The sequence below is a fragment of the Dermacentor silvarum genome, chromosome 7 (genome assembly GCF_013339745.2).
Source record: "Dermacentor silvarum isolate Dsil-2018 chromosome 7, BIME_Dsil_1.4, whole genome shotgun sequence".
NCBI lineage: Eukaryota > Metazoa > Arthropoda > Arachnida > Ixodida > Ixodidae > Dermacentor > Dermacentor silvarum.
Genome location: NC_051160.1, coordinates 72,118,319 through 72,190,382, shown reverse-complemented (window position 1 = coordinate 72,190,382; position 72,064 = coordinate 72,118,319). Strand labels below are relative to the sequence as shown.

Here is a 72,064-nt window from a genome sequence, read left to right as displayed (position 1 = left end):
TTCTAATATGTATCTGCCCGTCCTGCTCTTGGAAAGACGTTCGTATTGCGCTATGTTCTGTGCCTCTATCAATCCCCCCAGCGTATTATGTAGACCTAGATCCAGTAACCTGTTCGTGCTTGTGTTGATCGGTAGCCCTATTGCCTGTTTGTAAGCCTTTCTGATTAAGCGTTTTCTTTGTCTTCTCCGCAACGTGCCAATTGAGGTATGGTGCCACGTACGTTGTTCAACTATGGTTATTAGAATTTAAACAAAAACAAATTGTATTGCAGCAATTAGAAAAATGCCATGAAGAACTTTGAAATAAAATAATTTTGACAGGTGAAATAGTAGCAATAATTCAATAAATTCAGCAAGGTACTCTTCAGTGGCGTAGCGAGAAATTTTGTTCGGGGAGGGGAGGGGCTCACCTTGCAGCGCGGCCTCATATCCCTACAGAATTTGTCGAGGGATCAAATATATGAAGAATAACTGCATTGTAATTGCCAATAACATTGTATATTAGATGCTGCAAACGAATTATTGAACGCCACGCACTAGCTGTCATGACAAGTAAAATATGTATTTTTAATAAAAGAATATATTCCTATGTCCCAAAGATTTGGCTGAAATAACTGATATCAATGCTTCCGCGTTTTCGCGTCTATTTAATAGGTAAAGAACGTATCACGCGAATTTTAAACCTATATCAGTTCGCAACCAGCAAAGCAGTGCATGCAGCTGACATGAAAAACGTGAAGGCCATGAAATTAACAAATTGAGGACAAATATTTTGATGAATCTATGTCATTCAAGAACTTTTTTTTTTTTACATTTTTGTACATGTGCAACGGCCAATGATGCTGTCCTTCGTTGCAATGGATTGCGCAGGATCAGCTGTTACCGGTCGTGTATTGTGAGTAATTGCACTGAAATTATAGTCGAAACACTGAGGACATATAAAAAGCAGGAGTTCCGCAAAATATGCATTAGAAATGCGAAGCTAGAATGGAATATACAAATGCGAAGGTACAACTTGATAAAGGGCAAAGAAAGTGTCGCTGGAAACAAAGTTCACTGCTTGTATACACAATCTCACAACAGGATGTTTAAATATACGTATAAGTCTCCAATAAATCTACGTATCTAAGCAAACGTCACTGTGTATAATGCGTCAAACAGGACAAATAAACATGTTGCGCAGTCACGGATAGTAAACTTAACGCATAGAAAGACGGACGATGCAGGCAAGAACAAAACTATGATCGCAGAAATCGTGGTATGTACTTCGACCATCCTGCTCTATATGGGTAGAAAAATAGAGGAAGATGCAGAAATCAGTATGAAAATGTGTATTTTAGCTGCCTGCACAGCGGCAACAATTATTGTGCGCCCAAAATTAAAGAAGGTTATTGCTTCGTTTCAAAAAAGAAGTAGAAGCAGGCAGCTAAAAAGGAAAGGCCAAACGAAAGCCACAGATGATGCGGCAAGTTGAACTACCCAATGTCGGAGTGTGTTTGTTGGGAAATGCTGCGTGGGCCGGGCTTTCAATGAGCAAGGTCGGTCAAAATCGGTTATTAATGTCCTCGTAAATTTCGTATTCGCATGATAATTTGAATCATGATGCTAACTGCTACAATAAACGGCGAACATTTCTGCGGTTTTAAAAGCTAATGAACAGTCATACGTTTTCATAATTACGAGCTTATGGAGCTGAAGGAACAGAGTTTTTTAGTTGCATTGATTTTTGCAGCTTCGCTATCCAAAGTACAAACTTCACTCGGCGGGGATGTTTAGCGAAGTGGTCAATGACTTCGGACACGTTGATGCCGACGTCCTTGTGGGTGTATAGAAGCGCCAGCCTAACCATGCGTTCCACAGACATTGTAGAGCGCAAGTAGTTTTTTTTTTTTTTAGTAAACTCTTGTTAAAAAATATTCTCTCTGCGCTGGCAGTGGTCACTGGAAGGTGTGACTAGAATCTGCAGCAGCTTGTACCCATTTATATAGAATCTGCAGTCGCAATGAGAGAGAGAGAGAGAGCATCTATCCCGGCGCAAAAACCTAAAACGCTCCCTCGATGTCGTTGGCATACTTGTTTAGGTACCTTGCACAAACAGTAAGCTGCTCGATTCTAACGATGTCCGTCGTTTCGTCAGGAAGTATGGAGAAGCAGCCTGCTTTTGCATCTAGGCTTTCTTTGATAATTTCACCACAAATTTCTCTAATTTGGTTTTGTGCATCTGGGCTTAAATACGAGGCATTACTGGGGCAACTTTCCAAATGGTTCTTCAGATATGTATCTCCACAATCAGCTCGCATGCGAAGAAGCGCTATGAAAATACCTGTATTTTCAGTGGGGGCTATGCTTAAATACATAGGGCCACTGTGCCTGTGGCCTCGGAGAGCCAGACCTTGTCGCCCGCAAAAAAAAAAAAAAAAAAAAAAAAATCCTCAATAATAGGTTGTTTACTTTCTTCTGTTTTCTCATATTTTACTTTGCCTGCCCTGGTCCAGCTGATCGATCACATTGGGCATGCTTCCTGAAAATGTTTGGAGAAAATTATCAGCTGCTAGCTGACAGTCACGGTGATATTTAGTATTTTCGTGTGTGTGTGAGATTGCGAGCGCGTGCTTCCATTTCTGGAACGGCTTGGACACGAGGGCTCCAGTGCGCGCATGTTGGCGCAAGTTTATAAGGACATTAACCCCATAAAGGCTCCAGAATTGAAAATCCTTTAAAGCACGCCTTTGGAAATGTCAGTGCACCTTTCACGTCAAAAGTGTATGAGAACTTTATACCCAGTAAAGTTTCGTAATTGAAAGTCCATGCGCTCCGTAGATTCCGCGGCCGCTGCGAGATGCCGCAACGCGCCCGCTCGCTATCGAAAAGCCCTTGAAAGTTTCTGCTCGGATGGGGCTCCTTGCGTTACGTGACTCCAGGTGCAAGGGCGTTGCGACGAAAGCCAGCCCGAGTTCGCAATTTTCGCGCCGAAATGTCTTTTCGAGCGTGAAAAAGACATTGTAGACAAAATCCAGAATGATTCCCGGCGTCGGAGGTATATAGTATTTGGTCGGCGGTGCATGCCCGCACGAAAAAATTTCGGGGAGGGGGGGGGGGGTGCTGATGGAGGGTCAGTCCCCCCCCCCCCCTCCCACCTGGCTACGCCCCTGCCCGAGGGAGGTTTCGATAGTCCTGTAGGCAATTTACCTTTAGCAATTTTCTCAAGTGACTCTGATAACTCTTTTGTTGGTAGAACGACATCGTCGATATTCACTGGCGCTACAGGATCGCAGCGATTTAAACAGAGCTTTATTATTACGAGACTTTGAAAGATATGTGTGGTGTTTTGAATCATAATCGGCCTTAGCTTTTGACACTGTTCGCTTAAATGTAGAAGTTACATAAGTATAATCAACCCTATGAACAAGGCATTGGTTACAGAAGAGTTTTTTTTTCGTGCAACTTTTCGACGTCTAAACTCTCGCTCGCAGTCAGAATTACACCAGGGACAATATGAACCACCCTTAGTAGATGGTACGACAAATTGAGACTTTTTGATGTTTTAGTATTAAGCAAAGAGTCATTGCCTTAATATCCCTCTCCATGCCTTCTTGAGCGTTTAAAGTTGATTTTAGCGCATTTTTAGTTATTTGAATAATTTGCACAAGTCCGCACATGATTATCTAAACAAGTTAACGGAGCAATCTGTTCAAAATTATTAGTAGATGATCACTATAAGTACCGGAGTCAATTGTGTTCCAGGAGGTGACAGAAATGCTCGAGCTGCCAAACGTAAGATCTAGGGCAGAGCATGACTGACCCCGAACTAAAGTATGTACCCCCGAATTTAAACAGGAGAAATGATTCGATAAAACACAATCCCACAAGCGTTTGCCACAAGTATCCGTTCGGAAACCCCGCGATATATGGTGAGAATTAAAGTCTACTACTAGTATGACGTTCTTTTGACTACGCAAGAGTGATATCGAGATAACGGGTATCTTGCACTCCAGCGGGGAAGTACGAGTTAATTATAGAAAATGACGTGCAACCAGGAAGCGTTATACCAATATTACCATTTCAGATTCTGGTGACATTATCTGATGTGCTATCGTAGCGTTTGGCAGATCTTTGCTGACACAAAGAAAACTAAATCACCGCCTCGGGAAAGGCGATCCAATCGAAAGCATCGGAAATTTTTTAGATGAAAAGTTTGATCAGCAGCAAACCAAGTTTCCTGTGAAATAATAACATCTGGAGAATATTTAGAAGCAAGATATAACAAACCTGTTGCAGTGGAAAGTATGGAACGACAGTTCCACTGAATTACTGTTAAAGTTCCTATGGTGAAGAAAGCAGAGCAGCAGAGACCGCTTGTTCTAAAACGCTCTCTTTTAAGAAGTCCTTCTTAGTAGGAGTCTCTCTCACGTACTTTTTAAAAAGCCTTGGAGTTGGTGAGAGAGCAAAACTTTCTCTACCGGTGACCTTGTGCGTTTAAGAGATCGGGGGTCCATCTCTATATCTTGATTTTCCATCCCATGTGTGTCGGAGAGGCCAATGCGGTCAACTTTCTCAGAAGTTGATGGCTGTGCTACATCGTTGTTAGTCAATGGTTGCGCGGTCGACACTTCACTAGGTTGACTCCGTGGTAGAACAGGCACCTGACCTTCAGTGTTGGCTTTATTAGTGATTTGAAACCACTGAGCTAGTTGTGTGGACATTGCCTGAACAAGGGAGTCGGTGAGGTTTACCATAATGCGTCCCATTGCGTTTCCCAACGCCTTTTCTACAGAAGCTGCAACAGCCTGAGAAATTGAGTTTTCTATACCCAATGTTTGACGGGCCGTTATGCCAGCATACCCTTGAGTCCTGCTCTGAATTTGTTCAATGGCCTCGCGACGAGAGCATCAGCGTCTATCAATTATTTCAAGGATTTCTCTTGGCCTTGCAGGGCAGTTTGCTCATCTTTAGGATGAGTACCACTGCAAAGGCAGCAGGACTCATTACGGGAAGAACAGTCATTTGAACTATGGCCTTCACAAACGCGGCACCGTGTGTTTGACCTGCAACCTTTTATGGAGTGTCCAAACCGCCAGCATTTTAGACACTTAAGGGCACGGGGTGGTAGAGGTTCAACTCGGTATATCAGTGGCCATGCCTTGATTTCTGATGGACGATTCAAGTCAGCAAACGCAGCAATGACGGTTTCTGTGGGCATGCGCTTATTATCAACGGCACGGCTGCAACGATACACAGAAATCACGCATGCCGATGAAAACATTTCCAAAATTTCTGCGGGACATAGACTTACGTCGACACCACGGACTAGGCCTTTGGTACATGCAAGGAGATGAGGAATGAAGCTGCTCGCCGGATGTGTTGCGAAAATATTGCACTTCAGTAAATCTTGTACACAAGTCTGGTCTGTCGAACAGCAAAGAATGCCCCCTCGGCCAAATTGTCGAACCTCGGTGATATGTTGAAAATTGGCCGAGGCCATCTGGAGTTCGGTTTGAATCACCTTGGGATTCTTCATGCGAATCACTCCGCCATCACTCCGCTATGCTTGCTGTGCAAGAACCAAGACCAAAGCCACAGGTACGCTGCTGGTCCCACTGCGTAAGAAAAGCTACACCGGCAAATCATGGGAAGGATTGAAAGCCGATCAGGAGTGTGCCTCCTGACCTGGCGATGAGAGAGACATCGCAGATGAGCCCGAAGTTACTCTAACCGATTAACAGGTATCGAAACAAAGCGTCAAAATGAACTAGCTAAAGAAGCTATCAACAATAGAAAAACCGCCTGCTACTTGACAAAAACCCGCGTAGTTCCAACGTGGACGCAGCTTCAGCTTCCGCTTGAACAAGGCTTGACCTTTTCTTCGGACAGGCAGCGCTCGCCCTGTCTTCTTCCATCTTGTCCGTGTCTTTAGCGCTGCTTTCTACCATGGGTACACTGCTAAAACTGCACTAAATGACGGGAAATATCTTGGTAGCTCCATTTCTTAGGGGGCCATTTAACCGTCCAAATGACGGCAGACCGTCATTTTGTAAGGCTATACCACGACGTACTGCACGTACAGGCGGCCAGTAGTATTGCGTCATTATCACGAGTAATTTTTTTGTCATGTGCTATTCGTGACTGTCTCCTTCTCTCTCTGTTCACGGCGATAGGAACGTATTGTCAGAATGACGCCGATGGCTTGTAAAAAATTATAGAGAGATGACCGTTAAAAGTGAGGGCTGGTTGTTACATTTGTAGCTTAGTGGCTATTTGGCGTTGCCCAACTAAGTTCGAGATCGTGGATGCGATCCTGGCCGCGGCGGTGGCATTTCGATGGGCGCGAAATGCAACAACGCTCGTGTGCTTAATTTCGGTGCATAATTAAGGAACCCCAGGTGGTCAAAAATTATCCGGAGTCTCCCAGTACGGCATGCTTTATAATTAGGTCATGGTTTGGACACATCAAGCCTCAGAATTTAATTTCAATAATTCACGCTCGGATTTCGAAACTATGCAAAATAGCGTCTGCATGACGTTTCGGGCTGTCCGGTTTACTTGAATCCAATTGGGTACTCGCAAACAGTGTTACTGTCATTGTTGTACACATCTCACCCCCCCCCCCCCCAAGGGGCGGGGGAGAGGGGGGAATTCTCAATCTTACCAAACGATTTCCACCACTTTACATTGCTAAAGACATATCTTCTCCAGAATATGGCAACACTGCTAAAGGGATGCGAGTTACGCCACGCTACAAGCGGCAGCGGTCCGCCCCATTTGTAGAGAGAGGCGCCTTATTTTATGCTAAATGCTTGACGCACCAACAACCATTGCCCTATGCTGGATCCTTCGTATGTACGAAACTTGCGAACACTTGACTACGAACAACTTAACGCATCTCTTCAGCGCATACGATGCAGTGGCACCATCTGCAGAAACGTGCAGCAATCGGCAGTACTAAGGTAAACATTCGGCACATATCTGCCTGGTCGGGGACAACTAAATTAAACAGTAGGAAAGCTGCAACCGAAATTTATTTAAACCCAGACGTTTCGGAGCCCAACCGGCTCCCCCTTCAGGGGTGAGATGGCGTGAGGCGTAACAGGGCTTATATGGGTTTTTGGTGCTTTGACAGGCACGCAGACAGGCGCGCAGACACATTTCGTAGACCTTGAGCGTAAACGGCGGGAAGTGCTCCTGACGAACGATTGATGTTACACGGCGTCTTCTGAATGTGCCAGGATTGCAAAAGGAGCCGCCACCGCCCGTGGTTGTATTCTCTTTCCAAGACGACAGGGCCGTCCGAACTAATCCGGTGATCAAAAAGCTCGCAGTGTTCTACCACAACACTGCGTTCTCTGTTTAGGTGGTGAAGGTCATTCTTGTGTTGACGAATTCTTTCCGGGAAGTTTTTAGTCTCGCCAATATACGACGTGGGGCATTCGGTGCAGGTAATCTTGTACACAGTGGCTTGCGCCTTTTCTACAGGAACACAGTCTTTAGGACGAGGCTACCCACCACAGGGAGAGGCTTGTGAGCGACGTCAATCCCTGCCCCTTCACAGCACACGGGCTAATGTCTCGCTGACGGCTCGAACATGTGGTATCGAGACACGGCGGCGTTTCCTGGGTGATTCGGCAGCCGCCGTCATCCTTTAATTCTTGTTCCCTCGATGGAGGGCGCGGTGAATAAATGCGTTTGCGTAACCGTTCATCCCAAAGTCACGGATTACTGTGTTCTTTTCTTCCTTTTGGATGGGTGGGGGCGAGCAAATTCGTTCGGCTCTCTTGAAGAGGCTTCGGAGTACAGAAAACTCGTGGCAGGTAGTGTGATTAGAATTAAAGTGAAAAGATCGTCCTGCATGTGTCGGTTTTCTGAACACGGAAAACGAAAGGTTCGGTCTTTCTCTTTCCACGAGGACCTCTAAGAAAGGGAGAGAACCACAATTTTCGCGTTTCACTGTAAACTGTATAGCCGGCTATATGGATTTCAAGTGCGCGAGCAAATTGTCCACCTCGGATGACTTGACCACGCAATAACAATCGTCCACGTAGCGCACACACATTTTTGGCATGGGGGTGAAAGTGCAAAGCGCCCGCTTTTCGATGTCCTTCATGGCGAGTGCGGCGACTATGACCGAGATCGCGGCACCCATAACAGCTCTTCTAGTTTGCTTGTAGAACGGGCTGTTGAAAGAGCAGTGAGTGCTTGAGAGGCAGAATTCTAATAACCGACAGATGTGATTAATAGAAAGGGGAGTGCGGTCTTGCAGTGTGAGGTCACGTTCGAGCGCACAACGTGTCACAGAAAGCGCGAGGGGCACATACACACTATATAGTGAACAGCGAAACCACATCAAAGGACACCATGCAGTCGTTTTCGTCAGGACTCACACTGGAGGCCATTTCCACGACGTGTCCTGAGCGGCGAATGTAAGTTTCAGTTTTTCCTGTGAGAGGAGAGAGTATCTTATGAAGATAGGTTGACAGGGATCGTAGGGGAGAACACGTAAAGTCTACTATGGGCCTTGGTGGAATTCCTATTTTATGAATCTTTGGGAGACCGTAGAAGCTTGAGGCTTAGCCGTTTCTGCCTATCAACCTCAAGTAAAGGTTTTGAATTGTAGATGTTGCTTGAAAATTTCAGAGAGAATTTAGTTCATCTGGATATGGGCAAACAGCAGAAGCTTGCCGTGCTGGCTCGTGCACCACGCGCCGGCTTTCGAGAGCGAGGGTGACGTGGCGTCGCGGCGATGCCCTCTCCCCTCAGGCAACACCTGGCGCACTATTGCGACAGCAGGTGTTCTCTTTCGCCAGCTCTGCTCCGTCGAGGCGCGCTGGTGACGTGGAGTCGCAGCCAATGGGATTTTAGGTGCCGTTTCACGGCTACAGACTACAGACACCGGCTCTTTTGTTCAATGGACCATTTGACGCTTTCGCATAAAAGAAACTAATGGTCGATCACTTGGTTGATACGATGGCACCGCATCTATTTTAAACTGAAGCGCCTTCACAAGTAATGCCTGAACCTGTCAAACGCCACTGTCAATCTGCCAAGTCCGCCGCAGTGCGCCACAGTGCGATTCCCTCCTGTGCCCTGGCGGTCTGCAGCTGTGAGCGGCGAATCGCGACGGTCCACGCACCACCTTGTATTCATCATCATAATCATCATCATCATCATCATCATCATCATCAGCCTGTATTTATGTCCACTGCAGGACGAAGGTATCTACCTGCGATCGTCCAATTACCCATGTCTTTGCGCTAGCTGATTCTAACTTAAGCCTGCAAATTTACTAACTTCATCACCTCACCTAGTTTTCTGCCGTCCTCGACTGCGCTTTCCTTCTCTTAGTACCCATTCTGTAACTCTAATAGTTCACCGGTTATTCATCCTACGCATTACATGACCTACCCAGCTCCATTTTTTTCTCTTAATGTCAATTAGAATATCTGCTATCCCTGTTTGCTCTCTGATCCACACCGCTCTCTTCCTGTATTCATATTGGCTCCTAAGGTATGACGTCGCACCACGCTCTCCCTCACTCACAACCCTCTCACACCTGTTCCTCATTTGTTTCCTCTCTATACTTGTGACGTCACTCACTTCCTCTTACCCACTCGTTCCTCCTATCCCACGTCACGAGGTAACCGACGGACACCGCCGGGTTTTCGTTCGCATTAAAAAAATGAAAAAAAAAAAATGAAGGGCGACCGCTTTCCCCAGAGTCGACTTGTGAAGGCATGGCTGCGTGAGATAGTGCTCCCTCCTAGTGTTCTCATTTCGTTCCTCTATGACATACAGAGCCACAATTAAATGCCACGAGAATCGGAGCGTCCTCTATGGACATACATAGCAAACACGGGGAGGCAATCTAATCGGGCGCGCCTCACGCCTTTAGAGATGCTTAAATGTTGCTCAGCGTGTACGTCGTAAATGACATGGATAGACCAAGGGGATAGACTAACGGACAAGTGTAGCACAAACCCCTTGATCGTTCACTCGAGCTACTATGGAGTGATCAAAGTTTTATCGCACGCGAGACGTGCGTCAATGTATACGCGCTGTTGAAAAATCATGGTGCTTCCCCCGTAGCCGTAGCCTTTTTCTGCAGATATTAAAAAATTGTAAACGGCATATGGCGCAGCTTGGCCTCTTGAAGACGCGGGTATTATTGGCATGAGAGATCGTACTGTTCAGATGGCTCATTAAGAGACTTCTAAAGATAATTCACTTCAGGCCACATGTGTTGCAATTGCGGTATTGGAGCTAGGTACAAATGAAATCCCATCTGCTTAGCACAAACTCCAGCTGAGTGCGCCGAGGAATAATAATATGATTCAACTTCTCCTGGTGGGCAGTGTCCCACGTGACACCAAGGTCCTGAAAACGTCGCAAAAAACGCGTTATGGTCGACTTACCGTTTTAGAGCGCAGCTCTTTTAAGCGCCCGTTCCTGTGACGAGCGTCGGTGTCGGCGTAACCGAGCGAACGAGCACAACGAAGGATGAAAGAGTGAACGCGGAGCGCGGCGGGGAATGAAAGACGCGAGGAGAAAAGCGGAGGAGGAGGCCATAGTGAAAGCGTGAGAACAAAAGCGTAGTGCGGCGACTATGGCTACGAGATGGCGCCAGAGTAGCGCGCGTCGCCTGGGAAGTCTATCTGCGGCGGATGCTGTGAATCGCGTCCACACGTCACTCAAGCGCTGCCTCTCGTGATATCCAGATTAGTGAGGCAGTCGCGCCACATTTCGCTCCGTTTCCAACGTGCCGCACGAGACGGATTGTCCGCACCAGCTATTATATCGTGAAATGAAAGCATGTATAGAGCCGCGCTAAGATTTCGCATTAGAGAGTATCGTAATCGTCGGTGAATTCTTTAACACTATTTAATGGGCGGTGCTACACAGCACGTCATGGGCAGTCCATCTCACCTCCCGCCAACGGTTGCACAAGGATGGCGAGTCGGTGAACTTGGAACTTAGCCATAATAGCAGCGCGCCACAAAAACGAAGACGCAGAAAGAGAAAAAGACAGTACAAGCCCATTCCGTCAGCTGACAGTAATCGTTCAGACAGTAGCCGTTTTCAGCAACAGTTGGCGGCTGTGCCGCCAACGATTACTGGAAAGTGGCTTTTGGAACTCGGTATCCGACAGGAATTTCACGCCACCGGTCGTGACGTACTCGTAAATAAACATAGCCGTGGTCACCGGCAAAACCACGGACGTGACGAGTAGTCTCTCTAGACACGATGTAATCATGACCGTCCTGTCCTATCAGGATCGAGAAACCAGTGCTATCTGTACTTCGGTCATTCGAACCGATAATGGCACATTGCACTGCAGGTTTCCACAGGTGACAGCAGCGCCTGAACACAGACCCATTGGACCACAGATGTCCTAGAGATGTAATACCGATGCCCGGCGCGGGACATTCGTACAGAGGTCAACACACTTGTGTAGAACACACTTCTGAGGGGCAAAGCAGCTATTATAGCTTAAGTCGACCACCAGGTCGAGAGAAATCAATGGAAACTGTAAATGTAGCCATGCAACCTAATATACAACCGATTTTGTGCCACCTGTCATCTTTAGATATTGCCAGTGCAGTACTGAGAACGTGGTTGGCGCGTTCTAGAGAAGTGTGTTGACCTCTTTACGTCCGTAGGACATCCGTAATAACTTATCGCTAACCTTGCTACTGTGATGAGCAGGAGCAGAGTACAAGACATGCCGTAAATCGCCAGTTTTGTATTGCGGTAGTGAGGTCTCACTTCGTAATAAATTACAGCTGTCGCGGTTGTACTGCATTTAGAGCCAACTCATTGGGTATTTCCATGACCGCTTCTTTATTATTAAGCAACAGGGTTGCATAAAATAACGGCTCACGTTTCTTCATTACAAGACTAGCATTTATATCTAATAGCAGCTTATGTGAGGTCATACTCTTATTAAATAAAATAGTATGATATGATAATGTAATATGTAATGTAATACGATAATGTATTATCATAAATTTAGGCACCTTATACGCCCTCTCGACTGTTAGATTGTCCTAAAAATGCTAATTTCAGACTCGGACGGCGCACCATGCGAAATAACAAAAGATCAGTAGGGGTACACTGTAGGAAAAGCCAAGTTATACAGTGTCTTAACCATACGCAAACATTTTGAGACAGAAAATATTATAGGCAGCCTACCCGCTTCACAGGCAATCCGAATTTACCACAGTAAACTTAGGGACACCTTTACATGCGGCAGGCTACCGCTTTTGTGTCAGAAATTCCGAGTACACACCAATATCCGTTGTGTGCAAAATTCAGTAAATTCATTCAGAAATTCCGCTGAAGATAGTATACCGTAAATGCTAATTTGCATTCTCTTCTACAGAAATGCTAATGTGCACTCGCTTTTAATTTGTGAAATGAATATGTAGTGAAGATAGACACCAAAAAAAGGTAAACACCAGAGGTTCATAAAAAATTGAAAAGTTCATTTGGTGAAGCAGTGCAACGTTTTTAACTCCACAAAATGCATGCACATTAATCTATCACTTTTATTTCCTTTTCAAAGGGAACTGAGGAGAAAGGACAAAAGGTGAAACAGCTTGATGGGGGTCCTGCCTCCTTTTACAGTCGACAGCATGTGTCGCAAACAACTTTTCTAAACAGCCTAATAAACGTTCGAAACATAGTCACAGCTAAGAAAAATCACAAGAAAGAAACAATTATCGATAGCATGCTTGTCATAGCATAAATGAAAGAAGAAGCTTACAAGATCTGATGGGAATACCGAACACATGTTATTTATACAATAAATAGAGACACTGAAAACGTAGAAATACTAACAAAAGTAACCAATAAGCAGCATAGTATACTATGTTCGCATATTAGACACCCATTGCCGTTCAAATCACAAATGCACCGTTATTCAGGCGTACTGATGTTCTGGCAGACCATTTTAATTGCAGTGCTCGTGCTACATAAAGGATAAAATTCATGTTTGACGAGTACATTAAGCCGAGAGGCCACTGCGTATGTCAATAATTTTTTGCTCTAATACGTGCGGGCGAGTGGGAACATGCCATTTTTCTTTGTGCTTTGTTTCCCAGATTCTGGTATTTTCTTGTATTTGTACTGTGAAGTAGCAATGGAATGGTTACAGTTCAGAAAGGATTTATAGCTCAATAATAACCTATAGTTATATAGTGCAAACACAGGAAGAATATTAAATTTTAAATAAAGTGGACAAGAAATGAAAATTCAATTGCAGCGGCTTCTCTTTAAGTGTTTTGCCTTTTGGCGTTTGCCTGGTTTGCTTGCGTTCAACCTCTTCATCTAGAAATGAAGTCACGTAACAACAGAGAAGTGTACTGTTTTTGCAGATAAAGTCGACGCATGGCTTGAGCAACCGACCTCTTGCCAAAGCCTGGCTTTCACAAAGGTCAGCACATCTAAAATGATGTCTGCGTGGAGCTCCTCACAAGAGAAGCAGCCCATAAACAAGTCTTCAAGCTTCTTTATAAAGCCAAACAAGTGCCAATGGTTGGGTAGAGGAGCCCCCATTGTCACTAAACAATGTCAACCTTGCAAACTGAAAGCTTTCATTTGGAGCAGGCATAACAAGGAGCGTCAAACAATCTTTATAATTGGTTTTTGAAATGTAGTTTCGTGCGACATGGCCAACAATGTAAAATACAATCCACGAGTCACTCCTAGTGACATGTTAGCTGTGGTCCTGGGAGGATGGAGCGGACATCTGTGTGTTCACAGAAGAAATCTGTGTCAAATGCATGCCTTTGCATTCAGTGCAGGCTGTGCAGCGTCTTGTTTGCTATCAACTTTCAAAAGGGAACCTAACATGCACTGCTGACAGTTTCCTTTACTGAAACTTTAAACTAAACCATAGAATGACAAGCCGTTCACGGTAATAAAAAAATTGAGCCGGCGTTGGATGATAATTACTGCCAGAAGACTTCCGATATTACTTAAAAGGTTTTCGAGAGGATCCGGGCTAGTTTTTGAAGTCATGAAGCATTTAAAGCCAACTTATTTGAGTCAGGCAATCGAGTAAACCTACTGCGCTTGAAACGGTCACACGTAGACCAACTGCAGTGGAATTGCTCAGCAAGTCTTCTCCGCCTTTTGCATGCTACTCCCATGCTTCCAGATAGGACAGAAAATTCTGCGCACACTGTTCCTTGTGAACGTGGTCGGAGAGCTTTAGCTGGGAACCGCCATGTCAGCACAGATATCAGCCGATGTATTTTGCTGAAATAAAACAAAACAGCTTTCTTCATAATTTTGACGCTTACATTGCACGGTATGTTCTAGCTAAAATATCATTTCCATTTACAAGATTGGTTATATCAGATATTTAATTACCTAATTTTAACCCGACTATGACAAAACAGACATTTCACTTGAAGTGCTGCATCTGACGCATCTTTCGAAGAGTTGCTTTTAACTTGTCTTTATATAGGGGAAAACTTGGAGGACTTTTGTTCCAAAAAGCTGAATTGCATATCTGACTCATTTTTTCGAACCCATTTGGCTCACTTTGACACCATATTGTTCCTGGCATCACTTTAAGGGTCACGTTGCAATAGTCTATTTTGCAGGCTTCCTTTACATGTTGCATATGAACCTACAAATAAATTAAATGTACCATGTGAAAATGCACCTTGTTAAGCTTGGAGACAAAGTAATAGTGTATTGAAATCTCTTGCATGATATACGTAAAAACCATCAAACTTGCATGGTGTTCTGGGGTGTTTAACCTAGACTTCACCAGTGAGTTAGGCGTAGGCATTTGATGAGGTGTGGAAAGTCAGATTTAAAAATAGGTTTCGTTATGCACCACTAGGGTGTTGGACTTTACATGTAATAGAGTCAGCTGTCACTTGAATCCCAATTATTTTCCACATTCTTCTATTCCAGGTTCCACCATCGCAGGTAATGAAATCCACAAAGTGACCACTCTTCCGGCTAATAAGGTTGTTTCAATGACAACTTTGGTGAGCATGTCCCCTATCATGTTTCATCTGTAGTAAAATATCCAAAGCCTGACTCAATTTACCTTGAAGTGAGACGGAAAGGATAACCATACCATGGTCGCGTATGGTACACCTTTTTCATTGGAAATTGTAAACGGGTCCAACTCTACAAAACCCTCAATCGCACCAGATATTTTCAGTTAAAAATGCTTTGACAGCTTCAGCTCATCGACGACCAATCCACCGAGTTTCTTCCAAGCATGAAGCTCAGCTTATTTTGCCTTTTACTGCTTTAGTACTTTTTGCTAAAGCCAAACACAGTGCGGTATGTAGATTCATAGCGCGTGAGGGTTTATTTGCGTAGAAGGAATATGATGGTATTGCAGCGACAATGCTCGTACAGGCGAGGGCTGTTCGTGTGCATAATTAAACCATCTAAAATCCAGTTTTTAGTAGAACGCAAGCCATTGGGTTTTGCTTTTGAAGCTGCAAAGCACTGTCGAACAGCTTCCTGCTGTCTAGGTGGTAGCTTTGCAATCTGCGCTTCCGAAGCCTCTGCTTTTATGACAACATTTCTCCATTGCATTTTTCAAACTCCTCGTTCGCATCGCCCAAGCAGGCAAACAACCTCTAGCTCCTTCTGGCAACAACTCGCAACTTCAGCACTACATATCGGCAGCTCCTTGCGACTGTTCGCTTCACTCGGTATCGCCGGACCTGCAGAGCTCGTTTCAGATAGTGGCAAGACGCACAATGTGTACCCGCAAGAAAGGTGCAATGAATTAGGTTTCCACAACTGGCAGGAAATCTTTTGTAGTGACAATGATAATAGGTGTTAGTCTAGCGAAGATGTACTTTTTAAATACATTTTTAGGCGACCTGGCCAGAGCAATTACTGCTGAAGTACATTTCGTCGTGCGTAATAACGTGGGCTTTTAATTTCTTCATAAAAAATTGTTCTGTATAATATTTATGTAATATTGCGTCAACAGAAAAGCACGTACAATCAGTTGTTTTCAACACTTATTCAGCTTCCTCTTTTGTTCGCACGATGTCTTCTTTTAGTAGGGTGCCTTTGGCAAACACTTTGCAGTAGCTCGTAATGGGTGACACGTAAAATATGACCACTTTTTCTGAGCGCACTTCATTTATGGGTGTCAACACGGACATGCAGTACACAATGCCTTCGTGACCTGGAAAGCTGTGCTTGGTCCAATGCAGCGAAGGTACCTCAAGGCAGCTAAAAAACGGTAGGGATTTGCAGTCATAGTGTGGATATTTCGAGGCAGGGGCTTCCACATCGGGGCCCAGCTGTATGTTTTCTTGCCTCGATGCTGCAGCGCCTTGCACCGGTGGGCTTACAGCGCTTCTGTGCGGCACCGTCGAGTTACCACTGGTGCACGGTCTGTGCTTCACTGGCGATGCACGACTCTCAGAATTCCTTTTCCGAGGCGGACTTTCTTTCACTGCTTTTTTGGTCAGACACGACGGCAAAATTGGGAGAATGGTAGGAACGGAGTCACTGCTCAGCCTAGGCTTCCCGCGTGGGTTTCGCACTTCCCACGAAACGCAGAAGCAGCTAAATAATGTCTAAAAGATGTATGGAACGGCTTATTCAAAATTCTAGAAGCTGTCTTGACCAAGACATTTTTTTAGCTGTGGAAGTCGAGAGGTACTTAAGTAAGCCCTGCTAACGTTACGCTAAAAATTGGCTAACGTATATCTTGACAAGAGCAACTGAAGAATTTTCTTAGACATTACCCCAAATTTTTTGCAGCGTTTACAGTAATACTATGGGCGTCCACAGTTGCAATTCATTATTGAATGAGGCACGGACATCACAGAAAGTTCATATTATGGAATAGTTATGAGCATGTAGTTCTTCCAGATGTGAACCATCTTTTCTGTAGAAGTGCCCGTGGCACGGCAATATTGTAGCATAGCCTCAGTAGTCAACAAGCACACTTCGCTAATACCAATTATTGAATGCCCGCTGTAACGAATGTCTTTAAATAAATAAGTTCTGTTTTGTATAGGGATATGTCATGCTAATGTGCATGTTTGACTGGAGCAAAGATGTCACCTGACGCGTCATCGCTGACAAAATGTTGCCCTGCTGGGTCTCCTAAGAGCTGAAATAGTTTCTAGCAGGGAAACATTTTGTCGCAAAACTGCGGTGCAGGCACTAATGACATCCTGGTTTCAGTTACAGGGAGCAGATAATCATGACACCAGCATACAAAACACAATGCTGCGCTACAATTAATTCCTAAAATATAGATGACTCACTCCTCGAAAAACAGTCTGTGCATCACTCTGTTGACGAATATAAACAATTTTTCCTGGTGTCCATGCATAATTTAAAAGTGAATTGTAACTTACTATATGGGTGCTCCTCGTAAATGCTCTATGATCGTGTAGCATCGCGCAGAAATAATGCCCAGTAATGCCCAATAATGCGCAGCCATTAGTGAATTCCATAGCATATGGCATGTTGGCGGAGCTGAGAAATAAATCAGAATGTGTTGTTTTAAATTCTTTTTACACAAGTGTACAGTTTAGCTCTTCATGCAGTGCAGTGCACTAAGCATGAATGCAGGCTAAAATGCAGCAAGACATCTAATTTACACCCTGCGACAATGTTAAACTTAGTTGCGTAATAAATTAGAAAAGATGCAGAATGTGTAATTAACAAGAGTGACAAATAGCAGCAAAGGTGGCTACACATGCATCTCAAAGATGATTGCTGCCGCAACCATAGCAGGCCAGGCTTCCCAGGAAAATTTCCCTTAGTAGGAGAGCACTGGCTGCCCACAAAATTTTTCGCCCGGAAGCCTCGTGTGAAGGTTCTTGTAGACACAGGCGAGAAAAATTTGCACACAAGAAAAAAGCGAGAGGGAATAAAAATGTGTCAATTGGAGATTTCAATTCAATCAATTGGAGCTTCAAAGCAAGAAGTTTGGGTCACATTAAAAAAAATCAAGCACTCCTATCCCTTAACCCATGAAGGTTTAAGAAAAATCTAAGAGCCAGATTTTGTTGATCTTTGGTACACAATGGTCTTTTAACGCTCTAACTCTATTGTGAAAGTTTCATGAATAGCTCTTTATTGTTTCAACAAGTTGCACTGTCCACTTGTCCTTTTTATTTCATACCTAAACATGACACAATTTAAGGTGAGCAGGAATCATATAAAGGACAGCTGATAAAGTATAGCAAAACAATACTTCTAGGGCTGTATTCTGGGTCAATCACTTTTGTTCATATATTTTCCAACTGACCCTAATTGGCTTAAGCCCATCACCAATACGGAGTCACACTAGATGCTGCGTCATACAAAATTGGAAGTGCTTCATGATGTGATCAAACGAGAATTTTTCCCCTGCCTTGGCAGTGGTTACTTGTTTGCGCCAGAAAGTGCAGAGTGATTTGTAAGGGTAGCAAACTCATCAGTGCATCGGGTAATTCTTAGCACTTACGTTAACTATAGGGCTGTTTAGAAGGCAGCGTACGCCATAAACTGTATTCAAGTGATGACCCATGTTGAACAATTGCACACTTAGCGGAGGGTCGAACGTGATAGCCTAATCAGAGGCCAAGGCAAATAAGTTACTAAATTTCGATAACACTTCTAATTCGTAGTATCGAAACACATGACCAAAACATCATGGAAGTGACAAAATTTTGCAAAGCATCTCGGCATACATGCTGGAACCCGCAGCATCATGTCTGTTCTACATGCAAATATTCCACAACACAATCTGTATCTAAGACGTGTGCGCCTCCGCACATCAGTGCGCATTAGTCGGGCAGAACATAACACCTGCACCGCATCTGCACCTCGGCATTGGTTTCGAGTGTCGTGTTGTGCCTGTACTGCAGAAATCGAGTTGCGCAATCACCCAACTTCTCGTACACCACCATAAACTGGTTACCAGTGGTGTAGGTGAATCGAACGAACCCGCAGCAAGGCAAAAAAAAAAAAAAAGGTCATCTCAACCTACTTGAGGGGATTTATTCGGCAACCGAGTGGCGATGGGCGTAGAGCCAAATCAAAGTTCGTTCTCGCATGCAAGCCCTGGCTCATGTTCTATCGCTCGTAGCAGACACCTTGCTGATCGTGTACAGTAATTTACCGTAAAGAAGAAACTAGATCACACAGAACATTTTAGAATACAGAACTTATTGCATGCTGACTCGAATACGTGTGTATTCATTTGTAGCGGCCGCGAGCAGGCCACAACGCGCCGGCAAGAGTCAGCAGCGAGCGTGCCTCCGAACCGGTTTCTTCCCTGCCGCCTCGACTCTCCACCGATGCGGAGGTGATGGAAGGGCGAGCGACTCCTAGAGGGGCCGAAGCTAAAGAAAAATAAAACCGGTTGACAGTTGGCATTCACGCCGTCGAGTCGTCTCTCTTTTCCGCGCGTACTCGCGTCCCAACATATTCTCCAAAATGTCAGTCTTCCCGTTTTGATGTTATTCATTTTTTGATAGTGCGATATTTATTAGGTAATCTGTGTTTTTCCCACCGATCACCGGGTTCCTACCGGCCGTGTATTAGTACTGACAACGTCTTTTGAAAAATCTATCAAATTTGTTTGTTATTGATAAACCTTTTAGGTGTTCTGTGAAAAATTGGTAGCATTTTTTTTTACTTTGTTGTAGTTTACTCCACCGTATTACAAATAATAATAATAATAATAATAATAATAATAATAATAATAATAATAATAATAATAATAATAATAATAATAATAATAATAATAATAATAATAATAATAATAATAATAACTTTTTATTTCCATCGACGACGGAGGAGACAGCGGGTAAAAGTCGCTTGAGAAACGACCCGCCGTGGTTGCTCAGTGGCTATGGTGTTGGGCTGCTGAGCACGAGGTCGCGGGATCGAATCCCGGCCACGGCGGCTGCATTTCGATGGGGGCGAAATGCGAAAACACCCGTGTACTTAGATTTAGGTGCACGTTAAAGAACCCCAGGTGGTCCAAATTTCCGGAGTCCCCCACTACGGCGTGCCTCATCATTAGATCGTGGTTTTGGCACGTCAAACCCCATAATTAATTAAATTCGCTTGAGAAACAAGGAACTTGACAGAAGCGCGCAGACACCTCTACAAAGCAGGGAGCGATAGCCCTCACATACAAAATAATAATATACAATATAGCACACAGAATACAAAAGATAAAAAAAATTAATGCACTTTTACATGAAACAGTCACAGATGTAAAAAATTGAAAGAAAAGGCAAGATAAATATAATATACAATATAGCACACAGAATACAAAAGATTAAAATATTAGTGCACTTTTACACGAAACAGTCACAGAAGCAAAACATGGAAAGAAAAAGGCAAGATAATACTATTTATTTATCATGTGAGCAACGATTCCTGAAATGATCGCGTAGTGTTCGTACAGAGGTTGCTTGTAACTCAATATCTGATTTATGAAATAAATTAAAAAGGGTTGGCAGTGTGTATGATATTTTTTGCATAGAATTAGAAGGTGGTCACTTTTTGCAGTAACCACCTTCCACTGTTCTGTGTAATGAGTGGCGTATGAATGTGTGTTTTATAGAGATTAGATAACTCATGAAAACACTTGTAATTTTCGTTTACCTCCCGTTTGAACGCCAGACTTAACTTATAATTATAAAGATTAAACACACGGATTATATTTGCTTTCAAAAAAAAATCTGAGGTGTGGGAATTATATGGCACATTAAAAAATGCTCGAACAAACCTTTTTTGCAGCATATGTATTCTTTCAAGATTTCTAAACGTCGTCGTACCCCATACTAAGCAATAATATAATGAAGAAAAAAAAGTGTATTGTAAACGAGAAGCTTTATTTTGAAAGGTAATATAGCTCTGGGTCGCACCATCATACCAACAACATAGGATAACTTGCCTAAAACCGATTCAATGTGCGCATCCGAAAGCATATTTTGTGTGAAGATAACTCCAAGCATTTTCACACTACTTACTTTTTCTATTGTTTCGCGTGCACAAAGAAAGGTGATGAGACTACAGTTTATTTGCTTAGATTTCGGCCTGAACACCACGGCTTTTGTCTTGTTTGTATTAATTTGTAGACTGTTTACTTGCTGACCATTCTTCGAGAGCTTTTAGAGCAGTGTTGGCTTTATTCTGAAGGCTACCAGGTTCAGGTGACGAAAAAATTATGCTAGCATCGTCAGCGTGCATTATGTATTTCGCATCTCCATAGATATTTACTAGGTCATTTATAAACAATATAAAAAGAAACGGGCCAATAATACTGCTTTGGGGAACGCCTCTTCTGATGTGTTTTAAATCTGAGCGGCAATTCTCTATTTGGACGTATTGATAGCGATGATCTACGTAATATTTCATGAGGTTTAGACAGTGCCCTCGAATACCATAAGTTTCAAGCTTTTCAAGTAATATGGAATAACGGATGCAATGAAATTCTTTAGTGAAATCAATGCAAAGGCCGAGCACAATATTGTAGTTTTCAAATTGCGATAGAATGAATTCTTTTTGTTGAAGTAGGGCTAATATCGTAGACAGGCGTTTCCTAAATCCAAATTGGGCTGTAGAGATAAGATTGTGCTTATGCAAAAAATAGACATTTGCATATGTGTTAGTTTCTCCAACCCTTTGGATAATACAGGTAATTTGAAAATAGGTCTATAATTATTTATGTCGTTTACGTCGCCTTTCTTAAACAGCACCGAAACTCATGCAATCTGCAATCTCCTGGGAAAGATAGCGCTCGCCAAAGACATATTAAAGATATAGGTGAGATATGGGTAAATAATATCGAGCACATACTTGATTCGACGAACCTGCTTGCCTTCAAAATCTCAACTTGAGCTATTTTTAAGTGAAAGGAAAACTGACCGTATCGCAGTCTCCATAAATGGGTGACGGAAAAGTGAAAATTGATTCCTTTCTGGCATAAATTTCGAAATATCAGTAGATGCACAACCATTGTAATGGCGCACAAAATAGTCATTAAAAGTTCGCCAGAGCACTGCCCGATATTTTGTTGCCACCGAGAAATAGCTTTTTCATATGTGGAGATAATTTGCGACGATTTAAGATAAGATTGAAGACATAGTAAAAGTAGCGGCAGAATTCTATACTGACCTGTACAGTGCCCAAAGCAGCCAAGCTTCTTTCATTCGAAGCAGTGGTGAACAGGATACAGAGAGAGAGAGAGAGAGAAAGAAGGAAAGACAAGGAGGTTAGCCAGTGTGAATACCGGCTTGCTACCCTGTTACTGGGGAAAGGGGCAAAGGGAATAAAAGGTGATAGAAAAAAAAACATTGAAGTAAGAAAATTTGCGCAATAACGCGACCCTACGCGCTACAACGTTCAAAGCCGGTCGCACAATTCACAAGCCCTTAAAAACTTCATCAGAGCCCTTAGGGCCTTGAGTGCCGAAGTCCGTCTAGACCAGTGTCCTAAAACTTTTTCTTCTGTGAGGGGGCGATTGTCCAGTTTTTCAAGCGCAGTCGCGAGCACTTTTCTTGCCACATTGTAGCGGGGACAGTCACAGAGTAGGTGCTTGATTGTCTCCTCGCGGCCACAGTTGTCGCAAGCAGGGCTGTCAGCCATTCCAATGCGGAAGGAATAGGCGTTCGTGAATGCCACGCCGAGCCACAGGCGGCACAGAAGTGTTGCTTCCGCTCGTGGTAACCCTGGTGGAAGACGGAGTTGCAGACATGGATCCAATCTGTGGAGGCGTGCGTTGCTGAAGTCACTGGTACTCCACAGAGTCTGCGTGAGCTCGCGTGCGAGGGAACGAAGTTTTGTGGCTGCGTCTGTTCTCGACAGTGGTATCGATACAATAGGGGCACCATCGTGGGCCGATCGGGCAGCGTCATCCGCACTGTGATTTCCCGAAATTCCGCAGTGACCCGGTATCCACTGGTAGATGATGTTGTGCCCCTTGTCGGTTGCGTGATGGTGAAGTAGTCGGATGTCTGCGACTAATTGTGCGTTAGGTCCGTGGTTGAAAGGGGACAGCAGGCACTGGAGAGCTGCCTTCGAGTCACAAAAGATGGACCATGACTGTGATGATTTGGGACCAATAAATTCCAGAGCAGCACGGATAGCTGCGAGTTCTGCAGCCATCGATGATGTAATGTGAGACGTCTTGAATTGGATGGTGACAGATTTCACGGGAATTACCACTGCTCCAGCTGAACTTTTGGAGGAGACAGAACCGTCCGTGTAAACGTGGGTGCGTTCTCTGTGCTTTTCATGCATGAATGAAAGCACGGTTTGTTTGAGGGTGAATGACGACATGTCCGTTTTCTTTTTGATACCGGGAATTACAAGAAGGGCTTGGATTGGATGCAGGCACCACAGTGGTAGAGATGGTCGTGCTGCAGGCGTGAAGTTCGACGGTAAAGTTCTATGGCTGGCGGCAATAATCCTGCTAAACGCTGAACGAGGTCGAGTGGCAGGAAGGGAGGCGAGATGATGCGACGGAAGTCGGGCGAAGTGCCTGATGTGCATCCTTAAAGCATCGACTTGAATGTACGTAGTGATGGGGTGATCATGCACGATGGCTATTGTTGCTGCCGTGGATGCACACCTGGGAAGGCCAAGACATATTCTCAGAGCTTGAGCTTGCACAGACTGGAGGACACAGAGGTTGGTCTTACCGGTCCCACTCAGTACAGGTAAGCTATAGCGTAGGAGACCCAGGAAGAGTGCATTATAGAGTTGGAGAATCGCCCTCACAGATGCACCCCATGACTTTCCCGCGAGAAACCTGAGAACATGGGTTACCATGGCCAGCTTCTTTTTTAGGTAGGAGATATGAGGACTCCAGGAGAGGTCTCGATCGATTGTCACTCCTAGAAAACAGTGCGTCTTCTCGTAGATGGATACAGAAGATACAGAGGATACAGAAGCTCCTTCTATAACTAGCGATGAAGTTAGAAGGGTCTTGCAAGACATGAACAGGGGAAAAGCTGCTGGAGAAGATGGAATAACAGTTGATTTAATCAAAGCTGGAGGAGATATCATGCTTGAAAAGTTTGTAGCCCTTTATATGCAATGCCTCACGACTTCAAGTGTACCAGAGAGCTGGAAGAAAGCCAAGATTATAATAATCCATAAAAAGGGAGACGTTAAAGAATTGAAGAATTGTAGACCCATGAGCTTGCGTTTAGTATTGCATAAAATATTAACCAAGATAATTTCCAATAGAGTTAGGGCAACACTTCAGTGAATCAAGAGAACAGGCTGGCTTCAGGAAGGGATATTCTACGATGGATCATATCCATGTCATCAATCAGATAATCGAGAAATCTGTGGAGTACAATCAACCTCTCTATATGGCTTTCATAGACTGTGAAAATGCATTTGATTCAGTAGAGATACCAGCAGTCATAGAGGCATTGCGTAATCAAGGAGCACAGGAGGCATACGTCAATATCTTGGCAAATATCTACGAGGATTGCACAGCTATCTTGGTTCTCCACAAGGAAAGTAGAAAGTTACCTATCAAGAGAGGGGTCAGGCAAGGAGACACAATCTCTCCAATGCTATTCACTGCATGCTTAGAAGAAGTATTCAAGCTCTTAGACTGGGAAGGCTTAGGAGTGAGGATCAATGGCGAATATCTCAGCAACGTTCGGTTTGTAGATGACATTGTCCTGTTCAGCAATAATGGGGACGAATTACAACAAATGATTGAAGACCTTAACCGAGAAAGTGTAAGAGTGGGGATGAAAGTTAATATGCAGAAGACAAAGATAATGTTCAATAGCCTGGCAAGGGAACAAGAATTTAGGATCGCCAGTCAGCCTCTAGAGTCTGTAAAGGAGTACGTTTATCTAGGTCAATTACTCACCGTGATCACTCACATTACTCACCCACAATTACCCTGATCATGAGAAGAAAATTTGCAGAAGAATAACATTGGGTTGGAGTGCATAAGGCAGGCATCGCCAAATCCTGACTGGGAGCTTACCACTGTCGTTGAAAAGAAAAGTGTACAATCATTGCATTCTACCGGTGCTAATATATGGGGCAAGAACTTGGAGGTTCACAAAGAAGCTCGAGAACAAGTTAAGAACCGCACAGAGAGCGATGAAACGAAACATGTTAGGCCTAACTTTAAGAGACAGGAAGAGAGCGGTGTGGATCAGAGAGCAAACGGGGATAGCCGATATTCTAGTTGACATTAAGATGAAAAAATGGAGCTAGATAGGCCATGTAATGCGTAGGATGGATAATCGGTGGACCACTAGAGTTACAGAATGGAAACCAAGAGAAGGGAAGCGCAGTCGAGGACGGCAAAAAAACTAGGTGGGGTGATGAAGTTATGAAATTTGCAGGTGCAAGTTGGAGTCAGCTAGCGCGAGACAGGGGTAATTGGAGATCGCAGGGAGAGGCCTTCGGCCTGCAGTGGACATAAATATAGGCGAATGATGATGATGAGTTCTTCAGATGCCGGCCTCCCTTGAGTGCTATCGGCATTCTTTTTTTTTATTGTGATAAAGACTTGCCGTTAAGGCATAATTCTTGATGTGTATATGTGTATTTATGTGTGCTATGAGGCCTGTGTTGTGTATGAATTGAAGCAGTGTTTTCCATTATCTTTGCATGTAGCGCAAATCCACTTAGCTGATCCAGATTTCTTTTTATATTGTTTCTCCGATATACCAGCACATGTTCTTATGTGAAAAAAGTAGCTACACTCACCACATGCCACGGACACTTTATCCGATTTATTGGCCTCATTACATGTAGGGGGGCATGCATTTTGTGTTGACATGGCGCAGGAAATACAGCACACAGAGCAAATTCAATCCACGTGGCAGCAGCGGCAACACAGACAACACGCTAAGAACAAGACAGTTGACAGGTGACAAGAACTTTATTGAAAGGTCCTGAGGAAAAAAGATTGGGGGAGCTGAAGGCACCCCATTCAAGTTGGTGGCTCCGCCCATGACGGAACCGGGAACTGGTGGCTCTCGGCGACGTCGCGGGCCCTCTGGACGGCCTGTCGTTGATGCGTAAAGACCGCGCTTTGCAGTATAGGGCGTCCCACTTGGACTTCTCGTGAAGACCAGAGCCCGCGTTGAACGAGCACAGCCAGAGCATATGATCGAAAGAGCAGTACTCGTGCCCACATTTGGAGCACAATTGCGGGAAGTTGGAATCTATCCGATTGAGCGATCTGGGGGTGAGGTACGATCTCGTCTGTAAGAGCCTGAACGTGACAGACTGAGCCCTGTTTAATTTTGGGTGAGAGGGAGGGAATTTCCTCCTGCTCAGTATGTAGTGCGATGTGATCTCGTTAACGGTAGTAAGAGGGTCTTTAGTGGAGCAATCCTGTGAGAGAGCTGGACCGTTAGCTCGGGCTCGGTTCGTGAATTCACGCGCAAGGCAGTGGACCTGCTCGTTGGGCTTGCAACCCGCTTGATTATCTACTCCTTTAACGTGGGCAGGGAACCAGGCGATGTGGTGACCTCCTGTCTCGTTGTCCGCAGTATTTTGAAGAGATTTGTTGACTAGGCTAGCCGTGTGCTTAGACACTAGGGCTGACGAGAAGGCCCTGACGGCTAGTGCGCGAGTCGGAGAAAACAGTCAGTTGGGCCTTTGGCAGCGTTAAGGGCCAAGGCTATCGCGGTTTCCTCCGCCTCGTTTGCGTACTTAGTGCAAACGGACGCAGCGCTAATCAGCGTTCCGCGCGCGTCTACAACCGCGATTGCAAACCTGTTTTCGCTGCCGTATTTGGCCGCGTCAACGAAGCGTGCATCTGCGCCGTACGGATTAACTCTTTCAAGGATGGCTTTAGCCCGTGCGATTCTTCGGCCCTCGTTATATACCGGATGAATGTTTCTCGGTACGGGATCGACCGTTATACCTTCCTTGGCCTCTTTGGACAGGGGGTATCTGTCGAGCGGCGGTTGTATGGATGATATACCTGCTTCGTTAAGGATTTTGTTACCCGGTTTAGTTAACGAAAGCCTGGAGATCTGTGCAGTGAGATGTGCCTCGATTAATTCGTCGATAGTATTGTGAACACCAAGCTCCAACAGTTTCTCCTTGCTCCGTGGGATGCCAAGTAATCTTTTGATACCGGACCTAATGAGGGTGTCGAGTTTGTTCCTTTCTGCTTTGCTCCATTTGAGGAAAGGCGCCGTGTAGGTAACTTGACTGATGAAGAAGGCCTGAAAGACCCTGAGTAGGCTGTCCTCCTTGAGTCCCCCCTTTCTACTTGTAACTCTGGCAAGTAGCCTGAGTATATTGTGCGCCTGTGCTCCGAGCTTTTTTAGAGCTTCTGAATTACATCCTTTGGCGTTGATTAAAAGTCCTAAAGTTTTGATGGAGTTCACCCTCGGAATGGGTGTCCTTCCCTAGTCGTAATTTTGACTGGCAGTGTTTCCAGAGGCTCAAGGTTCCTAACGCCTTGCCTAGCCTGCCTGTGGAGTAAGAGTTCGGATTTGCTCGGCGATAGCTTTAGTCCTGTGTCTGTGAGGAACTCCTCCGTCACCTCTATGGCCCCCTGTAAGGATTGCTCTAGTTTGGCCAGAGATCCCCCCGGAGACCAGATTGTAATGTCGTCCGCATAAATTGCGTGGCCCACTTTTGGGAGTTCGGCTAGCCTGTTAGAAAATTTATGCATGGCGATGTTAAAGAGTAACGGGGATAGGACCGAGCCCTGAGGAGTTCCGCAGTTGCACAGTTCATAAGAACCGCCCGAAATCGTACCCAATTGAAGGAGCGCATAAGGAGCTAAGAACAAGAGAGCAATTTTTTTACAGGCCGTGAACTACCTGCCCAGACGGACGAAAATGAACAGATGTATCGGTTGTGCTACCGCTGCTGCCGAGCCACTGTCCTCAGGGTCGATGATTTATAGCGAAGATCGGTGATGGTGGTGGTACCCAGTGGTAGGAAATCGTCGGTAGCGTCAGCTGGAGATAGCAGCAGAGCCGAGGAATCACCACGTGCAGAAGACGCATGGCGCAGTGCAGCCGTGTGCCTGATATTATGATAATTTTGGAGCCTTTTTACCTTGTTCTACATTTCTGTTCTGCTGCTGTTCGTGAACGGATGTGTTAATTTTACGCTGTTAGTGTAAATCTTTTTATTTATACAATAATATTTATTATACGGCTGTACTGAAAGGGTTGTGAATTTCTACATAAATTAAACATCATCAATATTTGTTTGGGCATCTACTTGTTATGATGCAAGAGCTTCCTTTTGCATATAGTGCGGCAATGGTTAGAAAAATGACCACCGTCCTGGGCAGCGAAATTGCGATCCGTGACGCTGTTGTGCAAGTATATGCATGTAGAGATTTCTGGGATTTTTCTCATGTTTGTTACATGGCGAAGTCAGCAGTTATCTGCAATGGAGGCCGCGTGATCGCTAATCGTTATCACGATCTGTTCAGCTCTGGTTCTTACGTTGACCAGCCGTCAAACCGAATAATGACTTCCAAACCACAACTGGTAGATCGAGCTACCCTCGAGTGTGAAAAGTGGGAACGGCCGCGGTAGTCCTACTCGTTAGCTGCAGCGCCACGCATCGTAATTTTGCCGCTCCAATCGCGGGTTACTCGCGCTGATCTTTTTCCGTTGTCAGCGAACAAAAAGAAAAAAAGAAAAAAAGAAATGAAAGTAAAGCTAAGCTGAAAATTAAGCTGCAAAAACGAGCAAAAATGCCTTACAACGGATTTTGACCGCGGTTTCAGCATGATTCTTTAGGTATTTGCAAATACGTTTTGCACTGACGTCATCGTAGCCGCAATGCTGGTGCACCGACACGGTCATAAGCTGGGTCCGTGACGTCACATGAAAGCTATCAATACTATTACTTTCAGTGACCTTAGTCGTAGCCGCCATGCTGGTGCACCGGCACGGTGATAAGGTGGGTCTGTGACGTCACGTGAAAGCTACCAATTCTGGATTTATTGCGACGTTTTTAAAAGTTTACATCGTCAACATAATAGATTAAATCTGGACATTAGACTAAATATACGGCGTTTTCTAGCGTATGAGCTTCTATTCCGCGTCTTCTTTCAGACGTTTTAAATGTCTGAGATAAATGGTAAAAAAAGAAAAAAAAAAGTTACGTATCCCCATCATGCTACCTGGGTCGATTTCATCATCGTCGTTCAGGAACTGCAGTAGCTACTAGCTTGTCTGCGGTGTGCGATGTTGACAACGCGCGAAATGCCATAGCGGATGCGATTGGGACAGCAATCTTGAGGTGACGCGAGCTCAGCCGTCTAAAACCACCGCTCAGCTAATCTGCATTCTGCAAGGGCGTCGCGCCCGAGAGCACTCGAGTGCGTGGCTTTGGAGTTCGCAACGGGGTAACTTGAAGCGCCCTTGTACTATCAAGGGACCTTGCGTCGCACAGGATGGTGGCGCCATCTCTCGATTCTTCTTGCAACAGTCGCCGTGGCACGCTTATCTCGGCGGTGTGATCGGTGTCTTTCCGGCATTCCTTTCAAGTTTCGATCAGATCAGTGCGCGTAGTTTCCGCAAAAAGCGTCTCGCCACCGGCATATAGCACCGACGGGGCTTCTTGCTTTCTGCAATGAACGAAGAGTAGTAAGTTGTCTCTCATTCTTGATTGAGAAGTGGTTAAAGTTCCTTCGGGGCATCGACGAGAGCCTCTGTCCGAGCCTTGCCTGGGAAATTTGAAATGCTCTCACAACGCATCGCTGGTACATTTAGTTCGTCATGGCTCTGTAAGGGCGCCAGGGTCTACGAAGTGACGGGGGAGAGAAGCACACAGTTGTCACAAACGTTCGTATCTACAGACCAAAAATTGTGAGTGTAGACCGTTACGCCAATAACTGCAAACGCTATTTGTGGCTTTCGTACCAGGCCCCTGTCGCGGAGGTAAGATTGATTGTGAGAACCTGTTCGCGCATAGTCTATGCGTTTGTTGCAAAAGCGCTGCCCGTTACACTGAATGACTACTGTAGTCACACGCACGCACGCACGCACGCACGCACGCACGCACGCACGCACAAGGAGCAAGAGCTTCGCCGACTACCGCCAAAAATGTGACCATCGCGTATAAATTGTTTCCGGTGAGCGTTTTTCACGAGGCAATCTTTGTTGCGACCCGCCGCGGTGGCTTAGCGGCTATGGTGTTGATCTGCTAAGCACGCGATCGCGGGTTCAAATCCCGGCCGCGGCGGCCGCATTTCGATGGGGACGAAATGCAAAAACGCCCGTGTCCCTTGCAGTGGCGGTATGTTAAAGAACCCCTGGTGGTCAAAATTAATCCGGAGCACCCCCCCCACTATGGCGTGCCTCATAATCAAATCGTGGTTTTCGCACGTGAAACCCAAGAATTCAAGTCAATCTTTATTACGATGTTATCGCTGAGCGCAAGACGCGCTTTTTTTATGTCGGAAGTTTCTCGAATGTTATCGTTGGTACCACGTTGTCGTTTCTCACTGAAGTTTGTGTAATGTAGGCGAACTGTGTTGTACTCTCTGGAAGGTATGAGAGCACCAGCGATTACGGTGGAACCTTCGACGAGTCATGTATAAAAACTCCGACGCGCTTGACCCTCAGATCAGATCTCCGCGATCTACGTGTATGCTTGCCGTTATCATTGTGCTGAGTGCAGTGATGTAGCCAGGAATTTCTTTCGAGAGAGGGGGGGCAAGATAACATAACATGGTGTCAGAGTAATCGTAACCAACCCATCAAATATGGCCAACGTACTCCTGCAACCACCGGCACACATTGCGCCAGGCGACAGCCCGCAACACGCCAGAGAGGAGTGGAAAGAAGCGTACACCACGTACGAACAAGCCTGTGAGTACGCCACCAAACCTGCAGCCACGCGAAAAGCGCCGTACTCCTCCACGTTCTCGGGGCTCGCGGCCGCCGCGTCGCCCAGACATTTCCCCCTCTATTCCCAACGGCCGACGGCGTGGAGCCGATGGATCAAGTTACCTGCCTCCTAGAACAGTTCGACGCGCTGTACAAGCCATAAAAAAAAAAAAAAAAAAAAAAAAAAAAAAAACGTAATACAGGCGTCTGCTGCAAGCAGAAAAGTGCGACTTCGGGGAGAAAAAAGACCGACTCATTTGCGACCGCATCGTTTTAGGAATAAAAGACGTAGCTCTGCGAGAGCGCCTTTTTCGCGAACGGGGCTTGACGCTCGACAGAATAATAATCACGTGCAAGGCAGCGTTAATTAAAAAAAAACACGTAAAAGAGCTTGAAGAGCCGAAGCTTGAAGTAGAAGCTATACAAAAGCAGAAACAACTAAAGTGGAACTCGCAACAACCAGCAACATCGTGGAACCAGCGGCAGAAACCACAAGTGAAACCGCAACAAAAATGTTGGAACAACGCACAAACCTCGCGAATTACCAGCCTATGGCTTCAACTGTTACAACTGTGGCAAATTCGGGCATTTCGCCAGCATGTGTAGGCAAGGCCAAGGAGGCAGCATCAACTCCCGAGTCCCGCCAGCGCATAGGTCTCCTCGAGGATCCACAGCGACAGGATCAGCAGCAAGCATTTTTCTTGGAGAGCCTGGACCTCTTCAACATAAGCAGCAACTCCCAACGAGGCAGCTACTCCTCCCACAAGCGCATAGGTCTCCTCAGCAATCCTCAGCAGCAGCATCACCAACAATATTTTTTCTCGGAGCGTCTGGAGCTCCACACCATAAACAACTCGGCTTGGATAGAAACGGTCAGCATAAATGGACACAACGTCGGTTTCAAGCTAGCCACCGGCTCCGACATAAATATAATTCCCGAGAATCAACCGAGAATCAATCAATTCAGGCTTGCCGATTGACTGACTGTACGGTGAAACTTAACGAAAGCGCCAGTGCGACTCGGACCTTCGAGACGGACTTCGTAAACAATCCGTTTGGATATGTGTGCGACGTGTGTGAAAGACTGTGGCACATGAAAGACTTGACGCCGGTAAGTAGTGCCATGCGTGAAACGTTGAGTTTAGCGGCGCCGCCTGAGTGGGCTGAAACCGTGGCGCCGGTTTGTACAACGTGCAAGAACTTTCTTGTTAGATTCCACTCTTTAGCATTACCATTGGGTATCGTTACCCGCCCATGCCACCAGGTCTACCGCTTCTGAACGATGTGGCCGAACGTTTACTTTCGCCACGGATTCCATTCGTTCAGATCCGTCGTCTAATGAAATGGTCACACAATGCATATACCGTGTCTGCCATTGCAGCAGCAGTAAGCATGATAATCCACCTAATCCTAGACAACCAGGAAAGCTAAACATAACCAGCTGAACCTTCGCTCACGCTACGTATATCCTGGCATAGCCGAGCTAAGCCACTGCTATTTTTTTATTGGGGATACCTGTGTCCGCCAAAACATGGAGCACTCAGCTACGGGTGTAGCCAGAGGGGGGGGGGGGTTACACCGGGCTCGTCCCCCCCCCCCTCCACAACCCTAAAATTTTCAAGCGAAGCTTGTACTGGCTCACAAGTTTCGGTGGCGTTGCAGTCACGAAAAAAGTCACGTGTGGGGCATACCCGCATTGGATATGCGCGTATGAGCCATGGATATGCGGGCATGAGCCAGGGACAAGACAGAAAGAAATAAAGAAGGAAAGAGAGACAGGAAGGAAGGAATGAAGAAAGAAAGAGTGGGTGCGAGAAAAGCAGCGCCGGCGCCGGATCACGTGATGCCCGGGAAAGGGAAGGAAAAGGGGTTGGCGCGCGCTCCGCCGGGCTTCCCTTGCCTCAGATCAGTCTCGGCGATTGGTTGGGAAGGCCATGCGTGGTGCGTTCCGCCGAGGAGCATGCAGCGTTTGAGCAACGGCGCCGCGAACTCACTCGGGAAAGGGCTCGTCGTCGACATGCCGATTCTAGTGGCGGTGGTGGACTTCCGAAACCCAGGCGAAACGTCAGCGAAAAGCAGCGGACCCAGAGTCGCGGAAGGGCGATGTTGAGGCCAAACGTCAGCGAAGAGCCGCCGCCCCGAATTGCGGGAGCGCGATGTTGAGGCCAATCGTCAGCGTCGTCTTGCCCTCCAGGAAACGTGACAACGGTGGTGTACGCCTCGGCAACGATAGCGCCAACTTCCCCGGTTCGACGGCCAGGTTTCAACGCAAGTTTCTCAACCAGAACGTTCATGATAGACATGTTCGGCTGGGTGATGCCCAACGACGATACGCTCATTCTTATCGTGGGGGCAATATTCACTATAGCAGACCCACCAAAGTTACAGCTTCGCTGGCTTCCATCTGCACAGTAGTGGAAGTTCTTTGAATTTTTGTTTTATTTATGGACACTCTAGGCGAATTTCTGCCGTCGCCGTCGTCGTCGCCGTGAGGTTCGGTATAAAGACCACGGGCAATAAAATAGTCGCCGCGCGCCGGATGCTGTAATGGTGCCCTAGAATTAGGGCTCTATCCTCTGGGACTTCATTACAAAACACCAAATAAAGTTTACTACTACTACTACTACTACTACTACTACTACTACTACTACTACTACTACTACTACTACTACTACTACTACTACTACCACCACTACTACTACTACTACTACTACTACTACTACTACTACTACTACTACTTCTACGTTTTGTTTCAGGAATCTCTGATTGGAGCTTGTCATTGCACTGAATGGTGAGAGAGAGAAAAAAATTTGTCGCAGTTTCACCCTAAAGGCGAAGCATCAATTGCGATAGCAAATTAGTAGAGAGCCATACGGAGTAAGGATATTAGTTTTATCCGCTGTATAAACTTGGACATGCAGCAGCACCAGCAACGTGCAGAACTGTTGTCGACGCCGTCGGCGTTTGCCCGCGTTCGCACCGAACGCGCGCGGCGTTGGTGACTGTTGTGGGGGCGGCTCAGAGGTTTTCGACGAGATAAAAACGGGGCACTCGTCGAGCAGCGTCGGAAGTCTTTCTCGCCTAGCAACGTTTTTACATAATTAGGCATTTGGTGTCGCAGCTCAACGTCGCCTCCGCTCCCTCCCTTCCGTCCCACCACGGCCTTTCACGCGACGGAATAAGTCGCGCTTGCTCTCTCTCTCTCTTTATATATATATATATATATATATATATATATATATATATATATATATATATATAGTGATTGTAAAAGAGGAAAAAGACGCTTCATTCTGCAGCCCTTCAGGGAACACGGCGCAGAAGGCGCGTTTGCTCTCCGCCGTGCGTTCGCTCCCCGTGAAAGCGCGCGTCCCTCGCGCCCTTTAACTTGTACATACAGCATACGACGCGCGAAGACGATTTCATCGTCGTTGACATCATACGGAACCTCACGGCGACGGCCGATGGCATAAACCCGCTTTGGGGTGTCCATATAGTTGCCATCGCAATAAAATGCTTTAATGGACGCTGGAGATGTTTGCCTGGCCATGCATGCTACCCCAGTCGGCAGGGACGGTGCGTGAGATAATCCATTCATACACGATGCACGCGCACACACCATTAACAAGCACTCAGAGTAACAAGCAACTAGAGTACCTTGTCAAGACCACTCTCCATAACGAAGTCATGGAGGGCCTTCGTTGAGAGAAAAGCAGTAACACTGCTGTAATAAGGTTCTAGGGTGCTCTCCATCTCAAAGAAGCTTTGATTTATATTGATACGGAACAGCCGCCTCAGTGTGGCTGTACTGAGGACAAGGAAGACGACGTGTTCCCGCTTGATATAGCGTCGCCATTTTTGCCTCCGTTAACTTACCTGTAAATAAATTGTAAATAGCGCCTTGGGCATCAGCTACACGTAACATTATTTAAAGCAGATATTCAGAAATGCCACAAAGCGCGCGCAGATGCATCAAACTTGATTATAGTTTGCGCACACATTGCGCACTGAACTACGAGATGTGACAGTGAAAGTTACGCTTACAAGAAATTTGCAGTGGTAGAGCAATGTTTGGCGGGGAGCCAAGGGTAGACGGGGTCCTTTATCTTGCTGTCCAAGTAGTGGTGTTCGATTAGATGCGCGCTCCGTATACAACAAACTTTACAATTGACACTTTCGCACATGAAATCGATTTATGATATGTGCTTGTGGTTGTCTTACTTCTATTTGCAGTGATGTCGTGTTGAATATCCTTATTGTTGGGGAAAAATGTGTCGGCAAGACTGCCCTTCAGCTCAGATTTACGGTGAGAATCTTTCACTTCTTATGTAGGCCATGCACGATTGGTTTTTATACTTGCTGTGACATGAGCTACTGATGCTAGTCGCTATTTGGGTCTGATGATAAAGTGCGTCCATTCTGTTTTTAAATTCATTGTTGGTAAGCAACTGTATAATTTGTGCATTCTTCCTAGTCGTTTGTTTTACAGGGCCAATTTGTGTGATGAAAACAAAGCTTGAAAATAACTGGTGTCAGCAAAATGTGTGACAAAACAACAGAAACATCCACCATGTTCCCGGTATGCCCCTGGCTACGCGTAGGGATGCAAAATTTTCTAATAGTTTGAAGCTGTGAGAAAAACATAAAAAAATGTTTTTTTTTTACATTTCGGAAACACTGGAAAAATATCCAAACCATTCTTAGCATACGAAAGTAATAATAATATCAGCAGATGAGGGTGCATGCGAATACAAAGTTCGAAAAGTTTGGGTAACATATGGACTTTATATAACTAATAACCTACATTTTATCCGCTCGAAAATTCTTGGTAGCTTTCGAAATTCTTGTCTACCGGCCATGAAAGCTGCGCACCTTTTTCTATTAAGGAGGGGAGGCTGGTATGCTGTCTGCACACTTCCGGAACTTTAGTTTTCACGAAGTGTTTGCCATAGGGTTAATTATAAGTCGCAGGTTCGCCATGTCAAAAACTAGTTCAAACATGTGGGCACTGTTAGACACAGGGAACGGTAAGAAAAGAGCAATCATAAATATGTATCGATTCACTGCTGCGACCCGCTGTAAACCAGTTAACGATGGTAAAGTATTCTTTCCTAACTGTATGTGAGGAGTTTTTTTTCCTAAAAGAAGCAAATACAGAAACCGAAACTGGGCTAAATTTAACGGAAACGTAAAGTACACCTAGGTGTCTTTTATTTTAATAATGATTGTAACCACAGCACGTCGATTCCTGATTGTAACGTGTACTCTAAAAAACAGTTTCGAATCAAAAGTGAGCCAAGTGCTGCACCTGCTTGAACCAAAGTGAGCCAGATCCATTCAACCAGTGCTGCGTGAACGCCTCCTGACCAAAACAACTAACATGGCCGCGTGCAGTCTGTTTCACGTGCGCTAGTTGAATTGTTATCGTGTTTTTGGTCAAAGACGGTACATTTCAAATGGAAGACGACGGAAATGAAGAGATTGGGGACCACTCTGTTCCTAGAAGAAGAAGAAGTGATCCCAAACAGAGGATGCAACTGACGAAGAGAGATTGGTGATGTTAGGTTTGTCGCAAAGTATTGCGATATTGCTCATGCGCTGATATTTAGTCTTTTTTGGGTGGTCAATGCAAGCGCAAATAAAATGGTTCAATCAAAATGAGCGAATTACTGCGTTACATATCTATAAGAGCCAAATCCAAACTTTACTCCTGAACTGGGGCGATAGTAGGCTATGTATATTTAACTGCAATATAGCTTTGATGTATTTTGGTGACATGGGCGCACTGACAAAAAATTGTTGGAGCAAGCTCGACCGTATATTCTCAGCAGCAAACAACTGCGTTTTTCGCAGATCCGTTTAATGTGGAGTTGGCCGTTTTAGAAAAAGGACGCCTCCGTAATCATTGCGTGAACAAAAATGTTCCTAATTGAAGAAATAAAAACCAAACCTTTTTTCCCTACATTTTTTATTGCAAATTCACTCCAAAACATAGATGTGACTTCGTGAAATATTTTTTTCTCTCGTATATGGGTAGTTCTGGCGTACGATAACTTTTCATAACTTGCTATATTGAGCCTCTGGTAGGGTGGCTAGATTTGCAAGGCGTGAAAACCGGCCGCTCCAAGCTTGTCGGGATGCGCGATTCCGCCGTAGTGGCGCTGTCGTCGGGGGCGCGGGAGCACCGCAGCTGCTTGTCGCGTCTGACATTGCAGTCGCCCTGCGTGTTGCTTGCTTTTCGCAGGTGTAAGATATGTTAGGTGTAAGAAAAGTGTACAATCATTGTATTCTACCGGTGCTAACATATGTGGCAGAAACTTGGAGGTTAACAAAGAAGCTCGAGAACAAGTTAAAGACCACACAAAGAGCCATGGAACGAAACATGTTAGGAGTAACGTTAAAAGACAGGAAGAGAGTGGTGTGGGTCAGAGAGCAAACGGGGATAGCCGATATTCTAATTGACATTAACAGAAAAAAATGGCGCGGGGCAGGCCACGAAATGCGTAGGATCATTAAAGTTACAGAATGGACACCAATGGAAGGGAAGCGCAGTAGAGAACGGCAGAAGACTGTGTGGGTTGATGAAGTTAGAAAATTTGCAGGTGCAAGTTGGAACATGGTGTTGCCACATAGAAGCTCTTTGCTCCAAGCTAGCATATGGCTATTATGCTCTTCTCATGGCACGGGAACATTTTCAAACATTCTCCGTATTTTGTATTTTTCATTTATTCAATCCCATTTATTGTACTGTATTGAGTCATGGACATGGACTTTCACGACGTACCTAGAACCTATTCGACGCCTTCAAGAACGAGCCGTCCGCACCCTTACTTTTTCTGAGCGAAATGAAACAAGTAAATCAATTTTTGTAAAATTACAAACACTACCCTTTGATTCTTCGCGCGAAATAAATATGGTCAAATGCGTTAATAGTATCATAACAGACAATAATCCATTTCATGTATCAATAATACGTATGCCAGCTCGCCCAACATGAAATAAAACGTTTTGCAATTTCAATATACCACTGACATGAAATACGAGGTTTTTCTCCGACCTTTGGCCGAAGAAAAAAAACTGGCATAACTGGAACGTTGAAAACCTAGTCAACCCCAAAGTAGTCTCCTTGGGACTCCACACACTTCTCCCAGTGGTGCTGCCATTGTTGGAAGCATTCTGAGAAGGCCTCTTTCGGAATGGAGTTTAGCTCAGCTGTCGTTGCAGCCATAATGTCCTATCTTAAATCGCGCTCCTTTAAATGGCCTCTTGATTTTGGGAAACAGCCAGAAGTCACAGGAGGCCATATCAGGAGAGTAAGGAGCCTGTTGAACTACAAGAGTCGTTTTTCGCCCAAAAAGTCAGTCAAGTGCGAGGAATGTGCAGGAGCATTGTCGTGGTGGATGTGCCAATTTCCTGCTTACCACAAATCCAGTCTCTTGCGCCGCACAGCATCACGTAGGCGACGGAGGACATCCCTGTAGTACTCTTTGGTGATTGTTTGCCCCTGTGGGGCGTATTCGTGGTGTAATACACCGCGGGAGTCAAAGAAAGCAGTCAGCATTACTTTGACATTGCTGCGCACTTGGCGGGCCTTCTTTGGTCTTGGTGACGTGGAATGTTTCCACTGTGACGACTGGGATTTGGTTTCCGGGTCGTACCCGTACACACAAGACTCGTCACCAGTGATTATGGTGTTCATGAAGTCGGGGTGACTGCTTGCGGAATCCAGCATGTCTTATGAGACTTCAACACGAAGTTGCTTTTGCTCCACCGTGAGCAGCTTCGGCATGAATTTTGCCGCAACTCTCTTCATGGCCAAATATTCGGTCATAATGGAATGTGCAGAAAAAGTACTGATGCCCAGCTCTTCCACAATTTCTCGGATAGTCACACGACGGTCCCACATCACCACAGCGTCAATTCGGCAATGAAGTGGTCATTTCGGCATGTTGATGGCCGACCGGAGTGTGGCTCGCTCTCCACCGATGTGCGGTCATCTTTAAACCGTTGTACCATCTATGCCATCATCTTTAAACCGTTGTATCTGTGTGCTGCTCATAGCATCGTCACCGAAAGCCGTCTGAATCTTTCGAATGGTTTCCACTTGGCTATCGCCCTGTTTCTGGCAAAATTTGATGCAGTAGCGCTGCTGCAGTCGCTCCGTCATTTTCCTTGCAATAAAGAACCGACGAGAGGACTGCGCATTATCTCACTCAAACGCTGCGTCCCAGCGACTGACTCTATTGGCTGTCGGAAAAAAATTCGCGCATGCGCACGAAGGTTCAAGGTCGGCTGATGCAAGCGCGCTTGTTTCACATCCATCAGGTGTTCGCAAAACAAAAAGAAAATAAGGTCGGATACTTTTCTAATAGACCTTGTATATATGGCCAGAGATTAGTGGAATTTATTGACATAAAAATGTGGAATAACTTACCATTTGAGGCTAAACAAAACAAAAATGTGTCACATTGGTAAAAAAAATGTACTATTTTCAGCAAATGTCTGCGGAACCTGTCTGAATATGTTCATCCCATGTACGCGACCAATAGTAGGTACTTGTTTACAAATATGTTTTTATGCGAAGTTGCAAACGAGATTTTTTTTCGCACTAACCAAGTGTTAATTACTTTCAATCTATACTGTTTTTCTATATGGTCTATGTGTTCCTTATATTTATTCTGTGCATTGATGTGTCAGAGACAAGCTTACTGCCAATTAGATATTTGTGAATGGCCCCACTACTAGCCTTTGGCTAAGGGGCCATACAGTGTTTGCACACAATTTGTACTTTGAACTTTGGAGAAATAAACTTGAAACTTTGAATCAGCTAGCGCAAGACAGGGGTGATTGGAGATCGCAGGGAGAGGCCTTCGTCCTGCAGTGGACATAAATATAGGCTGATGATGATGAAGCAATGTTAGCATTCAACAACAATGTTGCCCTTTCACGATATATGCCTATAGCACTGGACAACCTCCAACCGCGGCATCAGCACGAACCTTACACCAGTAAAATATTTCAGCCATAATGCAACCATTATTTGATAAAGCATATGTTGAAGGTATCAGATTTTTATTCCAATTTTTGCGAACGCGAAATGATCTCTCCAACTATTTATATGGCCTATCGACGTAGTTAAGGAGAGTAGCCCCAGGTTGTACCAGTCGTATCTTTTGCTAATAGTTTATTGCTTCATTGCTCTGAAAATAGCCAGCGCTAATGTGCGAGACATTATAATGACTCTTACTGCGGCAGTCACATTTGTTGCGAATGATTGTGTCCGTTTATGTATGAAAGCGTAAACTGTTATGGGGTCATTCCAATAGCCGTTTCGTTTGGCGATCGTGTCCGCCGCCGGTGGTGTCCGGTGTTTGTAGCAGCTATTGCCGGGAAGGAGAGAAAAAAACTGTGGCTCCAATCCACGCTGTGAAGGTGGTTGGACAGCGAAGCTGTAAACGACACCCACAACGATTACCCACTGCGACGTCACTTGACACGTGGCTCTACAAAAAGTGGAACCAGAGACAAGTGAAATGTACTTAACCACATCCTTTATTACTCCACGACGACATTATATTCACGCTGTTCCTCTGGCGTCTTTACTTTCCGCAGTCTACCCATGGTAGCCTGAAATGAACCGAATGAGTTGCTAGACCGTGGTGACGTCACTACGTGATTTCTATGCTGTTGGGTACTTTTCCAATCGGAGTAGCTTACGCAACCGTAATCTTTACCAGGAAACACACCCGGGAGAAGGAACGTGCTTCGCATTATTTGCAGACGTCATTATCATACATACCGCTAACTGACGCCATCGAGGTGATGCAGAAGTCTCCCAACTACATCGCCACGTAATACCATCATTCCGTGCGCATTAGGATTTTGCTGAACCAGTGAAAATGCCACCTTGTTCAGTGAGTGTCTTTCATGTCACATGACGCCCCCATGGAATCCAGAAGCCTTCCGAATTTGTATTTTACAGGGAAGCGGGTAGCCTCTCGTTGGTCGGCATTTCTTGTGTCCGCGTCCGTGGGCAAAAATGTGGGCCGATCCCGGAGGTCGTGCAATACCGGGCCGAACCGCGGCGGAGTTGAAGCAGGCTTCAAGCACTCAGCAAAGCGAAGCGAAAAGTGCATATATTCCTTGGAATCACGCGTAGAACATGCAACATACAGAACAGCATTCGTTTCAATAAAGAACAAGCACAAAACAAGCATCTGAATCACATATTTGATGACAAGCCCGCGAGAAATTCATGCGTCTACATGTGGCGTAATGGTTTCAATATCGGTCTTCTGTATGTCACAGACCCCGTGAACGAGGCGCAGACGGCGGACCAAATTCCAAAGCCGACTTATCAGCTTCCGAAAATAATTCTACGAAAGCAAGGACAATTAAGAATGGGCCCTCTGGTGCACCAGCGAACGCCGGTTGCTGTCCAAAGACCGAGTCAGAGCCCAGAGTTGTCGAAACACAACAAAATATATTCTTCACACAAGGCAGTTACACACACACTTGCACACTTAGGCTAGACACAACACAATACAAATCAGATGAGTATTCACAAAACACAGGAAAATAATTAACGACAAGCACTAAGAGTCGTACAAAAGGAATAGGAACACTAAGTGTCCAAACGTATTCACCGTGCTGGTTGGTCTTGGAGTCAGACGATCTCGGCGTAGCTCGGGCAAATCTCGAAGAAAAAGCTTCTTCCGGAAATGCAGACGCTCGATGAACTCGTCGACTAGCTTGTCGGGGAATCCCCTTCTTCCGCAGACGCTCGGTCTTCACGTTACATCTGTTTACCGGAGCGGTCTGAACTCCCCTGCTGATTCTCGCACGGCGGTTATATAGCGTCCACAGGCGTTCTCGAACTTTCCTGTCGGAGTCGTGATCTCGTAGCACGGCCAAAGCTTGGGAATCTCGTCTTTTCTTGTACTTTCGACCGCCGCCGTCGAAGCATTGTCAAGAGGGGGGGGGGGGGGGGTGATGAATCATCCGTTGGTGCATGCTCACGCTGTAGTAATGTCTCTCGACTCGCCGGGTGAGAAGGTATCTCGGGCCGCGCGTGTGCTCTCTCACTCTCTGGTTACCGTCGCTTCGTCGATGCTCTTCTGGACGTCTAGGCACCGCTTGTCGCGCCGGCTGTTTGAGGCATATGCGCTTTCCCCCTCGGTTGAAGTTGCCGTGGGGCCGGCGTGTTCTTTCGCTGGCTTGCGTGACGTGCGGCGCGCGCTTTGATTAAGCGCTCTTTTGTGACACTGTACTAGGGGTCCTGTGATCGAATCCTGCTGTCGGACAGATTCAATAATGTTTATTTGTTTTTTACGCAGCACTTTGTTGAAAATGACGAGTTTACAAAGTCACGAAGCCGTTTGAACTCGCACGCTTCAACAAACGCAATCAACCAACCACGCGGTACAGATCGTGTTTAGATTTGGTCTTCTCCATGAACGTAGCGAAAATTGTCGCCGAACCCCATCATGGTCTACCACAGCTGCCACAAAGCGATTATCACTGCCATTACCATGAAGTAATAAAAATTTCATGCCCCCCTCGACAGGTGTAGTCGTTTTGCAACAGCTTCGCTGGACATCCATGCCATTCGCAGGGCGGGATGTAGTGTCAATTTTTTATTAGTGAGGAAGCATCTATTTGGCGAAAAACTACACCAGCGACCGACCGATTGACCCGCGAAACGGCAGGGTGGTGGGAAAAGAAAGCTTCGCCTTAAAATAATCGCAGCCATTCTACTTTGTAAATGTGGGCTACCAGTGGAGCTGTTTTTCGGCAGTACGCACTACACGTGCTCCTCATACCAGCGCACGCAACATACTAACTGCATATGCGGATCTTTGCTTAGGCACGGAAATCCAGCAGGTGGCTTGTTAGCAAGCACCTGCCACACCAAATGATGGATGCGCGCTACGGCCATTAACGCTCCCGCGGCGCAGCCCAACCGAGCAGCTGGCTAAGTCAGGAGCTGGGGTAGCGGTCAAAACGCCATCAAGTTCGCGCTTCGCGACATCTCCAACGTTACCAATCACCATCAGATCGTCTCGAGCCACAGTCTGTCGCACACTGCACAACTGAATCCGAAATGTCTGTCCAGAAAGTTGCTCTGAAATTTCGCATACGCACCCTTGTGCTCCTGTGTGGCATACGCACCTGTGTCGCTTCGCCGCATTGTCCGCTTCGCGGCACCCGTCTTCCTGTCGAAACCGACGGGCAGCGTCTCGAGCACGATTTTCGCTGCTACTCGCAGCCCGTTTCCTAGCTTTAGCTGCGCCAGGTGTCAGCACATGCCTTAGCGGCTTGCTCGAGGGCGGCGCGGCGTTGTGTAGTATTGGGTAAAACCCCTTGCTTTTGGAAAGTAGCGGCACTCTTTGATCTACGCCGCGACACCCTCGCCGGCGCTGTTAACCTCCTCTTTTTCTCCCCCTCTTTCGCGGAGCCAGCGCATCTACCACGCTGAATGGCTGGGGCGCGCGATACGACCCTGTCAGGTGACCCTGACGTCACGGAAACGACGCGAAACTTGCTTTCGTGCGCTTTTAGTTTCTCCCGCCCGCCATGCGCCTTCCAAGCGGTGGTCGCCCTGCCCCTCCGAACGTGCGTTTCGTAAGTCTTTCCGTAGGAATCTGGGCTTCGTTCTCCGTGGAAATGCCTTGCTGCTAAGCGTTTCAATGCAGCAGCAGGCCAGACAAAGGGCTAGAATTATTTTCTATCTCCCGATGAGAACGCAATGTCGTGCGCCGGAAGGAGTGGCTCCATAGCATCGGGAGAAAGGATTTCGCCCCTTCCAAGCACATCGTTCTTTGCGAGGTGATTGTTTCAGCTTTCCTTATATTGGTAGGTGAAGTTGCATGGAGATTTTAATGCCTTTTGCATCGCCGGACTCTTCGTTCAGTTCAATACAGAGCACCTTTAACTGTGAATATAGTTTTTCTTTTTTTTAAGTGAGTCGCTGAACTTTTTGTTGACTCTTCGTGCCGTGACAAAGTTTTTTTGAGTTTTCGCGCGTGCGTTAGTTTCCAAGTGTATGTAATTTATAAGTTAATAGCTGTAACTCCTATTCTGTAATTGTGTGTGTGCGCGTGTGTGTGTGCGTGTGTTTGTGTGTGAGTGCCAAGGAGAAATACTTCGTAGTTAAAGGGGTTGAGACACCAAATTTTGAGGGTATAAAATGCCTGCTGTAGGCTTCCTCTGCATGCAAGGACACTCAACATGAAGTGTCCGGCACAGCAAACGTTTAAAATATATTTTAATTCGCTTCCAAAGAGTGCCTAAATGCTCGTTCTCGCGATCGAGACCCATCGCTAGCGCGATTAACATCGACGTCACTGTGTTGGAAGCGTAACGCGTTTTAGTGACGTCATACCACATTAGAGTGACGTACAATGACCGGTGACCCACAGCACGGGGCAAGCCTCGAGAGCCTCGAGTCTAGAGTGCAGTATAAGCTGCATCGGACGCAGACGCAGAGTCGGAATCGGAGCTGCCGCAGCTAGCGATGGCAACTGTCGGTGTGGGTTTGTTTGCCTGCGCTGGTACATAACGTGTGTGCGAGAGCAGACGATGCAGCAGTGCGTGCGTCACAGCCTTGTGGGCCCACGTGACCAAGCTTCCTAGCCAGTGACGTCACTGTCCAACTTGGCGCCGAGAAACCGAAACCGAAAATGGTGCACATAAATAATGCGATATTAAATTATTTACCGAGAATATATGAACCTTCCAGCGTGTATCATGCTTTCTAGGGCAATAAGAAACGTTTGAAACAAACAACGCGCAAGCCACAAATTTGATGTTTCAACCCCTTTAACGTGACACTTTCTTTCGAACCACTTACCGGTCCGGTCCGCAACCTTCGGTGCCTCCTAGATTATTCTGTAGTTCAGTACCGTCAGTTATGAAACACTGGTAGCGATTTTCATCGCGCGAAAAAGCGCGAATAAGAATAATTTTGTTGAATTAAATCATACATATCTCTCTCCTGCATATAGGCTTATGAACATGAGTTGATTAAACGAAAGTAAAGATAACTCAATTAACAACCGCTCAATGATATCTTGGCAGCCATCGTGAAGTAAATAGCCGTACGCAAGAAAGCAAGTTACGTATCTGGCATGTATTATTCGCGGATGCTCATAAAGTACAATCCACGCGCTTTTCATAATCTCCCAAAACTCTGATAAACTTTTACATATTGAATGCTGTAAGTTAATTATCAATTGACGTATTCTTAGGAGTTCCCGTGTGAGCAAACCGTCTTTTTTTTCTTTTTTTTTAGAGACTTAGGGTAGTCCCAGAGGTGATGGAATACAATTTCTCGTCGTTTCATCGTGACGGAATACAGGCGCGTGCGTTAAGTTTTATATTGCCTCTTTCGCAAACACAGCACATATTTTGCACAGTGGCATTGGTACAAAGGCTTTTCGCCCACTCAATTCGGCGAATTCGTTTTAAATAAACTGTCGCATGTCTTCTTAGTTACCTTCAAGAGCCACGATTAGGAAACAAATTCTCGTGTATATTCTATCATCATCATCAGCCTATGATTATGTCCACTGCAGGACGAAGGCCTCTCCCAGTGATCTCCAATTACCCCTGTCTTGCGCTAGCGGATTCCAACTTGCGCCTGCAAATTTCCTAACTTCCATCACCCCGCCTAGTGTTCTGCCGTATATATTCTATGCTGCTTACATTATATGCGCTCAATACGCCTCCGCGTTACGAACGGCCCAAGTGGCGACGGAGAGAGAAACCGCTCAGCCACTGCTTGGTACTTATTTTTTTAGAGCGCTTCCGCTTGTTTTCATCGAAGCGTCTCAAAAAATTTCTCACGCTGTTCTATCGGAAGCGTACTTTCGTCACGACAGTTTCACAAGGGATAAATTCCCCATAGAACGCTTCAAAGGACCGAATAAACAAGCACACACGATTATAAAGCGGCTGCAGCAAGCCACTGGAGGGTTCAGCGTGCCGTGCGCACTGCGCTGGGCCGGGGAGGGGAGAAATCTGAGGAGAATTGAGGAGGAAAGCGCGTGCGCGGAGGAGAGTGTCGCTACTTTCAAGATTAAGGGGTTTTAGTATTGGGTGGTTTCTTTGCTTTCCTCTTGCTAAGCCAGGTGTCAGCACATGCCTTACCGGTTTTCTTTGCCTCCTCATGAGGGCGCGGTAGTTTCGAAGCACGGACATTGAACAAACATTGGGAGCGTAGACAATATACAGCTCCGCTGTGAAAAATCTAGGCGGGAGCATGATGTCAGACACAGAGCTTTCGCTGGGCAAGCGCGTCTTGCGCCGTTCTTTTTCTGCTTTCATTGCCAGATACCTACGTCGCGTGTTGAATCCTAGAAGTGCACACTGTAAGTTGTTTGGTTCATGGTAGGATTCAGTGCCGCTGGTTGTCGGAGTTTCCGTCGCTTTCCCTAGTCCGTTCTGCTGGATTTCTCCTGGAGACATTTGGGGCTTTCAGCATATAGTAATATGTTACTCTATGCCTTTAGTCGTCTGCCTCGATACCTGCAACACGGCTACTCGTGTCAAAACGCGCAACGTAGGGCAGGTTGCATGCGCCAGAAGTGGCGGGATGCGCCTAGTTAACCCCACCGCCGCGGCGGTGCCACCAGTCGGGAGAGGAGGTGGCAGCGCAAACGCGCTCTGTAGCATGAATCGTTGACTGTTGGGCGAATTTGTGCATCATGTTTTGTCGTTGAGTGAAATAAGGGCGGAGAAAACGATATGGACAGGACAGACGCCCACTTACAAATAACGTTTAATGCATAGCTTACAAGTAAGCGGAGAGAGGAGGCACGCATGTGCATTCAGAATGTAGATACAAGTCTCATACAGATTCACATGCGAAAGTTACAAAAAAAGAAAGACCTAACGCCTACTATGACAACTTATTTCAGTATCCGTCAGCGCTACTGACGTGCGTGATTGTGTGCTTATGTGGCCAACCTCAATGATTTCTCTCGCCAGTTTGTCATTACACTTGCTGACAATCATTGCATTGTCAAAGAGCGGAGTGTCCAGATGAAAACGATGTCCAGGTAGTTTTCTTCCGCCGTTGTTTAGCTCCACGACGCAACACTGTGGGGGGTGTTTTGCCAGCCTACAATAGATAAATCGAGTTCGCTAACCTTGTAGCCCATAGAGGTATTCTACGATTGGACTGTCTATTTACAGTCATTTTTATACTCTCAAATTCTGATTTGGCAGCCACAGACACATACTGTTTGCAACTGTCCTACCTAAACGTTGCCCCCAAGGTGGCCGAAGAGCTCAAGTTTGTAGGCGCGACTCGAGACGGCGGCGGCCGCATTTCCATGGGAGCGATGCACGTAAAGAACCGCAGGTGGTCAAAATATACCAGATCTCCTCAAACCCTTTGCGCTGTTTTGGAGCCTAAAACTCCATAATATATTTTAAAGTCTTCTTGTGTTTTTGCGTTACAGGATTGTGCCTTCACAGTAAACAACCGGATGACACTTGGTCTTGACTACGTACGTATGCCTTCTACATGTTTATCTGCCGTGCGAGAAAGAGATGGCTGATTGTACAAACCATCGCCACTGGCAACATACTAGGTATTGCTTTGAGGTAGGGCAATTTGCTGATGTGTTGTATATGCTACACGAGGAGTTGCTAGAGCACAGTGCGGAGGTGTTCTGGTGGAGTGGTCCGGCTCCCCTGCGAGTGGAAGGCCACAGGGCAAGCGTTATTTAACTGTAAGCGCAATACCGCTTCACGGTAAACAGCCCTCATGCATTCAGCTAGCAGTATCTAGAGCTGGAAATGTGATATTTTAAGAAGCAGGAAAGCTTCTACAGAGCTTAGGCTGTGTAATCTCACGCAGTCCACTCGCATTCATTTCAACTCGCAGAGACAGGATATTTTTGTTTCAATTTACTAAGTACTAACGACCCTAGATTGAGTGAAAACTCCCCAAAGCGGACATTTCAACTATCCCAAATGGGTGGCTGTCCCAATTAATTATTATTATTATTATCATTTGATTTGTACACATATACACACAAGGACACAAAGGCATTAAGGAGGGAGCAAGCTGACAACTGCCACCGAGAGGGGCACAACGCCTGCCTACTCCTATAGGAGGAGGGAATAGAGGAAATGAAAATATGTGAAAAGAAAAGAGGAAATCAAGAAATGACGGAGACACAGGCAGAACAAAAAAGAAAAATACAAATAATGTCTATAAACGGGAGGCCAAGTCAGTGTCCTTCAGAAAACTTAGCAGGGCTCGATGGACCTGGTCACGTCTTGCAGCTAAATGTTGCCAAGAATGAAGCAAAATAACAAAGGGCTTTACAGAAACGGCGCCTAGTGTACGTTGATGGGCGTTGTTCACGCTGGTCATGAGCATTATTTGCGTTGTGCGCGAATGAATGTTTAATACGGCCTAATTAAAATTCTATTGAACTCGCCTAATTGATAAGGTGTCAATGCACAAGTTGTGGATGATGTCGAATCAAGTTGATAGTCGTTATAGTGAGGGAATGTCGGAGAACATAAATTACAATGGCCAGTCACACAAATACCTTAAATTTGTTATCAAATTTCAAGATTTTGTGTCACTGGCCTGTATAAGCTTGCAAAATTATTGCTGTAGTGTAAAAAAAAAACAAAAAAAAAAAACATTCGGTAGGTGGTGGAAACGTGCAAATGCAAAACACTGTCACAATATCAATGTAAAGATGTCCGCCCCACTTGAGACATGCTACAAATTAGAACAAGTCTTGTCGTCAGATTTTTGACAAGGAGTAAAACCTATTGAAATTCTACGAAGAATGACGGTTAAGTTTGTTGCTGCATGTTTGTCACAGCTAAGCAGGTTTACGTGTGGATTAGATAATTCACGCTTCGCGTGACGTCTGTAAAAGGTTCTCGTCACCGGAGACAAGCAAATCAAGTTATGATGCCAAAACATGAAATTTCTCGTCCTCATGCTGCCCATGTAAGAGTTGCGACTACTCAAACCTACGATCGAAGTGTCTTACACGTTATCCTTACTCACGGATTCTCGCGCCGAGTGATTATAACGTTTTCTAGAAAGTACTGGAGACGATGCATGAGTGGCTTAACAGCCTATAAACTGATAATTTTCGCGCATATTAAGACACTCTCCAAGCGTTAGAAACTTGTATTGAACCTGGGAGAGATTTGTAGAGAGACGATGCTAAAGTCGTTCTCACTCGCTCAGTAAATATTTTTAAAGAAAACAAGGCAGCCACAACTCCAGTTGAGTGCTACGTAATGCGAAGCATTGTTGTTGGGCGCTCACGAAACGTGACAATTTTCTGAAGGGAAACGGATGGCTGCAAGTTGTGAAGACGAAATCTTCATATGGAATTGCATTGTTAGAGACGATGATCATGTTAAATTTTACAAGTTTACATGGTTAAAGTAGGTATCACACTTATACAATGCACATCACTTGACAGAATTACTAAATGTCAGTCGGTTCACTGATTGTGGTTTCGACCGGTGACAGCACTACAGTTTCACTGGTGGGGTTAATGCTGTGTTAGAGTTCCTGTATGTGCTTCTCCTCTCTAAAGGATTTTATGTAGGAACTATATGCTAGGCACTTTCTTCCCGAGAAAGTGACGTCGGTCCACGTGCGCCTGGGGGCAGCCATTTACACTGAGACTGCGACGATACGCCATTTCTTCAGCTGCATGCCTATGTCTCCGATTAAATATTTTTACAATACTAGCAATGATTTCGCCAACTTGCAGGCAAGTGTCACGGAAATGAGAAATTTTTTAACTAGCTTAAGGTTTGCATTTCACTGGCTCTTGTGGTTTCCTGCCCCAGCCTTTACCGATAAAGTGTCTTCGGAGATGCATGTGTTCCCTACCTATTCCTTCTTTCACCTGCTTCGTCATCACTTTTCCCGAAGACCCAACCTTATACCCACGTCTCGCGCTGCCAACGCGGCGAACAGCATTTCATTTTGTTTGTACAGATATACATATCAGCTGTGCATCTTTGAAAGTGTATTGTGCGATTTACTTGCAGAGAAATAAAGTGATACAGTTAGACGGCAGCAGGATAATGGTGGTCGTTGTAAGTATTTGTTTTCACATTTGTGTAGGCTTTTCAAAGAGAAAGTGGTTTTTGACTGATAAGTGGGGAGGTTTGTCTGGTGCCATGCCTAGCACGTTGCTTCCGGTGAATGCGATGATAAATGAAGTTATACAGGACATGGGACCCTTAACACACACATACGCAATCAAAGTATCTTGTTGATACCAATGCCCCGGGAAAACACAGCACCAATTCTACACTCAGAATCACCACGCCCGAGCAGTGGGATGCCATGCTGCTCAGCGAATGCCCGGAGGACTAACTCTGGGTAGTCTGGCTGGCCGACTCAAAGTCTGTCCTCCGCCTGAGGAAGGGCAGCTCCAGTGGGGCTATTATTCTGCCCTCCTCCCCCCCCTGCCTTCCTTGGCCCCAGCAAGAACTTTCACAAAGTTCTGCCTCTCTCACTCTCTCGCAAAAGGTATAAAGCCTTAATGTAGCCTGGGACGCACATGCGGCACTTGTCTATGGTCCAAGTACATGTAGTAACTGAAGGTGTCAACCCTGAGGTACATTGAGTGCGGGAGTCATAGGACAGTCCTTTGGAGTGCAAATGACAGGGCTTGGAATAGTCTTCGTGGGCAGTACTGACCGCATCTGGAGCTGATTGCATCTGTGTTTAAAGGTATGATCCATTGCAAGCAGCGTGTTTAATTTATCCTACTGAAGCGTTACATATGCTATTCCAATAACTCTGTATGATTTCTGTGTAATCTTTATGGACTTATGGATTCCATACAAGGATCGTGCGGACAACATATGGAAATACTGGAGTGCATACGGAGCGTTCTAGTAGTTAATTCTGTCATTAAGCTTCTGTCATTCACTCATAAGTTGCACCACATTCTTGATGGATCATCTTGCGTAGACTGCACCTTCTTGGGTTTTCCGAATGCGTTCAATAAGGAAAGCTGCTACTTTATAAGCTAAGTTACCTTAACCTTAACTCTAGCCATTTAGAGTGGATTGAAGGCTTGTTCCTTAGCTGCTGGCGATTGGTTGCCGCTAATAATCACAACTCCTCAGTTACTAACGTACATTCTGGTGTTTCGCAAGGGTCCGTCCTTGGACCCGTTCTATTCTTTACTGATATTAATGACCTTTCTTTCGTCGTGTTGTTATAAATTTTTGTTTTCGCTGACGATTGTGTTAACTTTTGCGAAATAATAACGACAGTCATATTAACACTCTTCCATCAGACATTGTTGCTGTACCCAGCTGGTACAAAATATGGCTAATGGAACAAGCTGTTAATAAATGCACGGTTATGCGTCTCGCCCGAAGCAGTAACATGCCACCACTTTGCCTCTTGAACAGCGTTCCATTGAACCCTCTCACTTATATAGGTGTTCATATATCGTGTAATTTACATTGGACGACACACACTGAAAATATTTTTAACAACGCTAACTGTGTGCTGGGTTACCGACATCGCAACATTTCCGCTGCTTCTTCCTCATTAAAACTACCTACTTTACAAAACTTTAATATTACCAAAGCTTGAATACGCTGCTTCAGTGTGGGATTCTGTGCATGAAAAACTAATCACAGGCCTGAATCTTGTGCCGAATACTGCGGCTCATTTTATTCGCTCTAACTATAATCGATTCGATCTAGCTATAATCGCAGTGCGAGCATAACACCCATAAAAGCCAGCCTTTCCCTCCCGTCTTTAGCAGCCTATTGAAAATTTTGCCACCTGAATTTATTTAATAAAATATGCCCCCTTACTGTTCTTTACGACAAATTTATTCGATCTCCGCAGTATGGGTCACATCACATTGATAATTGTGAAAGGTACGTAGGCCATCCCATTATGTAAAACTAACTATTTTCAGGTTTATTTATATCGCGCACAGCTACAGAGTGGAACCACCTTCTCGCTGCCACAGCATCTATTGGTAATAATGAAGGTTTTTCCGATGCGGTATCTAGCACTTTATACCAACGTGTTACTTGATTTTCTTCAGCGACATTATTACTTGGTGCATTTTGTTATTTTTTCTATTGTAGGTATTTTTACCCACTCCCCTCTGTAATGCAGCTTGAGGGTAAAATAAATAGAGAAAAATAAATAAATTAGTCATCGTACTGGCTTGCTTACGCAGCCTCTGGCTTTTGTGAGATACTTGCGTATTCAGGCTCTAAAAATCGTAATGTATCCCATCGTTCTGTATCCCAAGTTGTTTTAACATTGATGACGGGCTAAATTCTTAAGCTTCTAATTTAGCATCAATTATTCTGCCATTCGGTGTTCGTATCAGAGGTCGAAATATTGCAATGAGGCTGCTAGTGTAAATATAAGCGCCTGAAAAAGTTTGCCGATGTCCTGGAAGAACTAAGCCTTTCACAAGGCTTATATATGAAGGGAATGGGTTGCATGTTAGGGGATATTTGTGGGCAGATCTTGAAGTGTGCAGGTCAATTGGAGGCTAAATTAATATTGCTAAACCATCGTTTTTCGTCTCTCTTGAGGCGTTATGTGAAACGCTTGCAAGGTTTCCCCGCTGTCATGGGAAAACCAAAGGTAGCAAAAGTTTTATAATTGGAGATAATGCCAGATTAAAGGTAGTATGTATTGCAAATTTGTTGTGTGTTTGTGAAATATGACCGGTTTGGAAATAATTACTTACGGCGTAATTGCTTTGCAAGCCGCACCATGATAGCTGAGAGACGCGTTCGTCCCTGAAATGTGCAGCGCGTCTCCTGTTGTAATGCGCCATTTTGCCTTGCTGGCTCATGAAAGCTTTGCGCGTCAATTCCCAAAGTGGCTGAGATTTGCATAATATTTAAAGCGAAGCTTTCTTGGGTTCTTCCTCCCACTTTGTGGTCTCTTTCTAACCGTTACTAACCACTATCGACTTGCTGCTAGCGCACTCCATTCGGACCACACATCATGCACCCTGTCCGCGCCGTGTAGGGTAGCAAACCGGACGTTCATCTGGTTGACCTCCCTGCCTTTCCTCTCTTCGCTTTCTCTCTCTCTTTAACTCTCGTGAATATTTTATCAGCCCCTGCCGACTGGGGCGTTTGACATGAGGTTGGGCGCTGCATGTGTTCTTAGTTCACTCACATGATTTGTGATGCATGCACTTTGCAACAAGCAATTTAAACGCGCGTAAATTGTGAGCACGGAATCGATTGGCACTTGCGAGAGCAGTTGGGTGTTGAAACTGCTTGCGATACCTACTTTGAGATTCGGTAGACATATTAATCACGTGTTTCACACAGGGATTGTTAACATGGAAGCCATTAAGTACGGGTCTTACTTTACTCTCCACAGACCAAGGTTATGCAATCGCGCAAGGATCCGAAACCGTGGACACGTTGTAATCCGTAAACCGGCACATTGTACATACCATTGTTGCGTTTCAATGCACCGTTATCGAAAACTAAGAAAGCTTCGCTTACATGGACAGACATCAAGGATGGGTTCTACAAGAATTTGTTTGTTCTTGTCCTTGCATTTGTCGTGATGCTGTAATGAATGTCAAATAATGTGATTTGATTTGATATTAGAAAACCCAAGCATTTGCGCTCCCTTACGGCAAAAGTCAAAATAAATGCTGCACGTTTTATTAAAGCATGATTTCGCTATTTAAATAGAACATTCACTGTGCCTTCCGAGCGCTGTAACTGAACGAACAATGCCAGAAAGCTGACTTACGGCCGCTTGATGTGGCTGACTGCTGCCGCATAGCCCTCCTGTTTAATGTGCTCCAGCTTGTCATGTGCTACTCTTTTCCAGGTCGACACGATGGGCCAAGAACGGTTCCACTGCATTACTTCCATCTACTACCGCGGAGCACATGGCATTATTTTAGCCTACGATGTCACAGACCAGGCGAGTGGAAAGTGCCTTGCGCGAATGAGGTTATCAGCTTTGTTCCTGTTTGTCGCACGCGTGCTTGTCGGGCGGGTGAAGTGTGCGACCGTTGACCGCTGCTTACTTAAGCAGGTACTATAAATTCACTTCGCACTTGTAATAGTGAGTGAACTGTACGAAAGTTTAAGGGACCCGTGAACACTGAAGGTTGGAGAGAAAAATGCAACAGGAACGGCAGCGATAGGAGTACGCAGTTCGATATTATTCTGCACACAAATTTAAATATACAGAAACATATCATCATCATCGGCCTATATTTATGTCTACTGCAGGACGAAGGCCTCTCCCTTTGATCTCCAATTACCCCTGTCTTGCGCTAGCTGATTCCAACTTGCGCCTGCAAATTTCCTAACTTCATAACCCCACATAGTTTTCTGCCGTCCTCGACTGCGCTTCCCTTCTCTTGGTACCCATTCTGTAACTGTAATGGTCCACCGGTTATCCATTCTACGTATTTACTTTTACGATACTGCGGGGCGAATGCATGCAAGTTTGATCGTTATCCTTGAAGGCCAAAGTGCGGGACCGTAGAGTAAGTGTAAGTATATGCCCAGGAGAGGCTAACTATGACCTGATTTACCTCTGAATAAATACTACGACAAGGTCACAAACTATGACATATGGCTTCTTTGATATTTACGCATGGTAGGCAGGTATAGTCACCGGTGAATATCCTCTCATAACGCCGTTTTCTTGGACATACTGATCTAGCTTCGAGTAGCAGATCATTGCCCTTTGAATTATGGTAGAACATTTCCATTTTGATGTCATTCTGCAATTATAACTTCACGTTAAATCCTCGTTTTTTTTTGCTATTGCTTATGCCATAGGCATAAAATTCACTGGTCAATTACCTGTTTTTTCTTTCCAACTGTGAGTCGACGTTTTTCCTAAATAGGCGCATCAAAACCTCAACGTTCATATATTTTACCTGACATTCCTTAGTTGTCTTGCGAAGCAGATTTTGCTCCACGTCTTTCACACGCAAAAAGGATGTCCAGGGCGTGTCTCCCTGTAATGGCTCATTTGAAAATTTTCTTTGCGCACATCAAACTAGCAATCTAGCGGCCCCTTCATTAATCTCCACTCCAGCTTGCATTCCGTATTTTAAACCAGAACACTCGGTTCACATATGTCGCTCCAAGAATTATGTCTTCTTTCTGTACACCTCGCGCTACCTCCCAGTTGTCGTTCCCCCATAGCGCAATTATGTATCAGTATGGCAGCATTTTCCCTGACATTCGCTTTGAGTGCTTGTTCGTGTTTTCCCATATAATTATTTCCCTCTTCGATCCGCTCTCCTTGGTGCGACAGTGTTTAACCCTGGCTGTTTCGTTTTCCTGTATTGAAGCCGCGTGATCGCAGGCGTCAATAAACACCATAAAGTATTAAGGTGCTATTGCGATCATCCACCGACAAAAGAATACCATCTGTGCACATCAAACCTGCAAGACCTTGCTGGCCGTATCTCCACACTGCATTATTCACACGAGAGAATATAAGTAGTTTACTTAACCCCAGTCTTCTTTCCCTGAATACCATGTACACCCTAACAACAGAGGCGATAACGGGCAGCGCTGGGCCAAGCCTCTGCGATGGTAAACTGTCGTGCCCTTCTGCTCCCCGTGCTATATCCGGAGGTACTTTCGATACACGTTGTGCTTGTTTATCTGACAAGTTCGGCAAGTTGGAGGGGCTGGAAAAGGGACGTGGTGACGAGTAAACAGCGCAAGAACGACAGGAACTAAGAAAACAAATAGGCGTTATACGCGCTGTATTCAGAGGCAGGACGCCAAGTACGTGAGCTTCATTTCGTGCACTGATAAGAAAATGAGATGGCGCACCTGAACAGTAGTCAATAAAAGCTTTGGGGAAGCTGGCTTATTTTGTTATCGTGCTAGTGTTGGCATTGCTGATTGTTAGTTGGCCCCAATATCTGCGCCTAAGTTGTACAACGCTCTGTTTTATGATGTTAGCTTATTTTTCTCCTTTTCGTTTTGCTTTTGCGGAACTACTGGGGTAAAACGTGTACATAAAGATGTGTGCTTCTGAATAAAAGTTCGTTTGAAGTGAAAGCCTGTTACATCGATTCGTTTGCATACTCCACGTTGTTTATTAGTGTTTCTCCGTCACCATGCAACCTCGTTATCCTCGTTTATATCTTTTAGGGGCGTTAAGTTGTCTCCCCCCCCCCCCCCCCCCCTCCGACTTTCACGGGTAAGAATGTTCCCCACCGAGCAGGGCCGAGTGGGGAGCCTTCTTGCAACTCTTGCATGAAGGCTATCGACCACCAGGTATAAAATATCATCACTATGTGGCAAGTACACAGCCGCTGCACTTGCAGAACATTCTTCGGTATTTGCGAGCTCTAATTTGGTAAACAACCAATAGACAGCTTCTACTTGGAAATTAGTGGAGTAAAGAGATGAATTGCACGAGGGCTCTTAGCTGCACGTGTTCGTTGACGTTCATTTAAGGGCAAATAGCGCAGACGATGGGACGTGTGAAAAAAAATTGCTCCATCTCCCGCTAAAGGGAACCATGTGTGGATGCGAAGCAGCGTTGAGATGGTTAGCTTGAGCGGGAGATGGTTGACGTTTCGATTCGGCTTCCCGAGCCCGGAGTTCAGGGTCCGCTTGCCGCCGTTCGTTTCCTTTCGGCTTCGTGAGCCCGAAGTTCGGGATCGCCACGTCGCCGCTCCCGTTTCGCGGCTGCGGCCCGAGCGCTCATCGCGGCGCTGTACAGGAGAGAGAATGAGGCGCGCGCGCTCCGTCATTTTCATACCGCGGAACTACCGTGGCGCCCCCAGCGGAGTATGCAGCTGTCGCACTACCTGTCGTGCGCGCGTGACACCGTGCTTGTTAATATAGTTTGTATGCCTATGCTTACAAGTTTATACGGCCGGTAAAACTAACATCGTTACTTCGTAAGAGTAATAGTTTTATCCACTAGTTTCCTCCACGGTCCACTAGTATCCACGGTCCACTAGTTTGCTATCGCAATCGATGCTTCGCCTTGCTGGCAAAACTGCGATTTTTTTTCACATGTCCCGTCGTCTGCGCTGTTTCGTCATAATGACATAAATACATGTTTCCCAAGCAACCATCGAGGTCTAAATCGCAGAGGGACGTTATTAAAGTGCAGTGACCATTGTAGGCACAACACTGCTTTCTGAATTCTGTGCAGCTAAGGAAGGTTTGTCGAGTGATGCCTCATTGCAGATAATGGCGGTCAACTTTTTGCAATGCTCGAGTCATTTGAAGTGACAGAGGTGCTTGGGCTATGCGATAACATACAGTTCATGAGGGCACGTTTAGAACAAACTGAAAGCTTTCGCGCTGAGTCCAAGGCGCTATGCTGTGTTTGCCTAAAATCAGTAGAACATTTACCGCTTATTCGACCGCTACGCCGCACAAGCACAAATTGCAATTAATTGCTCATAGTGTGGCCATTACCATTCCAGAACAGTTTCAACAACCTCGGTTACTGGATGGAGCAGGTCAACCTCTACGCAAGAGGCGACGTCTGCAAGCTTCTGGTTGGATGCAAAAGTGACCGCACGGATGCGAGAGCTGTCGAATACAATACAGCGAAGGCAAGTGGTGCTTCGTTGGTTAAAGTAGTGGAATCGTTTATTTAGGAGATCGGGGGCCGAACACCTCGGGCATCTGCACCTGCAGAACTGTAGCGAGACTCGCATCTTAAGATTAGTAATAAGCGTCATAATATCAGCCTAAATTACTTGCCTGCGATGCGAAAGCCACTTTTGTAGAGGTGCGCGAATATCAAATGTGTTTAATTACAAATAAAATGCGAATAGTAAGTATCGAATAGGAAATAGGCAAGTAGAAATGCATACATTTAAAACAGGAATATTTATTATGGTTAATTAGGTGCCACACTTATACAGACTCGTCATAAAAATGTAGCTGACTATGTGAAGTAAAAAGGACCAGTTTTAAACGTAAGAATGTGAATATTTAATTTAGAAAACGGCACAAATTGTCCTCTCAACCACTTTATAGCCTGGTTGCAAAGCGGCTCTTCAAGAATGAATGGTTGCAGTATGACTAGCTTTCGAAAAAAGAAAAACGCCAAATAAACGGTTTCTGCAAGTTGTAGAGAAAAAGCCGTTGACGGAACTTGCGTGACGCTGACACATGTAAAAAGGCCCGCTGCAGGGAAACATCACTCATAGTAGCGTAACACATTAAACTGCTACACGACTAGAGTTCCAAAATCACTATATGACAGAATACAAGCAAACATCACAGGTTGTCCTGTGGGCCTCTGTCGAAAAACCTAACATAAGGCTTGCATTACTTAGTTTGTTTCAGCATTACTTCGAAAACTTTTGTCATTGTTTCACTTGTGTCATTTTCTGTGATATTTTATTGAGCAAACAGAGAATAGTAACAATACTTTTCGAGCCATTGGTGGTGAAATATATTTGGTAATTTCTTATTATTCGAAAATACCGAATAGTTCTTCTTCAAATACCAATACCAATAGCTAGTGTGAAATATTTGATTCGTATTCAAAATTTGGAAGATTCAAACACCTCTACTTTTCTGCAATTATCAATTAGCTGCACCAAAAGAACTTGCATGAATTGCATGTTCAAATTCCCTGATAGTGGCACTGTTGCAGAGGTAAAGAGCATTTCGTAGACAAAGCGTGTACTAAGCGTGTATTTGGGCGTCAGGCACGTGCAACAAGTGACCAAGAGACTAACTCTAAGCCTCAAAACTAATAAAGCAAATTCGAGCCTCTGTTTGTTGTTCTGTAGACGACAAAAAGGTCTGCAGTATTAGAGCCGAATACCTAAAGACCAAGTTAAGAAACTTTGGCGGCACCTTTCTCCATATAACACGAACACCAATGCCACAGACACATAAACATACTGAGTCTGCAGAAAGAAAGAAAGCAGACTTGAGCGACCTTGCAGAATCATGACCGAATTTCGAGTGATACCGCTTTTTTCCCAGCAGCTGCAAGTAGAATTTCTCTTGCCCGTAACGAAATACTTTAAACACATATTTTGAAGCTTGACCATATATGACCGATTTATTTAAAACCTTGGCCACATATAATGCTTTCTAGCACTTATTCAGGAATATTTACAAAACCAGTAATGCATCCACATGCAATTTACTTCGCCAGAACATTGGCAACAGTTTCTCTCTCCCGCCCCCCCCCCCCCAGCCCTAAATTATCGCTTAATTTGATCTCAGTGTCTGCATTGTTCACCAAGGATAGCGGGATAAGTTCGGTGTTGTTCCTGAAACATACTTATAATACCCTGGTTCAGTTGTATACGTTATATACTGCTAAGACCTAATCAGTTCACACACTTCGCACTTCCTCTACACTTACCCATAACCTGACCCTAATTTCAAATAAATCTTGACAAGGTGCTTTTTTTTTAGTTCACCGAAGATACCGGGGAGCGCAACTAGCCACCGTGCATAATGCATAAAAGAGATAGAAAAGAAAGGTTCAGTAACTTATTTTCAACGCTTCTAATCAGGCCAGGAACGCTAAATTTCGTCATACATTGCACTTAACATGCACCAAACGTAACATCCAACGCAAGCTTGTTGTGACGTACAGTTCTCTCGGGACATTGGGAAGCATCGCTGATTACGGCCGTATGACACTTTCGAACATTTGTTTGAATCGTGTGTGTTTAGTACACATATTTCACTCCGCACATAAATTTGAAATAGCCTTCCCCACTTTTTCGCGAAATTTAATCTCGGTAGCATTTGTAGTTCGGCCATGGCAGCGGGCTAAATTCTGCATGCTCGCACAACTCTCATAGTGCTTCGGAGAGCTTGCATACATAATCTATTGCAAAGGCCGCAATTAACCCACCCGCTTACAACTTTGCCGACATATCACCCAATGCATATCCCAGACTTTCGCCAAGCATAAAGGAGGTGCTGCCTTTTTTAGTTGAATGAGGACACCGAGCGAACCTTGTAGAACGCATCGCAATGAAAAACAAAGCAAGGGTTGATGAATAAACTTATATTGAGCTGACGGTTGTTGTCCTTAGTCCAGGAAATGTTTGGCCGAGCCGTCTTCTTCGGCCAATCCACTAGCTTGTGCTGGTCATCCGGGCGGACGCTGGTCAGCTGGTGCTGCCACTGCTCGATGGTTTCAGTAATTATTTGTCACGCTCATAAACAAGCCTGAAACGGTAAAATTTCACAATAAATTGCAATTAAGCTGCCTTCATTACTACTAAATATAAATGTTGTGTAACGGAGTCTCTCAGGACATTGGCAAACGTAGTTTATAACAGCCGCCTGAAACTTTGGAACACTTGCTTAAGAAATTTCTTGCAAAATGATTTGCACTTTGTTCCACGTGAATTTAACTTCCCACGTAGGTCTGACATAGTGGTACGTGCATTTTTGCTAAGTTGGATCTAGGGGCTATTTTAGTTAAGCCAGGGCTACATGCTAAAGTTTGCGCCGTTCATAGAACTCAGCCATATACGCTCTGAAGCGCTTGAATACGTAATTTATTGCACAGGCCATAGTTAATCGAAACACTTCGAATTGCACTTACGCATAGCCCAGAAAGTGACCCTTACTTTTGCCAAATATGACCTTTGTGTAACGTAGGGAACCGTAGTGTAGTGAAACCGAGGGACTCGCTTCTTGTTAATCAAGACCATGTAAAGCCAACATGCAATGAAGCCAAGAATATCGTGGGGATAATTAGCTGGGGCTGAAATCAAAATGTAGAATACAATGAGGAAAAGAGAAATGAAAGTGGACGAAACGATAACTTGTCACCGGTGGGAGCCAAACCCACAACCTCCGCATTACATGTTCATTGCACTACCACTTGTACTACAGCGGCGGCCATCAATCCGGCCACTATCCTGGATATTTATGTGTATAGATCTTGCCCTGCGAGCTTTAGCCAGCGCCACTCAGGTTTTGGTGGGCGGATATGGAACATCCTGTTCTAACACGAGAGCGTTAAGGTCCCCGTGTCGCAGAAAATCCGGCGTCGGCGTCGGTGATGGCGTCGGCGTCTTCGGCTGAAAAAATAATCCCGAACAACCCCGACCACGCGGGCCCTCCGCGTGGCGCAGAGTCAACTAATTGTTAGTGAACTATTTTTAGTTAGTGAACTAATTGTCAGTTAGTGAACTAATTAAATTTCTCAAAGTAATATCCAGCAGGAAAATCGTGAAGTACGACTTGACCACAATGTACAGACGTGATAGTGTCGGATTGTAATTTGAATATATGAGAAAACACAATTCTGTGACGACGGAAACTCAAACACAAACCCCTTTTCCAGCATTTGTACCATTCATACAGCGGCGCACCCGGGTAGGCTACTTGCGAAAACACCATCCAGATGGCGCTTGCTACCTCGGCAGCGTAAAACGGCAGCCGCGCTCAAAAAGCTGCAGTTGCCGGGAAGCCTGATAAGCATTCAGAGATCTTTGAATGCTATCGCGTTCCACTCTTAAAGGCGACGTTCAAGCGTCCAAATTTTTGCCCGATGACTTCATTCACGTAACGCGTGAACTTAGGAGCACACACATGGCTAATAAGCCTGTCGTATGCTACCTATGGCATCAAGGCTGCCAGATTCGAGAGCCTTTGTTTAGTGGTGCTTAGTTGTGAAAAACGTTTCCTCAACATCGCTTGTGGTGCAGGGCTTTCTATGGAAGGTTGCTGAGTACCGCCTGATTTTCATTTCATATTTTTGTTTTGAGAATGCGTAACATTGCACGATTCTCATGTAAAGCTCAATATGAATCGGTTCGGACATGCCTGACATGGTTCTTAGCGGCACCAGCAAAATTGTGCAGTAATGGAGCAATATTCGTGAGTATTTCATATAGAATCGTCTGCCGTACATTTTTATGATATCATTTACGATAAGGAATGTCTAGCCATAAACTCTACAATCCATGTATACGGCGGGATCATTTTTAGGTTTTTCGGAAAATAGTCTGTTCCAGATAGCATAATCCTTGTCCTTGAGCTCCAGTGGATTATTCGAAGAGGCGGAAATAACTAGCACCACGAAAAATGGAAACACATATTTATCTAATTAGAAGCGTGCACTAATTAAAGTCTTAATTAGTTACTTTACGGCATATTGCATATTACATATTGCAATATTGCATATTGCAATTTCCGAATTGTAGCCGGTGAGATTGCACGACGTAGCCACTTGAAATAAATCTCCACTACACCTGTTTCGAGATATTGACACGCACGTTCATTGAAAACGTCGGAACAGTCGAAGAGACTTACGCGCAAGCTATTAGCTAGACTGGCCGGCGTTGCAATTCGCTGTGTGAACACATCGTGGACAGTCTTCTGTGTCATCAGTACTTCATTCGCTTAACATTTTGGCGGAGGTGGAAGTTCCCCGTACCTCGCCACGGAGCTCCACAGTCGGTCGTGCCGTCTGCCTTTCGGTCATGGCGCCAGGTGACGACGCCTCGTCGCTGCCGGCAAACATTAGTTCCAGCTCTCACGTACGCCGTGCTTCCTCGACCTTGCGATTCTAGCACAGTCTCTGGTCAAAATGGTCACGAAGTTGACGACTGGCTCAGTACGTACGAACGTGCTAGAATAATCACTAGGACCCTACTATCACGCTGGCTAATGCAACCTTCTGCTTGGCTGGAACGCCGCGTGTGTGGTTCCAGACACACTACGAAGAGCTCACCAGCTGGGACGTCTTCAAGTAGAAGCACCGCGAACTCTTTGCAAACTCGTCTGCCCGCCAGCTGGCTGCACGCAAAGAGATCGCTACCCGCGCCCAGTCTTCCACCGAGCCGTATGCCACCTACGTACAGGACGTACTCGCTCTCTGCCAAAGAGTGGATGAGATAATGCCCGAGTGTGATAAAGTTGGCCACGTGTTTTAAGGTATCGCGGAGGATGCCGTTGCAATTTATACTAATTAATTGAATTCGGAAAACGAAAAAAAAATACCGCAGACTAGGACACACGGTGCTCAACACCACTGAGTTGGTTTGAGCCTCCTAGAACACTCCGTCGTTTTTAAAACATTGGCTACTTTTAGCTGGGACACACTGTATGCAGGGTGTTTCAGCGAACACTTTCAAAATGTTTTAAAGGTTACCTGTGGCAGTTAGCACAATTCTAGCTCATGAGCTGGTCTACTCGAAGAGGTGGACATTACTTGCACAAAATATTGAAATACATAATGGTTAATTAACAAAAAATCACAAATTTTTAGCTAATTACCTTATGGCCCACATTCCAATTTACAAGTTCGAGCCGTGGAGGTCGCAAGGTGGATCCACTTGGAACGAATTCTCAGGATGACACCAGTTTCGAGATATTAATTCCCGAACTTTGCGGAGAAATGCATTGGCGTTCCAGTTACTTTTGTGCTTCAATGTATATAACGACGTTTTGTTAAGAAAGTAACTGGAACGCCAATGCATTTCTCCGCAAAGTTCGGGAATTAATATCTCGAAACTCGTGTCTTCCTGAGAATTTGTTCCAAGTGGATCCGCCTTGCGAACTCCACAGCTAGAACTTGTAAATTGGAATGTGGGCCATAAAGTAATTAGTTTAAAAGGTAATTAGTGAATTTTTGATAATCAGTTGATTATGCATTTCAATTTTTTCTGCAAGTAATGTCCAGCTCTTCGAGCAGACCAGCTCATGAACTAGAAATGTGCTATCTGCCACAGACAACCTTCGGGTTGTCTGTTCGAAGCGGCATGGCAATGGGAATGCAGCAAAGTGTTTGCTGAAACACATGGTATACTCAATTCACTTTATTTCTACACCGAAACTTTGAGGACCACAGACAAGGCTTTCACATTGTTTTCGTTTTGTTTATGGTGCTATTAAGACACATAGTGCACCTTGTGCGCGAAATAATTCAAGCCTTTCGTATCAGACTAAAAGGGGAAGGCTCCGTGAATCAGTCATCAATACGGCTCTGGGATAAGAAAGTCACAGGCCTGCGCGGCACACGCAGCACAGTCACAGCGTAAGCTGGTGGAGCGGCTCAAGAGGAGCTACAATTTCGGCAGCACGCACAACAGGGTCTTAGCGGCAAAGTCTCTTCGCCTCGTCTTGACGAGAACGATCTGAACTGTCCGCCCGGCGTCGACGGTGAGCTGCGGCTTCTAATGCTCTCTGCAGAGCAGTCTGCACAACAGTCTGCACAGCAGTCTCCTGAGCCCGATGATGCCTGGTTGTAGCCGCGCACGTAGCTCTACGATTCGCTTCTTCAGCAGTGGCTCGTACCTTGCGAGGAGACGCCATAACGTGTACCAAAGAGGCACCCAGAATACGTGGCGCACATCTCACATCCCTTGACCCGTGGCACAGTACGTTGTTGTTGTTGATGATGATGATCGTTTATTGGAATTTTCAAAACGGGCTGGTGACAAATAGTCACCTAGCCTGTTTGAGTTAACCAGGTCCAGTTACATATGCAGCATCAAATCAAATCAAATCAAATCAATTTATTCTCCAGTTTACATTCTGGACGGTCATTTTGGGTTAAAAGCTACATACGTAGCTTGACGTGACCCAAAAGACCAGGCAAGGCAATATCACAGCAAACAGTGTGCGCACATGTACATAATTCACATAATTCCAACTGTCGCAGGAATTCCTCATGGACGAAAATGCATTTAAAACAACACTACATTAGCAATACAAGCTATACAAAACAATCAAACAACAGCTATACAACATAGCATGAGACTGAATTCACAAGGTTAACATTTGCTAAAAAAAACAAAAAAAAAAAACAAAAAAACGAAACAGGTTGTACATTACATACTCAGAACCATACACACAGGCAGAATAATAATTACATCAGATACATTACAAGCGTACAAAGTAAGAGCGGAGTTCTTTCTTACTGAAATTATCGATATTTTTGTACTTGTTCAATGTGAATGGCAGGTTATGTGTTAACGACTGATGCTTATAGAGTGTTCTGAAGTATGGAATGGACCATATCTGAGGATTTCTTGTGTTCACATTAATGGGGCGTCGCTCTAAAGAGGCTAATTGTTCTATGTAGCTCCAAGCTAATTCTGATGAATATCGTGCACTATGTAATAAACGATAAGTGTTATCGGTTATCAATTCGAATAACATTATACTTAGGGAACGCTTCTCTGGTGCTTGAATAATAATCTATATTTCCAACATAGCGAATTATCTTCTTCTGCAACAAAAGAACTTTATGTATGTTAGTTTTGGTGGTTGTACACCATATTAAAGCGCAATAATATAACTGTGAATTAAATAATGCATTGTAAATCTGCACTTTGGCGCTTATAGGAAGTATACTACGGCATCGTGACACAACCCCTGTCACGGAAGAAAGCTTTTTACAGAGATAATTGACGTGCATGTTCCAAGAGAGGTGTGAAGAGAAATAAACGCCAAGAATTTTATGACTGTCAACTATTTCTATTTTTTGACCTTCAAAAGTGATAATATTGTTTAACTGCAGTAATTTGTTCTTGGAGCGAAAAATAATTATCTTAGTTTTAGTTGCATTAATTTTAATTTGGTTTAACTGAGACCAGGTAGATAGGTTTTCTAGCAGTGCATTACATTCTACTGTTAAGTTGTGCACGTCATTTCCAGATAACATGACAGTGCTGTCATCAGCATATATAATGAATTGAGCTTTAGTATAAATATTTACAATGTCATTGATGTAGACGTTAAATAAAAGCGGTCCTAGTACGCTTCCTTGTGGAACGCCAAATCTGTTCATTAGGAAAGACGACATCGTGACCGTTCGCGCACACAGCCTGGAATCGGTCACTTAGATAAGATTTAAATAGATATAAACAGATTCCACGTATTCCGTAACGCTCTAGTTTTTCTAATAAGATACTATGGCTGAGGCAGTCGAATGCCTTACTAAAGTCTATAAATAAAGCAAGCGTATAGATATTCATTTCTATGTTTTTTATTATGTTTTCCTTTATTGACAGTAGGGCTGTTTCTGTTGACCTGTGTTTCCTAAATCCATGTTGCGCATTAGTTATAACACTAAATTTATCAAAGAAATTGACCATACGAGAGTGAATGATTTTCTCGAGGCCCTTCGAAAATACAGGCAACACCGAAATTGGCCTATAGTTGTTTGGATCATGAGGTTTACCGCCTTTCAAAATTGCCGAAACTTTAGCGTACTTCATTGCTTTGGCAAAGACGCCTGATTGAAGCGTTAGATTGAATATGTGAGCAAGAACAGGGGAAACGGAAGTTACGCAATACTTAATGGGTCCTAATTGTAGGTTATTGATGTCTAAGGCCTTACTGTTATTTAAGGATTTAAATGTGGTACACACTTCATTTTCGTCGGTAGGCTGAAAGTAAATGCTATCGGTTATAATACTAGCATTTTTTGTTCTAGAAGTTGCTGCGAGGAGTGAATGGGCAGAAGGAATGGCAGCGTTAATGAAGTGTTGATTAAAGTAATTGGCAAGGGCCTCACCCCTCAATTCAGTACCGTCATGAAGTATACTGGTTGGAACGCTTGTTTTCGTGCGACGGCCAAGAACGTCATTGATTATTTTCCATGTCTTATTAGGGTGCTGCCTTGTGGCAGTTAAGAAAAGCTGCTCATAATAAGCCCGTTTAGCACGCCTAAGTTCTGAATTTAAAGCTGTCATAATAAGCCCGTTTAGCACGCCTAAAGTTCTAATTTAATTGGTTTCGAAACATTTTAAATTCTTTTAAATGCAATGTAGAACGTGACTGTAAAAATGAATGATACATGGAATATTTTACGTCTGATCATTTTCAAGTGTTCTTTCGTTATCCACAGCTTTCTAGCTTTTTTAGGCGGTCTTATTTGTTTCTTAGGAAAATGCTTTTCATATACTTTTGAAAGTGTTTTAATAAATTCATTGTAAGCCTCATCGACGTCTGTTTTTTCTAAGACAGAAGACCAGTCTTGCTCCATTATTTCACTTCTTAAAGGCTACCAGCCCGCTCTCCGAAATACACTGAACAGTGAAAATTCTATATCATCATTTCTAATGCCTTTGCTTAAACAGGACAGTGATCGCTCAGGTCCGAAACAGTAGTACCAGCGGTGTAAATATTAGTTTCGACGCTTGTTACCAGAAGGTCGAGACATGACAACTTGGAACATGTAATGCGAGTTGGTGTGGTGATTAAGTTTTTGAAACCAGACGAGGACAACAATGTATCAAATTCCCTAGAGGCGTTGCTGTCTTCCAAAGTATTGATATTGAAATCGCCACCGCATGTCAGGTGAAAGTTATTCTTGCAGATAAAATCCAAGAAACATTCGTAAATTTCAATGAAACGCCTGCAGTTTCCACCTGGTGGGCGATAGACGACAGCAAATACTTCACTATTATTTAGTATTGTTAGAAATTCATAGTCTTCTGTTGACACGCAGTACTCATGTACCAAAACACATTTCTTCTGTTTAGTCACAAAAAGAGCAACACCTCCTCCACGTTTTTCTGGCCTATTGAGAAAGAAACTATCGTATCCATCTAGCTCCAACTTGCTGCTACCAGTTGTATACCAGGTTTCAGATAACATAATTACATCCAATTTAAATGAGAATTGGTCTAAATAAAGCGATATATCATCCTCTTTATTCACTGCAGAGTGGGCGTTAATATGTAAAACCGATTGGCAAGACGGATAACTAGATTTAATAGCGGAAGGTGACACTAACTTTAGGTATACGCAACCGTTATCCATTGCGAGATTATGCTGAAAGGCTCAGCTCACGCCGTCACGTGCGCCTGCGCGGTTGCGGATGCCGGCCTCGAAAATATCTTATCAATGTCATGCTCATTCAGAATGTGCACGGCGGGCGTATCGTCAGCTTGCTTCGCATAAATTTTCCCGTTAAACGACCAGACCGATTTCCACTTGTATTCATATTTCTTCTTGACGGCAAGAGCTAGAAGTTTCTTTAAGGCTGGGCAAAGATGCTCGTTCACGCATGCAACTGCTATATGCAACTTACATGTCGGGCACGCTGCGTTTGCAGACCCCTTAACTAGATGGTGCCACCATACTGGTGGAGGCTCGGGATCGCGTTGATTGCGCGCCTCGTCTGAATCGCAGCTCGTCGTCTGCGCCTGCGCACGCTGCGTTTGCAGGCGCCTTAACTAGATGGCGCCACCATACTGGCGGAGGCTGGGGATCGTGTTGATTGCGCGCCTCGTCTGAATCGAATCTCGTCGTCTGCGCCTGCGCACGCTGTGTTTGTAGGCGCCTTAACTAGAAGGCGCCACCATACTGGCGGAGGCCCGGGATCGCGTTGATTCCGCGCCTCGTCTGAATCGCATCTCGTCGTCTGTACCTGCGCGCCGGCCTAGGGCGCGTTTATGGGGCATTTTCCGCTGCCTGATAGCAAGCACTTGCGTGACTTAGTGGTAAAGTGTTCGACTCCCGCGCAACGAGCCTGGGTTCGATCCCGGCGGAGACCGGGTACTTTCTGCGCATTTCCGGTGATAGAAGTTACGGTCACCAGCGGCGGCAGCTGCGGCGGCTGCGGCGGACACCGTCGCGGACCGAAACGGCTATTGGAATGAGCTCATAACAGCTTACGCTGTAAAAGGCTTTGTGATGGGATCACATGGTCCGCGGCCCTATATGGTCACTTAACCATGAGTGACGGTAAAATAAATTAGGAATTTATCCTTTTAATAATTGAATACTTCATGTAATTTAGTGCTGCATTTGCAGATTTCTTTGATAATTGTGACCTGTTTCGGGAAACTTTTTGAGGGGGTTGGGTCACGCCTTGATTAATGCATGTGCATACACTTCTTTTAGTCGTTTAACTGTGGATGTTTGGCGTCAATTACTTTCGCAGGCGTTTGCAGACCAGCAGGGCCTCCAGCTCATCGAGACGAGCGCAAGAAACGGTACCAACGTGGAGGAGGCGTTTAGGGCGATTGCGGCAGATATTATGCAGCGTTCGCTTCCGCCGACCACGGGAACTGCCTCTGAGAACGACGTGGTCAGGCTCCACAGAGGTTCACCTGCCAACAACCAACATGGGTTTAATAGCTGTTGCTCGTCTTTGAAAGATTTATTCAAACGAAGGGCCTAAAGATACGTCGCACGTACACGAGAACGTTTATTAAACATCTTCCTAAAATACGGCGGATCCACTGAAAGAAACCGTTTCGGCAAAGCCGCATCGATCCTGCGAGGCTTCACACCACCTTCAGAGTGGTTAGAATACTTACAGAACTGTGCAACATACTCGCATACCTTGCCGCCATCACATGTGCATGGTGGGGTTCTGCACATATTATGGTGAATCTACACGCAGTAGCTCACTTTGATGGCAGTCAGTGACAGCGCGGCTGAGAGCTGTCACTGACGCAGTAGCTCGCGTTTGCAACGAAAGCTGTATCTAGATGTGGCTGTAGGCTCTATGCACATTCTCGATAAAATGTTAGAGAAGCATGTAGGTTAAGTGCGCAAGAAGTTGCCTTCATAAACGCCGAATTCAACAAAAATAATTCGGCAAGGGCCTTCGGCAAGTTTGCAGGCAGTGGTTACAATATAGATGTAAAAGTTCCTGCATGTGGTCGCTGACGGCATGAGAGTAAAATCTTTGCTTTGTTGGCTGGGTACCCTGGTTCAAAAAATCGGTACCATTTTGTATTTCTTTTTTTTTGCTTTTCTGATTAAAAAGAAATTATTACTTTCTTTCACTGCGGCAGTTTCTCTGATATGGCTAAATCTTTTTATTGCGATAGTAATAAAATGGACACTCCAAGCGGATTTTTGCCGTCGTCATGGTTGACGCCGTCGCCGTGAGGTTCCGTATAAAGTCCAAGGGCGATAAAATCGTCGCCACGCGCCGTATGCTGCATGTGCGAGTTAAAGCGCGCAAGGGAGGCGCGCTTTCACGGAGAGCGATCGCACGGCGGAGAGCAAACGTGCGTCTTCCGTCGTGCGAAAGGCCGTGGGGGAATGGGAGGGAGGGAGAGAGGGCAGGCGACGTTTAGCTGCGGCTCCAACTGTGTATCTTGTGACCGGGCGCAAAGGGAACTGGCCACTCAATCTCTCACGCGAAAGGAGGAAAGCGGGAAGGCAGCGCGGGAGGGAGGGAGGCGGTGTGGCTTCTACTCTGCCAGCAAGTGCGTACTTGTACCTTGCGCGGCTGCGGGCGGTCTCACGGACCGTATATTGAAAGCGATCTGCACACGGCTCCTAACTCGGAGAAAGAAAAGCTAAATGTCCAGCTCATAAAGATAGCCAAACAAGCGCTAGGTATCCCTAACTGCACGGACACGGAACGCCTAATGCAACTTGGTGTACATACCACCCTCGAGGAGATTGCAAAAGCACAAGAAAGAACTCAAATCGCAAGACTGTCAAACACCAGGTCGAGTCGGGCCTTACTCCGAGAACTAGGCTTTGAAGCAGCAATTATCAACTCCCTATATGCAGACATACCACTGGACATTCGCGAACGATATGAAGTCAGACCATTGCCCCGCAAAATGAACCCTGAACACAATGTAGAAAGAAGACTAGCCAGAGGAGCCTGCCTACTCCGGACTATTCGAAAAGAAAAGCAAGGAGCTTGCTTCGTAGATGCCGCCCGACATGTGTACAGAAAAGCTTTCACTGTAGCGCTGATAGACAACAAAGGCAAAACCAGAAACTCAGCCACGGTCAACACTGACAAACCAGAGGTAGCGGAGCAAGCAGTGATCGCTCTAGCACTAACCAATATAATGATACCCTATGTTTATAGCGATTCACGCAGTGCAGTCCGAGCTTTTCGGAAAGGTACAATATCACAACAGGCATTACACATCATCAAAAAAATGTCACAGTTTCGCCCTAAGGGCGAAGCAATGAATGCGATAGCAACACAGCAATGTCATACGAAGTAAGGTGAGCGGCCTTGGTAGCAATATGAATTGTAGTAAACATGAGCTGATTAAGTAAGCAGGTGTGCTGCGGCGTAAGTAGACTGACATGAAGAGAGACTCGATGACCACGAGAAGGCGCGTGTGAAACGGTGGTGTTGATGAGAAGCGCTTACCGTGGGCAGCGCGTGCGAAGGGACACACCTGTAGTGCTGCACTGCCGATCTGGGCAGCATTGCATGTGTAGCGTGCGTTGGAAAATGTGGCCCGACTATTACTAACTGAATGAACAAGCGTGGTGTGAGCGCGCACAAACAAACATGAATAGATCACACTGAATGACTGCAGCCAACGACTGTCAAAACGCTGGCAGCGAGCGCATACGCCGCGCAGCGGGCGAAGGTACGTGCGGTCTATCGCGTCAACGGAAACTGAGCGGCGAATGCGCGGCGCATAAAGGCCAGAGCCGTGTGGAGATAAGAGACGGTGCGGTCGAATGAACGACGAGCGCGGTTGTTGGCAGCGTAGAAGTGCCCCCCCCCCCCCCCCCCCCCCGCTCCCTCCGGCGCTGGCTTTCCGCTTCCTTGCTTGCGCGTGGGAGATTGAGTGCGTTCGCTCTCCGTGATAGCGCGCGTCCCCGCACGCTTCCGCTGGGGCATACGGCGCGCGGTGAAGATTTTATTGCGATAGCAATTATATGGACACTTCAACCGGATTTCTGCCGTCGGCGTCGCCGTCGTCGTCGCCGTCGCCGTGAGGTTCCCTATAGATAAAATCTTCGCCGCGCGCCGTATGCCCGAGCGGAAGCGTGCGGGGACGCGCGCTATCACGGAGAGCGAACGCACTCAATCTCCCACGCGCAAGCAAGGAAGCAGGAAGCCAGCGCCTGAGGGAGCAACGGGGGGGGGGGGGGGGGGCGCACTTCTCTGCCAACAACCGCGCTCGTCGCTCGCTCGCACCGTCTCTTATCTCCACACGGCTCTGATCTTTATGCGCCGTGCATTCGCCGCTCAGTTTCCGTTGAAGCGATAGACCGCACGTACCTTCGCCCGCTGCGGCGTATGCTTGCTGCCAGCGTTTTGACAGTCGTTGTCTGCTGTCATTCAGTGTGATCTCTTCGTGTTTGTGCGCGCTCACACCACGCTTGTTCATTCAGTTCGTAATAGTCGGGCCACATTTTCCAACGCACGCTACACATGCAATGCTGCCCGGATCGGCAGTGCAGCGCTACAGGTGTGTCCCTTCGCACGCGCTGCCCACGGGAAGCGCTTCTCATCAACACCACCGTTTCACACGCGCCTTCTCGTGGTCATCGAGTCTCTCTTCATGTCG

The 72,064-nt window shown here is 45.4% G+C and overlaps 1 protein-coding gene across 2 annotated transcripts; it reads left to right on the top strand.

Moving 5' to 3' along the window:
• Positions 1 to 29,413: 29,413 nt before the first annotated feature.
• Positions 29,414 to 69,492, top strand: LOC119458954 (uncharacterized). Of its 2 annotated transcripts, XM_049670845.1 has the most exons (7): positions 29,414 to 29,573; positions 35,052 to 35,124; positions 47,285 to 47,332; positions 49,872 to 49,919; positions 53,686 to 53,781; positions 57,287 to 57,418; positions 68,710 to 69,492. In XM_049670845.1, the coding sequence occupies exons 1-7, from the start codon at positions 29,560 to 29,562 to the stop codon at positions 68,947 to 68,949; spliced, it is 651 nt and encodes a 216-aa protein (XP_049526802.1). In that variant the 5' UTR covers positions 29,414 to 29,559; the 3' UTR covers positions 68,950 to 69,492. The 2 variants fall into 2 exon arrangements, with proteins under 2 accessions (XP_049526802.1, XP_049526803.1); XM_049670846.1 differs by lacking the exon at positions 35,052 to 35,124 and having other exon boundaries at positions 29,444 to 29,573.
• Positions 69,493 to 72,064: the final 2,572 nt, after the last annotated feature.

Coding starts and splice junctions, on each gene's coding strand:
- LOC119458954 (XM_049670845.1), top strand. Junction 47,333..49,871: donor TGACACTTGGTCTTGACTAC/GTACGTATGCCT, acceptor ATTTACTTGCAG/AGAAATAAAGTGATACAGTT. Junction 49,920..53,685: donor GCAGGATAATGGTGGTCGTT/GTAAGTATTTGT, acceptor ACTCTTTTCCAG/GTCGACACGATGGGCCAAGA.